Genomic DNA, 67,874 nt, shown 5'->3' on the forward strand with positions numbered 1-67,874 from the left:
GATTAGAACATAATACAACAAACATTATTAATTAAAATAATTATCATCACTTGACTCAGTGAGGTAACTATCAGGCTCAGCTAAAATTGCATAGTAATGAGCATTTTGGTGGCAATGAGCTTTAAATGTCAATCGTGAAGTTACGCCGTCTCAACAGCAAATCAAAAAAAAGTTGTTATTCGGTGATTCCGCGATGGTGTAATAAAGATCGCGTTCAAGCAGCTGGTGTTAAATATTAAAACAACATTGAAACAATAATATAATGGTAGTCACTCTCTGAAGGATGTGGTGGTCCTGAATAGGGTCGTTTGTCTTTTGCTACTCAGTTAGTAAAGTGTGGGGATCGAACGGGATTGATACAACAACACGACACTGCACTTTCCTAGTTTGGTTCATTAGTTTTGTATTCTTCAAGTTAATGATGGCATATATACTGTTTTGTTCCAAGTGTATTAGCCAAATGTAGTACGTGTAGCCTGTGTTATTGCACAACAGTGTACAGCTAAGATTTATCATCACGAGTTGTATTATAGGTCGAAGAGCTTATTGCAGCCAACAATTTACCCCCACAGTGTTGCTTCAGTACTGAAACATATTTTTTTATACGTTTTTTTTATGTTTTAAAATATTTTCTATATTTTTAGTGGGTTCATAAAAAGGAAATGTAGTCATTGAAGTCTATCGAGACCGCTGCTAAACTGTCACTATATGCATATTATTTTACCGCCCTCTAAAAACAGATTTACAGTGAACCAAAAAATTTACATACTGTAAGAAACTTGGTGGTATGCCATTGGTTGGTGCATTTAATTTGTTTGATGCAATCATTGTGTCGGCTAGTTCTTATGGTAGCGATATGGGGGTACGAAAATCCGGAAATCGAGAGAGTACAGGCAACATTTTGCAGACATCTACTTAGCGTTAATAGTTGTACAAACAATGTAGCGATGTTGAACGAATGTGGAAGGCTGTCATTATGCTTATTTCAAGCGTTGTATCTCATATTGGTTAAAATTACTTGAAGTATAAAATAGCTGGAACCCCAAAACATGTTATATCATGCTTAAACGATTAGACAAGACCGGCAGACTTGGGAAATCCGCATAAAAATGTCCTGTTCAAATCTGGTTTCGGCATGGACTGGTTTGAAAAACAAGTTGGAGATACTGCAAATTTCTTAGAGATTTCTCAAAGAATAAAAAAATGTTGTCAGCAAGAATGGCATGCCTCAATTTCACAATCATCCAAGCTGTATACTTTCGGAAAAATCAAAGTAGTATTATAACCTGGGAGATTTATTGGCAAGCAAATATAGACTAAATATATACTGACGAGTTTTTGCTGTTTTGGCTATAAACATAATGTTGAATTCGGCAGATACACAAAAATACAGTTAGATCACTAAATTTTTAGTTTTTTGCAGTGATACATTTGAATTTAGCATGGTGGAAAATGACATTCACTTTATTTTTATATGTCCATTTTATAATGATCTAAGAGCTGATCTTTTGTCAATAACCCTATGTAATTATGCAAATACTGACAGTCTGGGCTTACTTTGTCGCTACACAAACAGCCACACTATATATCAACTAGCTCTGTGTCTTTTAAACGTTTTCAGGGGACGAGATGAATATGAATCCAGCTTAACTTAGTACCATGTGTTTTACATGGATTTTGTATTGTTTTTAAAACGTGCTATGAACTTTTCTGCCCATTACATTTTGTACGATGGGCTGAGGCCCTGTACAGAAATAAAATTACATAATACAAAATTGACTAATACTAAAATGAATAATTGTAGACATATTTCGGCATGACATCGTGTCACTTTTATGTGCGCTAACATTTGCGAAGAGCGAAGAAACTCGTGCGTAGCATTCCACCTTAAAATGCTTAGACAATAATGCTAAGATACGTACAGTCTTGTCTTTCTTGTGTACAAAATTTTTCCGTAGTGGATCTAGGGTGTGGGTGTGTTTGTCTGTGGGTGGTGAATGGCTCGTTTCTCTAAAATGGTTAAATAGTTCAAAGATGTTATGTGAAATAACTTACCAACGTAACACAAAGTAAACCAATTGAATTTAAAACCAAAAATATAAAAAATTAAGTTCAATGACACTTTTTGAATATTCTAAAATTCACATAAAATATATTATTGTTATTTTCGAACCCCCTATTCAAAGGTGCTGGCTACGGGCCTAATTTACACAAACGTAAAATACAAAATCGACGACTGCACAATGGAGCGAATAGGCAGTTTCAAATACATCTGCAGAACACAAAGGATATTGACAAAGATATAATGTAAAGTATAAATACGGGATTTACATGTTTTGGCAGATATAAGGATAGGTATTTAAATTGTGTATTATACCAACTGTAATTTATGAGTGTAACATATGGGAACATTTTCAGAATAAAGAGGAAAGTCAGAACAATGCAATGGAACAACGAAGAATAGAATAGAATATTGCTTTCTGACTTCCTTAAAGAAATCTGTCTAATATGGACCTTAACCTTGAACGATGAATTATGCATCAAATTTGCAGGTACTATAAACTTGTGCAATATCCTCGCATTAGAGGAAGCTGGCCTATTGTACATTTGAATTATCGGATAAATATCTGATAATTCTCGATGTTTTAGATTGATATTAGACAGGGTCTACAGCTGGGTGGTGGTTTAATTTTCTGAGACCTATCAATGTCTTAGATTGATAGGAAAACGTATAACGTGTGGAGGTAAACAAGGAATGTTTGCCGAAAACACACAATATAGAAATGGAAAGAGATAGTGTGAAATCTTTGTATTTTTTGGCAATCTCAAAAACTTATGCAAACACTACGGAATGCTAAATGCAGTGCCTATTCATCTCTCGCATAATATATAAATAAAAAAAATGATTTTAATTAATATGTAGATAAACTTGGAAAGGTGCTACCGGATGTAAACGGCAACCTTGCAATACCGCGACTGATGAATATCGAAGTACAATTTTCATAAAAAAAGTAAAAATAATTCTCCGATAATTATCGATCTAAAACTTCGATAGTTAGGCAATCGGAGGATTTAAGGTTGGAACCACATCCAACAGACACGGATATTGTCAAATAATTGTTGAAGTATTAGAATGATATAATGGGCAACATTGTTTGATAATTCTCTGATAATTATCCGATAACATTATGCAAGATCCCGCCTTCACGGACTTTCGAGCATCATGGCCGGACGACACTACAGTTGGATTTCCATTATTAACCCACAGGACATCCTGATTATATCAAGGTAGTAAAAGGTCACGCACGGCTAGTCAAATTAAGTTTGACACAAGTATACTGTGTGTCGGAACATAGTGATGTCGGAGCATAGGGCAGTCCCCCTTCTCATTGGCCGTTTACGCGGACACAAAAGTGTCCCCCTCACTTTTCAGAATGGATCGACGCTCCTGCGTGGATGCATTGGCATGTACTGATATTAACTGTCAAAATCGAGATCACCATACCATGATACATGCGTATTATGATGACATTGTAAATTCACTTAAAAAAGCTACGAACATCACTTTTAGACATACGAACTCCTATCACTGTTTTAACCCGGTCCCTGGGTGGAACGATATTGTTAAGGATGCTCACACATTGGCCCGTGACTGTTTTTCGGTTTGGCGTTCCGCAGGAAAACCGAGGCAGGGTTATATTTTTCAAATGATGACGTCATCGAGGGCGAATTTTAAACTCGCACTGTAATTGTAAAAGATCACAGTCACAAATAATTGCTAACAAACTTGCGTATCACCTGCTAAATAAAGATGAACGTTCTTTTTGGGAAAAAATCACGACCCAACATGCCACATTCCTCCCACCCACGGTTGGTAGTGTGACAGGTGAATCTGATGTATGTGGGCTGACCACTTTGAATGTATACTGAACTCTGTTAAGTCTGATAAACATAAAACTGAAGTGCTGGACCATCTTAATAATCTTGATGAGATTGTTATACATGTATTTAGCTCGGAAATTAACGACATAATAAAGAAACTACCTCCTGAGAAATCTGGCGGTACCGACGGGATCTGTGCCGAGAATTTGAAATACGCCAGCCCTACACTGAGTGTACACTTGTCCATTTGTATTACAGGGATTTTAATTCATGGAACTACTCCGCAACATATGACAGAGGTAATTTTAGTGTCAATAAGAGCAAAAACGGTGACGTCACCAGCCCGGACAATTATCGTCCAATAGCAATAACATCAGTGTACACGTACTGCTGGTGAGGTGTGAATCCTACATTGAAACTATAGACAACCAATTTGGTTTTAAGAAGAAACACTCAACTGATTTGTGTATTCTTGTTCTCAAAGAAATAATTCGTCATTACAACACCATGGGAAGTAATATGTTTGTGTGTTTTCTTGATGCTTCCAAGGCCTTCGATAGAGTAAACCATTAGACATTATTTAAAAAACTTGTGCACCGTAAAATCCCCCCCCCCTATATTACTCGGCTGTTAGTGAATTGGTATCGACACCAACATTACTGTGTTAGATGGGGAAACAACCTGTCACGTTTCTTTGAGGTCACTAACGGAGTTTGTCAAGGTGATATTATGTCCCCGGCCCTGTTCAACCTTTATGTAGATGACTTAGATCGTGAATTAAATAAGCTTGTAAGTGGTTGTCAGGTTGGTGCTAAAACTGTAAATAATTTAAGCTATGCAGACGACATGTGCCTCATTGCGCCCTCTATCAAAGGCTTGCGAAAACTTGTGAGCTATATGCTAACAATCATGATATTATTTATAACGCTAAGAAAACAAAGTGTATGTATTTTCCAAGTCGTCATAAACTGAGTAATATACCACCGGTTTATCTATGTAGTCATAAATTAGAATTTGTTGCATTGTTTAACTACCTCGGTCACAAAATTACTTACGATCTTAAAGACAATATTGACATTGATCACCAGAGACGTTTTTTTGTGTTCGTGCTAATCTCTTGTTGCGAAAATTTGTGAACAGTAGCACTGAGGTTAAGCAATTGCTTTTCAAAACTTACTGTTCTAGTTTTTATTGCTGTCAATTATTATGTTGTTTTGGAAAGTCTGCGCTTAATGCCATGAGGGTTTCCTATAACAATGCTTTCGGGAATTTGTTTGGCTATTCACATGATTGCAGTGTCAGTACAATGTGTGTTGTTAATAGAGTACTGTCGCATACGACTTATTTACCACTTTCGTGTCACTGAGAATGTTCTAGAACCGTACTATGTCTGGGTGGAATATTCTGGATTTTTTTAGAAGCTGGTTGAATAGGTAATAGGACACTGTAGGAGGCAATAGAAGGTAATGGAACATTCTAGAAATTTGTAGTAAATTCCAGACTCATTATGTATGTTGATGTAATGGTCTATTTATAGACAGTGTGGGTATATATAGGGGGGTTGTTCAGCACTGAGATCAGATCGGAGATCTCGTTGAATTGTATTGGAGTTTAAGTATCTAGTTATTGGAGTAGTGGAGTTTTACCGCGTTATTGTACTTGATGTTTGCAGAGTATAATAATACCAGTACCAGTTGAAACCTCATCTGTTGGCTCCGTGCTCGTATTTTATCATCGCCGCCAGGGAAGTCTTTTTGTTACTGTTGCCATTTTTGGTATTTGAACCATCACACCTGTAGTATACCAATTACGGTAATATTACGTTGCGTGTGACAAGTACAAACATTCCCTTGTCTTAATAGAAAGCTAGTATCTTTATTTACTGAACGCGTTTATACATCTACAAATGGCATTGTCTCTGTAATATATAGTAGTGACATACGTTGGAACTCACAGTTGGCGTGGTACTGGAATAATTTGATTTTGTAGCATAAACCTAATGACTGTATTTTATTATAATCAGTAGCTTTATTTCTTTTTCTCTTTTTGTTTTGTAATTTACTTTATATGGACTCTGTCTGAAATAAATAATAATAATAATATACAAGTTTTGCATTTGTATACGACTTAATTACATTAAAGACTAGAAACAAACAAATCTGATAACAAAAAAACTTGATATTTGAACAGAACTATTAAATGTACCTGCCTGAAAGCCAAAGAAATACTTTACAGAATACAATACAATTCAATGTCCACTCACTGATTGCCATCATAACACTGATTCACTGCATGCAAGTGACACTCACTGATTGCCATCATAACTCTGATTCAATGTGCAAGTGACAGTCATTGATTGTCATCATAACACTGATTCACTATATACAAGTGACACTCACTGATTGCCATCATAACACTGATTCACTATATGCAAGTGACACTGATTGCCATCATAACACTGATTCACTATATACAAGTGACACTCACTGATTGCCATCATAACACTGACTCACTGCATGCAAGTGACACTCACTGATTGCCATCATAACTCTGATTCACTATATGCAAGTGACACTCACTGATTGCCATCGTAACTCTGATTCAATATATGCAAGTGATACACATTGATTGCCATCATAACACTGATTCACTATATGCAAGTGACACTTACTGATTGCCATCATAACTCTGATTCACTATATGCAAGTGACACTCATTGATTGCCACCATAACACTGATTTTCTATACACAAGTGACACTCACTGATTGTCATCATAACACTGATTCACTATATGCAAGTGACACTCACTGATTGCAATCATAACACTGATTCACTATATGCAAGTGACAATCACTGATTGCCATCATAACACTGATTCACTATATGCAAGTTGCACTCGTTGATTGCCATCATAACACTGACTCACTGCATGCAAGTGACACTAACTGCATGTCATCATAACACTGATTCACTATATGCAAGTGACACTCACTGATTGCCATCATAACACTGATTCACTATATGCAAGTGACACTCACTGATTGCCATCACAACACTGACTCACTATATGTAAGTGACACTCACTGATTACCATCACGACACTGATTCACTATATGCAAGTGACACTCACTGATTGCCATCACAACACTGATTCACTATATGTAAGTGGCACTCACTGATTGCCATCACGACACTGATTCACTATATGCAAGTGACACTCACTGATTGCCATCACAACACTGATTCACTATATGTAAGTGGCACTCACTGATTGCCATCACGACACTGATTCACTATATGCAAGTGACACTCACTGATTGCCATCACAACACTGATTCACTATATGTAAGTGGCACTCACTGATTGCCATCACAACACTGATTCACTATATGCAAGTGGAACTCACTGATTGCCACCACGACACTGATTTACTATATACAAATGACACTCACTGATTGTCATCATAACACTGATTCACTATATGCAAGTGACACTCACTGATTGCCATCACAACACTGACTCACTATTTGTAAGTGGCACTCACTGATTGCCATCACGACACTGATTCACTATATGCAAGTGACACTGATTGTCATCACAACACTGATTCACTATATGTAAGTGACACTCACTGATTGCCATCACAACACTGATTCACTATATGCAAGTGACACTCACTGATTGCCATCACAACACTGTTTCTCGCTTGAGTGTCATTTGCATACTGAAAACTGGCGGCCATATTCCCATTTTTGACAAAAACAATACACCTAACTGGGTAACTGGTGTGAAAAGCATATTAAAATATGTAAATGAAAACAATGTGTTGGAGAACCAATATCTGCATAATGATGCCTCTATAACGAAAAAGGTTATGGACAATCTCCAACAAATATTCAAAATTAACAGCCAATAAAAAATGCAGGATGACAATAAAGGAACAAACCCAAAAAACAAATCGCACACATACAGCATGTTAAAAAATGACTGCTCATATGAGAAGTATCTTTCAGTAATAAAAGACTCTAAACATAGATCAGCACTAACTAAACTAAGAATTAGTGCTCATGTTCTACAAATAGAAATGGGTCGCTACAATTAAATAGATGCATGCAAAAGGAAATGCCCTGTTTGTGATATAGACGAAATTGAAGATGAAAAACATTAACTGCAAATTATATGAAAATGAAAGAAACCAACTAAAACTGAGTCTAAAATATCACTCCCAAACACGACAGATGAAGAAAAAATGATGGCTACGATGAACAACAATGAAAATAAAACAATTATAAAACTAGCTAAATACATTTATGAATGATTCAAAATTAGAGAAAATAACATGAAATAGCCTTTATTCTCATACAAATAAACCACAATATTAATATCAAGGCATATCTGCAAGTTTTTTTTTCCTTTTTGTTCTGTTATTTTCATCATTTTTTATGTTATGTTATGTTATTTTATTTTATTTTATTTTATTGTCTTTCTTGTTTTTTCTTTCATCCACACTTTATTGTAATTTAAGATCCTATAAAGGATACGATGTCAATAAAGAGTACTATTATTATATAATACGCAGCCGCTGTTTAATGTAACCATGCTAGATGCCCAATCTTGTGGAACGCTGGTTGTTGTCTATTTAATAACATCCCATAATTCACATTTGACGATTGAAATTGTCCGTATAATCGAAAAATTACCGTCACTGTCAAAATGAAAATATCATGAATGCAATGTAATGTCCCAAAGATTCACGTGGTGATAAGAACACATATATATTTATGTTACTTTATGATCAGAGTAGAACATGCCCTCCTCATTCTTATTCGATTAAAAAAAATGGAAGGAAACAGGAAATGTGAGAATCATTCGACTTTAAATAAACTAATTATACACCAAGTTAGCCCAACCTACATGTGTATACATGTAACTGATTGTGTTATCATGTGATTAGGTGACCTCGACACAAGGACATATAGGTTACCAGTATATATGTTGATAATGTATCGTTAATTACATACACAGATCATATTATACCTCAACCGAGTATACCTCGTGAATACAACACAACGTTAGCACATTCAACGACGTATATACACAAACCATGGATGGGTATTATTACCAGACGCTGAATATTGTATTCCAGATCCATTATACCGTCAATTTCAAACAAAGGTATATGGAAGTGCAAAATCACAAGCACAGGATACTACAATCATTAAACAATCTTCTGCCCAACACTATTGTACAGGCAGAGTGCTTGTATTGTTGGACAATCGCACTGATGGCCAAATCATGTCTACAGTTCTCATCATTCACATTAAAAGTATGCTCGTACTTCGACTGCAACAAAATTATGAAATCAGCAACCTTGTTTGCTTACACTTCCATACAGAATCTGCGCGAGTTGCAAACAATGACAACATAGATATGCAATCTGATATGTGTGACACGAAGTCTAATTTATTTGACAGATAATATGTCGGTATCCCTATGATCTGACGTATAAACATGATCTGTCGTGACACACTGTAGATACAACTAAAGTTAACCAATATATTTTCAATAACCTCGGCATGCAGGTTCCACTTAAGATGCAGGTGGCGCAGCTATATAGAATATTGAGAAGCCACACATAATGTAGTTCATGTTAAATACTATCTCCTTGAATAAAACCTTTATTAAGTGTACTCATTGGATGTGTTTGCCGCCTACGTATGTGGATTAGCTCAAATACATAAATGACACGTATATATTCACTAAGTATTTTGTCACATACCCCACCGCCATGGTTATCAGTCCTTGACAAATAATTGTTCATGAACCCAATGTAGTCATTCTCCTTTCATGCAACTGATGGTTACAGTCGTTTGCCTTGTACATTAAATCATGATGACACAATTCAAGGGAAAGACCACGGTGAATATCAAAAGTTACATATTTCTATTGGGCTTCACACTATGTGTCTTATTTACTACAATATGTATAATAATGATGTCATGGGTGGTTGTTAAGATGCAACAGCAGCAGGAAGTGAATGCACGTTTATTGTTGAGAGTCGCTGAGCTGGAGGTAAATTTTCATTTGTGTTTATAATACGTCTTTGTGAACAAAATATATAATAGAAATGTGACACTAAAAATGTAATCACAACTGAGAGATATGAATAGAGTATATGTACACCGTCAAATAGCATTTTCGTGGATTTGTTTCATGCAGTTCTAATTAATACGTATTTTAACATAACACGTCTACAATTATATATTCGTATACATTTCATTACATTTGCATTTAAATGACAACTATTCAATGTATAACATAATTATATATGTAAATATTCTAGATAAAATCATGTTTAGTTTTTATCTATCTATCCTATGTATTTCTCGTGATACTTCCAGGCTATCGTATTTGAATTATCTGACATTATCAGCGACAGTGGCAATAACCGTAATAATGAGTATTTGCAAAATAATGAAAATAGCAAAATGATTAACAGGAACATTTCATTTAATAGCTCGATATACAATGGTAAGTGATATACAATATTAGGTGTGTTCTGACATTATTCCAAAGTAGATATCTTGGTGATAAAATTACCAGTATGTATTCTCTCACAATCTAACCACTTAAATATGAAGCCCAGTATCGCGCGAAATTGAGAACAAAGACTTCGTTTTAAATCACGCTCGCAATTTGTTCTTATCTCCCAATAATTTATAATGCAGATACACCGATCGTGACCGAGGAACAATTATTGGCAAATTGTAAATTGTGATGATACACAGACAGATGCGTAATGTAATTATAAAGCATATCATCAATGTGATGTGATTAGTCTGTTCAATATCACGTGGGATTAGGCAATTTAATAACACTGTTTTACAAAAACGAGGAACACCACTCAACAGTTTCGAAACTTACAATAATTCAATCTATCGTAAACATCTATAAAGCCTGGACTCAAAAGTAAGTTCTGTTGAAAGGCGCTTACGTTAAATAAATAAGTCACCTGTCGCAAGACTTCAGACATACTTTACTGCCCACGTGTATATCATTTGTAAACAAACGTTTAACTCGGTAGAAGGGGACAATGATTCCGCGATGTTGTACCTTTCTATGCGTTGAAATTGTCATATTTTATTTTAAGCAATCCTGTACGACAAATTATGAACAAAAGAGGAGCTTATTGGGGTGCTACTCTGAAAACGGAACAATCTGAATGTAGCAGAATCAGAATGTGATGTGTTATAAATCACCTATTCACAAGTCTTATTTGAAAAATAACATACATCTGTTTGTGGATCATCCTGTGACAAGATTATACTGTTTCACTCGATAGATGTATACTGCTCATGACAGAACGCTGATTGCTAAAGACTTGCAAGTTTGTATTCACGCCGCCACAAAGTTTATCGTTGTTTGATTTTGATCAATTAAAATGATATTATCATTGCTGAAATAGACGTAACACTTTTTCACATACGATTATGTCTCCATATCCAGTGTTATTCGATACATCAACACGGTATGATTTACTAAACGACGATATATTTCTCTTCATGTGTTGCAATGTTTCCAAATCTACTTTCAAATATATGCAACTTTGTGTTCTATTAATAGATGAATCACTTGCGATGAAATCTCAAAGTAGCATTTATGAACAAAGAACATCTAGTGTAGATGCACCAGGTACTCTGTATATTCGCTGGGGTCGCACAACGTGTCCTTCAACTGCCGAATTGGTGTATGAAGGTAGTTTATCTTTTATTTGTACTTGTGTGGCATTATCATTATAATAATTTTTGCAAGCTCGAGCATACATAAGCATAAGTTGTCTTTTTTATTTATTAAGTTATTCGTCGCGTCTGCATTTTTGCATTAAAACTGTTCACATGGTTAGGTATTTGTTAACTTAAAATGTATTCAATGTATTTTATTCAATGTATTTCAGGAAACTTATGCGGATGCATTGAATCACTTTCCTAACATAAAAGGTGTTCAATTTGGATCACGTGATTTATTGAACAATCTCACATTATAGTTTCTTCATTAATAATAATGATAAACGTAATACCGCTTACAGTTCTGTTCAATTTTGTGCAATACAAGCAATTAACATTGCAATATATAATAATACAGCTCCTCCCCTCAACGCCATTATTCGTTTTCTTGCGTTCATTCCATATTCACAAATTGTTTCACATTGATTAATTATTTATATTATACGAATAATTGATATGTTTATTTGTAGGTGTCATTGGTGGTGAAGATTTTGATATCGACGGAGGTGGTTCAAACTTTCAGTGTCTGCCACTAGATCCGATATGGGATAATCCCATGGGTGGTACCGATACTTATCGCGGTAGGATGTATGGTACTGAATATAGTACTCATACTTTTGTACCTTTTTCCGATCTTCATCATCACGACGCTGTCTGTGCTGTATGTTTGGTTAAATCTCGTAGCAGGCTTTTAATGATTCCAGCTCGCAATGTATGTCCCTCAGAGTGGACAAGGGAGTACTATGGTTATTTGATGACATCAAGGCATACACATCTACGTACAGAGTTCATATGTGTTGATCGCAATGCTGAATCGCGGTACGGAAGCAGTGCTAACGTGAATGGAGTTTTAATATATGCTGTTGAAGGTGTGTGTGGATCGTTACCGTGTGATCCATATATTGAAGGGCACGAATTAACGTGTGCTGTGTGCACAATATGAAAATGGAACTGTATTATATGCGACACGTTAAATAATTTTTAGATATAATAGAAATGTAATAACCGCCTCGTAATCTAAGTGGTCCCTGCAAGCAGCTTGAACTTTTAATATCAATTGTGTCTCCCACATAATATGCCAATCTCTCAATTTGTGTTTTTACATTCAATTTTTCTAATCATTATTATGAATTATATTAAATTATTTAATCATCATTATGAACTATATTAAATTATTTAATCATTATTATGAATAATATTAATTCGATTACTTCTTATAGTTTCAGATGTCAGCAAAAGTTCATGTGTTATAAAGCCGCATATAGCTGGCGAAATGTATGGATGGTTTAAAAAATATTAATCTATCGATTAATTTCAAAGTCGAAATATAGCAAACTCATTATATTCAGTGGTCATGAACGACGGTCTGTTTTATGAACGAGCCAGGGAGCTCTGGAATGTCTAGAATAAGTGTCCAAAAATGACACGTTTTCGTCTTTAGAAGTTGTGAGACGGATATATCGAGTTTCGAAAGATAAACAGCAAATGACAATTACTACATTAAGCATTAAATACTTCCGAGATACCATTTGGCGTGCGTACGCGAAACTATATATTGCTTTACATGTGAAGCTTTTAAAAAATTACATCCCGGTACGATATTTTACCCAGAATTCATTGCGATTTGTATCAACGGGTATTGTAGTGCGCATTAGTGAAAATTATCGCATCGTTCTGCGCAGTTTGTTATTTCCATTTCGCGAATACATCCTGGTTTACCGTTGAATAAATAACAGGCGATTTTGAAATTGTTCTTTCAATTTTAATTCCACATTCATTATAATAATGCCACGACCAACAAAGAGAGCCAAGCAAGCAGCTGCAAAATCCAGCCATCAATCAAGAACTGTGAACGTTCTCGATCGTCAGCAAAAATTTTTACTTACCGAATATTGTTGGTTTTTGTTGCTTTTTCAATTTACAAAATTTACAAAATGCTAAATTTGAAAAGGTTAGAACAGTTTGCTCTCTCCGAATGGTCTGTAGACGATTTTATGCTATTGGGTCGAGCTATTTGTTCGTCACGGGAATGACCAATATCGCTTTTGTTAACGCCAGGGTTTTCCACAAATTTAAGCTAATGACGGCTAGATCGCATGTGGTTAATGATATCAGTCAATTTACTAATATAATTATTAAAAAAAGGCCAGTCCAGGTCATACAAGTTAAAAGAAATCTAGGACAGTCAAGGACATTTTTTGATGCCTCTCTTTTAGTGTTTATTCAGTTCAGCACAACCCCTCCACATGGACTGTGAGTTCAGAAGGTCAGCATTTTCCACGTTAGCCACGGGTAGTCGTGCCTACACTAGTAAAATCCTAGAAATCGAAAGCTATAGCGGAGAAGTTGTCAGGTGATGATGAGGCTGCACATTGGCAACATAGATTAAATAAAGACATAATATTTGCTATATCTGGTTTGTTAATATCATTTTCTAAGAAAGCCATCACTTCTGGTGATGGCTTAGAGAAGTCACTCAGAAAATGTTTCAAGAATACCAAGATTATCTATTTTGAGGAATAATTTGAAATGTATTCAGAGCAATGTGACAAAAACCTCTTCTCAGAATATAAATGTGTAAATGATATTGAAGGCCTTATTTGGAAATGTTTTCTGAATATACTGAGTGAGAACACATTTGAATTTGATCTTGAGAGCGAGAACGAAAGGCAGACGTTAGAAGAGATCGGTGCTGACACGTTTCAGGATTTTAAAGGAGTTTCCCAGAATTTGAAAGTGTTTGCTATCAGTGTGTCTATACGCCCGATAAAATATGTAGTATGGAGAGACCCCAACCTCCAGTCTGACACAAGCCGGATTCCATTCACAATTGTTAATGCCCCAGAGAATGACACCTTTATTGAAACAGATATTCGTCCAATGTTGGAATCGCCTGAAAATTTTGCAGAATGGAATAAAGGGAGTACATTATCACAGAAAATTGGAAGGTTATGACAAATATCAAAGTTTAGTTTTGCAGAGAAAAGGCACCACCCCAGAGGGAGAAGAGAATGAAAGGTAGTTATGATGCATGATGAGAAAAAGACTCACAGAGAAAACAGATAGGTAGATGATGATTATGATGATGATGATGATGATATGTTCATAGAGACAGGTGAAGTCTGCTTTGGACTGTGGATATCTGAAAATAAAAATAAAATATTAATAATATTTGTTATTGAAAATTATTAATTATACTGTCAATCTTGCATTAATATTTAAGTAAGCACATTCTGTTTTGATGATGCAGACAGACTAAATTGTGTATTGTGGCACACATTGTTCACTACAGAACAAATCAGTGGTATATTCACTGTCAATTTACAGGAGGTACTTAAATAATGTGTATTTTATCATATAATACTGATACATATATTTACAATATGTACGATACATAACTGTTATATGTACATATAAATAACAAAATTTTATCATTTGTACTGTAAGAAAACATATTTCTACAAAACCTATGCTATGACTAGTTGCGGTTCATTGCCGTCTGTTTTTATAATGTTTATTTGTACTGTAACTAAATTGATTGTTAACATTATACATGTTAAGCGTGTTTTACCCTATACAAGCTTCTCGTTCATTCACTGTTTAAGTTTGTTGTTGTTGTTGTTGTTGTTGCAAATATCCGTTATAAATTTTCAAAATACTAATCTTTGCACATGCTGGGTTCAGCAGAACCATTCTTCCGAAAGCCAGAACAACAATGAAAAACGTGGCGTTCATGCTGAACTTATCTGAATTGAAAGACAACATATTATTTCTTCATTTCAATTACATACAATTTGTATTTGGCGGTCTTAATAATAAATCAAACGCTTTAAAAACTATGTTCAATTGTTATTACAAAATGAACAATTGAGCACACAAGTAATGACAACCATTATCCCGTTAATGCTTTGTTATTGAAACAACAACGAATCCATCTATCGCGCCATATTGAAAGAGATGACGCGTTTATGGTAAGATGAAAGGGAGAAGGGAAGCTGGACAAATTATCACGTCAGGAACCTCCTATACGCCGGTATGAAGCTGTAGGGATTCAGTATTGTTGTTATAAATCACCGACATAATGAGTTATACAAGTTTAGCTTAATTGAGTATGTTTTTGGTGAAGTTAATTAATTACAAATAGAGGACTGGTTTGCATTGTTGAGTGATATCTTAAATGCATAATAACGGTGTCATAGAGTCTTTTACTTTCAATGACATTAACTCAAATACTTAGAAAATGCGACAGACTGAGGTACAATACGAGGAAGGATTAATTGAACACGATTGAGCATGGTAAATTGTGAAGTTAGAAATAGTATACCTAGCAGTATTTTTTGATGAGATTCTCGCATAGGAAAATTTACAAGTTTCAGAACACAAAATAAACAGATTACAAAATTCCCCCAAAAAGAGTCCAATACAAATATAAAATAAAAAAAAATGAAAAGCACATTACGCTACATCGTCAAATGAAAAGAAAGCTACATTGCCTCCATGGTATACATGGAGTTATGTCAGGAGCTTCGAAAACAGTGAGCGAATCTTGTTCTACTTGTGGCAACTGTTATAAAGTATTCTGAGTCATAATCAAATATTGTCTGTATTGAACTTGATGTTTACATGAAACAAGTGACACAGATGTCATCATAGATCATCTCTGGACAAGTGGTATTTAATCACACCCATACTCCCAAAGTAATTATTGATTTTTAAGGCCAGTCGTTTTCTACAAAACCCTTAATAGTTTTGACGAAAAAAGACAATGTCGTTTTAAAAAGTCTACATATGTGCTACAAACAATGGCATGTAGAAAGAAATGAGAGATGTATATGCCATTGGTGGGACTTTGAATCAGCAATAACAATCATGGTATAAAAGAAGTCTAACTATCTTTTGTATCAAGTTTTCAGATAGCGTGTACATTTCTATAAACGTTAAAATTGAAATAAAATCAATTGTTCATAAGGCCTTTATGGGCCAAATCGTAATTATTACTTTTTGTTCAGTCGACTGCGTTTCACGACGCGTATCGCTTTTGTAAAAATTATTTCTTTTCTCTGAAATTTTACAAATACAATACAAATAATGTGTTCATTATCTCAGCAATGAGCTGGTGGAATCATGTCAAGTTGTAACTTACCACAGGGCGTGTGTAATATTCCTGTACAGTCGTTCAAAATTATTTAGAGCTCAGCTATGTTTTCTATCTATATTTATTTATCTTTCATTATTTGCATAATCCCTATGATCTAACAGCTAAAATGGACATAAGGTCTAACGAGTGATTCAGGTATCTATTATTAAGACAAACATCCATGCCATGTTATTTAAAAAGTAATGATGTTTCACACTGCCTCATGTTACATGAGGTGGGGGGGGGGAGGTTTTTCAGCAAGATGAAGTGTCAGACGAAGCTGAACATACAATCACACTTCGGACCTCCTTTGGAAATCATATGAAGCAGTGAGGAATTCGGTTTTGTTGTTAAATTCAGTTAAGACAGATTTGTTTTGATGTGAACGAACGGAGGATCGATTTACATAACGCTGTGATATGATAAGCTATGACGTCATAATAGCGTCACAACGGTAATTTGTAACTCACAATAACTTTTATTTTAAATTTCAATACCTCAAATACCTGAAAAATGACACAGTCTGTGGTACAATATGAAGAATAATTAATTGAACATATATATACAGTTGAATGTAAGATGTACAAAAACACAATCATAGCAAATTATAGAGAAAGTTTGAAATAACATAACAATCAGTAGATATTGATACAAATATTGCACAGGGAAATACAAGTTCATGAACACAAAATAAATGGGTTTCAACATTTTCGAAATAGTCAAATATAATAAAATAACAGACAAGTACAATAGGCGTCACCATCAAATAAAAGGAAAATATATTGCCTTCTTGGCATACATAGCGTGTTGTCAGGATCTTCGAAAACAGTGAGCAAATCTTGTCCTGTCTGAGACATAGTCAAATAATATATATAATGAACTTGATGTTTACATTAAACAATGACACAGATGCCATCATATATCATCTCTGTTCAAGTGTTTTTTATTTAATCACACGTACTTTATATATTACCCCAAACAATAAATATTCTTGAATGTTCAGGCCAGTCAGTCCCTTCACACAACCCTTCGTTTAATAGTTTTGATGAAAAAAGACAATGTCCTTTACTACATATGTTGTATTACATGTAATGGCATGTAGAATGACTTGTGTGATGTATATGCCATTTTACCATGATTTAGCATATCATCAACCGTTTCTCAAGCATTATTTTTTATTCATATACAATTACTAAGATATGATATAGAACATACTCGTGTGCTTATACCCAAATGTAAAAAGGGTGCAGACACTTAAAGTGGTCAATGTTGGTAAAGGTTTTCAAGACTCTCTCAAATCTTAATGTTTTCTTGTGAAAAAGCAGTTCTCCGCGATGGCTTATATATACAATCAATCCGCTATTTAAAAAGGAATTGCGCTGTTACTTGGCAATCAGTTCGCTACTTGAACTAGTCAAAGCTTACAAGCTGCAATCACACTTGAGCTGGTATGTCAAAAAGAAAAACGCTTAATAGCATCTTGGAGTTATCCTAATGTTAGAAAAAACGTCATGGCTTAGTATACATATAAGCAGAATAACACAGTAAGAATAGTTTCAATACGCACTAACCGATTCCAAAAAAACAATACATTTTATGGTAAAATTCTGCTGTAAAGCGTTGTGTTAGCGCATCACGCTGTTCATAAACTTCTGTTTTCGACAGATATTGCAAAATTCTGGAGTAATTTATTTTTAATTAATCTGTCTTGAACATATAACTATTTCTTTTCTTGTTTAAAAGGAACAACATTTGCATGCAATCTATTTTCTAACTGATTATCTAAATAAAATATTTTGGTCTTTATCTGAATCTTCTTGGCTAGTAGTAATTGGCGTAGTTCTTGAAAATAACGTGACAGAATGCCCCCCCCCCTATGGAAGTATCTGTCTGAAGGTCAAAACCACATTATTAGATCGGTAAATGTGAAACCACATCACGAGACGACAAATGAGTAAAAGTAAATACATTGATTATAGTATATGGTAAATTATTGTACATTTCCTAGACTAGGCATACACTAATTTCTTTTTTTTTTTAAATGGGGAAACAGACTATATGCACCTCAGGGGTTGACGAAGTTACAAGGGTGTCAGTTATTTGTTATGATGCACTTTGTTATAATTCACAGTTCCAGGATGTAGAATGAGATGACAGTCAATGGCTTCTGCAACACAACAATGAAGAAATACAAGAGTCTTGCTTGTAGATGAACGCTGGTAGTCTGGAAGTAACTGCTGAAAGCAGGATATCACAGAGCAGTTCATACAAGTCTCACAGAATGATTATTGAAGCCTGTATCACTTGTCTCACAATATCTCAATAGCTACACACAGAGTACATAATGGAAATGATGGACCCCAACCGTCCTCAGTGTAGCCTATTTATAGCCCCAAATGGCCCAGATTAACGGACACCACCTGGGTTTTCACATGAGCCAATCAGAATGTGATCTTGCTAGCAGCTGTCTCACGTAAGCAACTCCGTAGATCATCTTTTGTTATTCGAATAACAGCACACTTGGTAGATTCCAATTGTCACAAGTATGACCTGTCAACCACCTTTATGACAGTTATCACACGGCAATGCACACCACTTCTTCCCATGATTCCATGCACACTTTTATTTGCAGGTATTATGACAAAAACATGGAATGAAGGATGCTGACACACACACGACTTTTTCCGTATACGTGTTCACGGCACAGTGCAGTCATATATACCTGTAAATAAAGGGAGTGATAAAACAGTTAACCAACACAGCAGCACACGATGTACAAAACACATGACGTCATTTCCGTGTCTGTAAGCGAATACAAAGTAACCTTGGGCACTCAATTAATGATTGACTCATTGTGTTTAACGTTTGATCCGAACAAAGCTTAAAGTTCAGTAACATCAAGCGGGCAGCTTAGTGATATATTACCTGTACGTAATATCAGAGAGTGACACATTCGATGCAGGTGAGTACAATATTTGCCCGCAATGTACCAAAACAAGAGGTGGGATAGGTTCTAGTCCGCTGTGTTCCTTTTATCATTATACAATTATACAATTAGACATGTGGTACCTTCTATGTAGCCCTGCGTACAGTGCTGTGTGTACGGGACGCGTTCGGTTGATAGATGTTCCCACCACAGCCCTGCGTACCTCCATAGACAAAGTTCGGGAGGGAGCGCACCGTAATTGGTGCGCAAGTTAAAAATAAGTAGTTTCACAGCCGAAATCGGTTGAAATGACGATAGTTATCCGTAACAACCATTACAAAGTTATCTGAAACTGAAATGTCTTTAAAATGCGACTAGTAAAGACGGACAAAATGTAAACGCGTAGGTACTGGAGAAATTATCCACCAAGCGCCGCCATTTTTAATTTCATTCACGCAAGAGAATGTGTTTGTTTTTAGGTCAAAGTAGCCGATTTCATCCACAATTGGACTCCGAACTGGGAGTTCTGGATATATCTGGTGATCGATCACCATTTTTGGTACCTGGGCATGCTATTTCATTAAAAAAATTATATTTTTCAAAGTCCCGTACTTTGTCTATGGAGGTACGCAGGGCTGTGGTGGGAACATCTATCAACCGAATGCGTCTCGTACACACAGCACTGTACGCAGGGCTACCTTCTATGTGGCAGGTCTGCCTCCACGCAGCGAATGTCGATGTGACTGAAACTCGGGTAATTCTCGCACCAAGTCCACCGCGAGATATTTCGTTTTACGCACAATGAAGGACGTGGACAACCGGATTTGAGCAACGTATACAACGTTCTGTACAGTCTCGAAAATTCGCTGACCACGAGGCAAGTATAACCAGCGATGACGCAATGGCGTCGCCAGAGAACACGGCCACTCTCAGAAAATCACAACTACTACCGATGATTCTAGGCTCCACGATCTGATGTACGTCAAGTTCCTTGAGCCGTACGTTGCAAAAGATCACTCACTGCTTATCGACTAGTTCCTGAGCCGCATCAATTCGATGTTGGACGTCCACAAAGTTGGTGCAACGCAAGTTCGACAGTCACTTTAATTTCTTCGATGCACGGGAATAATATAAACTCGTCCGCGCGCGGCAACACCCTGAACTCAGTTCTTTCCTAACTTTTCGTACGCTGACTTGATACTTTCCGGAACACGTTCGTGTTCACATTTCCAACCCAATCCCGCTTTCGGCTGCTGCCATCTTTGTCTCTGTCCTGCACCTTCTTCTCTTGTGCGCGGAGTGGCGTGGCATCCTGGGACGCACCAGTCACTGCAGCGCGTCGCAATGGGCGTCAATCATGAGGCCAAAACTTTTCCATGACGTCACAAATACGGGTTACCATAATAAATAACGCACGGGCCCGTAGTAACAAGAAATATAACGAGAAACTACATAGATTTAAAGAAACAGTAAAATTACCCTGTTTTCATGACCGTGAACTGTATTATTGCTTACACTATCTTAGATATGTGTGGTGGATTAACCAATAACAAAGACGTTTGTCTAGTGCCAAAATCTGAGCTAGTCAGCAGGTTTTTTTTTTTGATGAAAAGAAAAATGTATCTTCGGAAATTGACGTGTGTGTAGTTTCAGTGACACAGGAGTAAAATTAACTCGCATTCACTACATGAATAACCTCTTGTTGACGGCTAATGGCTGTTTTAACTCCCGGCTTTAACTATGCTGACATAATATATACAATATGATATTATTATCTATCAACTCTGCTGAAAAAAATATAAAAAAACACTTTTTACCGTTTGCAGTTAACTGCAATAGTTGTGGGTGTCTATGTAATAAGGATGACTAATTGTGAATGAATTGTAATTATTGATTATGTTTAGGAACTGTGCTACACAGCGCCGCTAACACTGGAGTTGGGTAAACTGGATACACTGGAAAGGGAGAGAGTTCTTCATTATAATTTCTACACTGGTATGTTTCGCCCAATTGGGTATCATTTTTACTCCAGTTGGTATAGGAGTGCGTATCAATTTTGACACTTTTATGGTGCAGAATTTGGTTGGATTTTTTTAACTCTTGAGGAAAACGCTTGAGAGCTGTTATTCAAGGCCGTCTCTTACAGTATTAGGTTTTCCAACAGATTGCGCCGTACGTACTTTGCATTATTACCTGTTCTGCGTGTATTATATGACATCATCGTGTGGTAATGCGCATGTTTGTTTTTTCGATCAGACTTGACTAGAAGTGGGTAATTACTAAAAGCAATGGCCATGAAGCGGTTGGGGTCAAAATAATTGGACGACACACATCTATCTATTATTATTGAAGAACCACCGCTTGGGTACAATTATTATACAGCATTAGGGCGCTGTACCCGCAAAAACCATGGACACAATCACGTAATGCCCTATTTGTTGAACACCGCTCTCAGCGTTGAATGTGGGCAACGTTGGAGCACACAAACTCAAAATCTGATTTCACTAAGACGCCTCAGTCTAGTGTCAATATAATATATTCATGGATGTTCTGAATGCTTGACCTTAGTCTGTAATGAATTGAATACGGCGTGAATGACGGTTATATAATATGCACATTTCTGATTGTGTGGGTTAATGTGTACATTCATCATATTCATATTTATATTTTTATGTCGATTCTTGTCATTTTCTGTCATTGGGGGTAACACACGTTGCTTCCTAGTATCCGGTCGTGACAGGAAAATGTTTAGGGTTCGTCCGGGTGCTGTAAAATTAGCAAAATTCATAATTAAACTTTATATATTTACAACGTGCAAACACCCTGTCGTTGGTCAATTCGAAAGGGGCGAATTACACTTTTGAAAAACTAAAACAGTCAATAATGGTAGAGGAGTTTAAAATCGCGTCCGAGATAATATTAAAACGTAATTAGATGAGCAAGATACTTTACAGAGGGTAGCTGCCATTGCTGACGACTACCCTTTGACTCACAAGTCTAACTTTTATGGAAATAAACGCCAGTAGTGAATATAATGGTAGAAGTATACAGTAAGGGACAATAATAAAACCAGTTAATATTTTGGGGTTTTATAGTCGGAAAATAGTTTTCCTGATCCTATGCTCTACTTGCAAATTTTGTAAAAAACAGGGTCTCATATCATGTCTGACTGCTATACGTGGAAAAGAAAGAGTTGGGCAACACCAAATAATTTTGTTTCACGTCGGTCGAACTCGAGGTCATGTTGGAACACACAAACTCAAAATCCGATTTCGCCGAGACGCGCCCTCAACGGTGGATTGAATCAAGTCTTCAAAACCCTTGACAAAAATTGTCTGTTTGTGAAATGTGACTTGATTCGAATATATGTCACATGCTGGAGTTATGTTATTAATGTGCGAAGCATTGTTGTTACATTTACATTGTTGTTTTAAAACCAAATTGCTCATGTTTTATGCATATTTTTGCAAAATATACATATTATTTGCATTATGTGTATTCCACTTTCAGTAGTGATTCAAATTTTGCATATTTGGGTTATCCAAAACTTGTTCCTGTTAAATTATGCTAAATGCAAAATTCACTATTGGGGAGCTGTGACATAATAACATTAGGTATCCCGTAATATTGATATTTAATAAATTCAAGATGATATGCAGCTATAACCTGTGCGATTATTAAGACAAATATTAAAAAAAAAACAATCAGTTCAATTAGAAGATCTGGAATGGATCTTTGTTCAGATCCTGAACATTTGTCGTTTCCATGGGAACTACGTAGTTTCAGGGCTTTATCCCACCGATGTGTGACTATAATAGATCAATGTTATGTATTGATTGTCAACTACTATTTGTTCTTAAAAAACCTCCACACTTCGTTCCACAATATAAAAATAATGTAATAAACCAATCACAAATATTTCCTAGAACGGCTTAGTATTGTAAAGAGAAACTTAAGTTTTAACAAATAAGCAAATAAAATGCAAAACAAAATTCAAATCGAAAATAGCTACTTTTAATTCCCCCCCCCCAAAAAAAAACAAACAAACAAAAAAACAACGAGGCAAGCCAAACTACGTGACTTTGGTAAATTATTTTTTACAGGGTAGACTGTGCTAGTAGGGAAGTTGAAAAATTCCTTTTTTTGAAGAGTATATTTTAAGTAATTCGCCAATTTCTGTCAATTCACGATGTCCGCCGAACCGTGGAATTTTTACCGCCACCAATAGTAGTGAGAGGGATTCTAGTTTTTAGAAACATAAATTCGCCACGTGTAATTGAAATTTGTTATTACTATGGAAATAGGCCCACTGTCAATCAGTTTTGACTACAGTTGTTTGCTGAATATTGGCACTCGCTGGATCTGGTCCAGTCTGATATCGATGCTTACGTTTGAAAGTCAGTATGCAAATGAGATTTCTGGCATAAATAATTTGATATTGGTTGTGTAATTTTGTATTGGTTGTGTCATTGTCTCACTCCGTGAAATGTTGTTTTCATTCAAAGTGATCGACAGATGCATATGTATGGATCGGATGAGAAATCACTAGATCGCTCGATGACTGTCTTTGAATATTTAATGATGGATTGAGTTTTAGCGGAATTTGTAGGTGTGGGCTGTTTCTTAATACGGGATTCGCTCAATTGTGACAAGTTTGATATGTTAGAACACATAGATTGATTGATTCATTGTCATTAAATAGTAAGGTAAAGCTAACATGTAATGGAATGTTGTCAGGCAACTCTTGGTTTATTTCTGTAAGGGCAATGAATAGAATCTGTGCTATGCTGGTTTTCGAATTGCTTTGCCGTGATTGATTTGGTCTCACTTCATCAGGTACTGAATCAATCCTAATTTGCTAGGAGAAATGTCGTTGTTGGTGTCTCTTTGCTTGCATCATTTATGTGTTTTTGATGGTTAGTGCAACTGTCAGGCTTATTTCATCTACTAATGCTTGATTGTTCTTACAAATAATCATTGACATGTTCATTTGCGAAGCTGCATAATAATAGAACAACTGGACAATGACTGTTTGCAGGACAAGCATAAATACCTTGCAGAAAGAAGTTTAAAACATAAACACGATATCAGTAAAAGTAGCAAATTGCAAAAGCAATTCAACACACCTCCATCCTCAAGAAGTAAAATAAAGATATAAATAGGCTTTTAAGCCTTGAAATCCTAATTATCAGAAAAAGCAATAGGCTTCTGCGCGATACATACATTTTGCTCACGATGGTGCTACCCAATCTTATTAATAAAGTTAGACACATATCAAAAAAGGGACAAACTGTTCAATACTTGATTTGCTTAACATGTATTTTTTTGTGTAAACTCATAGCGAACAGAGTTTAATTGTGTAATAGGTCGTATTAGTTCGATTGTTACTACAAGCATGTTATGAATTGAGGCAAGTTAAGTCGTTTAGATATGAATGAGAATTTGTTGTTTCAGAGTATGTAAAACAAGCGAACCTGACTTTAATAACATTATTTATATTACATTCTAATTTATAATCTGTAAATATATAATTATATTGAATACAATAGGGGCATTTAATTTTGTGATGCAGTAATGTAACAGTGCAATATCATCGTATGCTGGGTGCAACAACAGTGGAATGTTCGTATAATCTTACTTTGGTTGCAGCAATAAAGGTTTATTCGTATAATCTTTTCTCGGGCGCAACACAAATCTTTTCCATTAGATATTCGATCACATTGCAAAAATATCTTAGATATTTATTGGTTTACGATATTGCAGCTCACAACTTTAAAAAAATGGCTTGTAGTGAAAGAAAAATGGCTTTAATCACCGGTTCAACATCAAAGGAAGGTATTGGTTGCGCAATTGCAAAAACGTTAGCGAGAGACGGATACGATATTATTCTACATGGAAGACGAGATGAGGATGAAATAACTTCTCTCAGAAAAGACATAGAAAAGTAATATGCTCTCACACATTTTTATCACTACAAGCAGTCACATTTGATGACTGGGAAGATATGTTCTTCATTATTGTTTTTTTATGTATCGTTAATTATGGTCATAACAATCACGATTGCAAATACGTATTACTTTTGCATGCTCCTGAAATGGTATCAAGGGAGTTCGAAGTGAACGCTTTTTACCTAAAAGCTGACTTAATGATTCGGGCAGAGATTGAACAACTTTGCAAACGTATTGAAGAAATTCATCCAGGGGGTGTCGATGTTCTAGTCAACAATGCAGGTAAGAAAATAAGTAAGAAGGTAAGCAAGCAGAGCAATAACGAGGTAACCACAACATTGAGCTGTAGTATAGCTTTTTACATTTGATAAGAATAATGTTTTACTCAAATGCTGATATAATCTTGATCATTTACTTGATTAATAATGTTTTGATATTATATATAACGAGTACTGCTCAACTTTGCGGGATTACTACTACTACTAAAAATATGTGCAAGGGAATTTATGCTAATGTTGTTAATGAGGCTATGACGTTGGCATATATCATGAATATTATTTGAATTTGCCAATAGTAATCAAATGGACATAAACATTACTGGCTAAACTGGTCACTAAATGCATAAATTATCTTGTCTTTATACAAGTAAAATATATATGTGAAAAATATGAAACTACATATCTGCCTGAGACAACACTAGACGATATATAACAATACCTTGGACTTATATTGACATTTATTCGAACAGCTTACACGATGAAAACAGAAAGTCTGTAAATACATATGTTGTGTTTTATTTGATAATTAGGTTGGCCAGGGATGCCGGGAGCTATGGAGGATTATTCTGTTGTAATTTGGGATGATGTGATTAAAGTCAATTTAACAGCACCATTTGACCTGATACGTCTAACTATTGGAGACATGAAGAAAAGAGGCATGTTAATTGTATATGAATTGTTGTTTAGAGCGCGTGGCTCTTGCCTGTTGAAATTACAAAACATTACTGAACAACATGTTAGAAGTACTGCCTTCTGTGAATTTAATCACCAGATTACAGAATTTAGTGTTGGCCTCATTTCACTTTTCTTCTTTTTTCAAAGTCCCATAATCCAGGTCGCATTCATAAAACCGGCCTTCATTATATCATTTTTGTTATTTTATAATGTTAATTAGTATCAGTTAATATTAGTATCAATGCATTATGATTTATTACTTGTATTTTTGTATTACTAGCATGGATAAAACAGACACAAGAAACAGCAAATGAAAGTAAACAATAAATACAAAATACATAAACGAGTAATATATGTTTTTATGTAGGTTGGGGCCGTATCATCAATATCCCTTCAATATACAGTAAAAAAAACTGTCACGACCCATCCAGTATATGTCTGTGCGAAGCATGGTCTCAATGGATTAACAAAGGTACATCAAATTCGAGACTGCACTATATTTTACACAATATAGGATTTGAAATAAATCTTCTGTTTATGTCATTCTAATAAAAACTTGAAAAATAGGTGATAAAACAACTGACATGGAGTTAGTGTTGCCAATGTGCTTGTAATGTGACTCATGTTATATACGTTATTTTGAAACAAAACTGGTTTATATTCAATTACACATATTTTTTCTAGACAGTTGCAAACGATACATTTGGCACTGGTGCGACATGTAATGCTATATGCCCAGCTGCTGTCGAGACTCAAAGTGAGTGAATATTTTATAATAGTTTAGTTCTAAAATGTATCAATGGCATTTGGGTTGTGAATGTATAACAAGCCACACTAGCACTAACACATATACATGTTTCTCTATATGAGAAATGTAGGGATGCATTAGAGAGTATGTCCAGCGACGCGTGAAGCAATTTGCCTAACATTTCAAAATGTATGCTTATGTTTTAGTTGTTATTGCAGCGATCAAACAACGGGCAGAAACAATGGGTCTAACGTATGATGCAGTATCAGTAAGATAAGTTATGCTATAATGAATACAATATAAAAAACAACTGGCATTTAGAACATGTTAAATTGTGTTGTGGAATATACAACATGTATGCTATTGAAATCTCTCAGTTATGGTTTACTACGTACTGTAAAACAATTCAATATCGCAACCGCATTTGTTTACTTATCAATATTATATGCTACATGTATTTGAAAATTGTTTTCACAGAAACAAATCTTAGAGAAAACCAATCCAAATGGGCAGTACATAAAACATGAACAGGTAACCATTGAATATTAAATGTTGTCTTAATTCTGTGTGGATGAACCTCATTTTATAGTCCAATGGATACCAATTATACTGTTCTTCAAGCAGGATTATGCCATGATGCCCGGTGATATTAACTTAAACCAAAAGGCAGACAATTCGAATGGATCATATAGATAATGTTAACCATGGTATGCCGTATGTTTATAGAGTACATTCCATATTTTGAACATTCCACTATATATAACATTGTTTGTATACCGTATTTACAGATTGCCGAACTTGCAGTTTTTCTGTGCTCCCCCTGTGCGGATCAAATGACTGGTGCCATTATTCCTATTGATGGGGGTAGCTGGGCGACATAGTAATTTAGCATTTGTATATATAATAAGCTTGTAAAATGGATTTTCAACAAACTGTATTTTTATTAAACGATTTTGTCTTAATGGCAGGTTGACGTTTACCTGCCCATCTAACAAGACTGAGGGTTTGATTGATTAAAGTAATCCATTTCAACAGGGGTGTGCGATAGGAAAGACAAAACATATCACAGAATCATAATCATAAAACATATTTATTAATAAGCAGGTTTTGGTCACTAAGACTGGTATCCACATTCATAGATGATTGACGTGCCTTTTATATTCTACTCCATTGTTAACACAGAAGTATAGCAACATAAAGCTCACATCTGTACATACAGTTCAGCAACTATATACATAAATATAATGGCATAGAAAAAATACATATTTTGGGTAGTGAACAAAATGGTATTTATTGAGATGATTGACCTGTGTAACATATGTATGATGGATCTTAGAATTAGTCACTTTGAAAAGCTCATAACAATGCATTTATGACGCAGTTTACTGGGATTATCGAGTTTTGTAATTGAATAGAATTGTTAAAAATAAATTTATCATATTATTTAAGTTTCAAATGACAATATCACACGCACATTCCAGTGTGCTGCAAAATTGTAATCTTCTATTTTCCTATGCGTGAATTCGAGGAGCATCGACACTTCCTTATTTAATGAAATGATGTGAGATGCGTCACATTATATTAAATGATAATGATTGATAACTTGTATATAGAAGGGGTCTTGTGTCTCGTGGAATAAATTATACTTTCAAATGGAACAATCATCTCTTATCGACATCAACTACATGGCGCAAACACTGTTCTTCTAAATGGGAATTATAATAACTATTTCATAGACAAAATAAACCAAGTCTGTTAAATGCTTGGGTATGTACTATCATTGACGTCATTTGAACCCCAGCCATACTGCAAACAAGACAGCATTTGATTAAAAATGTACAACATATTATCTGGTGTGCACCCTCTTAACACTTTTCTGTGATGTTAAACACTTTTATGTGATGTTATTATATCATCTCATATGCAGACTAAACTTTGTAAATTATACCAGTACGCCATCACAGTGGTTAGATATATAAATAGGTATAATGAATCTTCAACAATTAATTATACTTATAACAATGTTGTAAAAAGTAATGCAAATGTCGATATGTACCTTATCGCAATCGGGCAAAAGACCGCGAGGAGATATGCGACTTCAAATAGAATAACCTAAAATATACAATGTGGATACAAAAAAATGTTATTTACTAATCCAAACATCGGCGAAGTCAAACTTTTTGTCAGTTGGAGGAGCCGCCAACAAATATAGACAAATATGGAATATTCAAAACTGTTATAAAGATTGGAATAATGCTTTGAGCCAAATGGGCACGCCGACATATTTTGATACAATTTGACTGCAGCTGATGAAATAAACTGGAGATTTGGATTAGCGCCTTTCATGACATATTTAGTGTCAAATGTGTCAAATGACAGGAAATGTGCCAGTTTTAATATTCACACACTTACTGCAATTTTAAGAAAGAGTGACATAATGAAATATATAAGTGTACAGAATTTGTTATTTTGAATTAATTACGACTACTGTAAATATCTATATATCTATCTTTCTCTGGCTGATTCTGAAGTAGTTGATGTCTGACAATATAACTGTTTTCTGTGGTGTTACCTGAGTGTTTTAATGACACTGCACTCTTTGCTAGACAACGCCTAACTACACAGTATGCATAATGTACTTTTTAATGTAGTGGGAATAGGTGTTTTTATACGGACATATTTGTAAGGGTAACACATGACATGAAATGCAGTAGACAACAAATATTAATTAAAACAATTGGTCCTGAAAGGACAATAAACACTTGATTTTATGGCACTTATGCATGCTAATAGCAACAACACTTCTATGACAATGGGCACAATATCTGAAAACATGGAAACAGAACAGAGTCAGACTTCTTTTATATGATGATTTTTATTGCTGATTTAAAGGCCTACCAATGAGATATAAATGTTTCAATTTAGTCAAAATCCCACTGTCTCTGGTACATATGTAGACGTTTTTGAGGGACATTGTCTTTTATTGTCAAAGCTACGAAACTAAGGGTTAAGAAGGAAACGACTGGCCACCACATTAGAAAATGTATGTTGGTGTATACACTGCATGAATTGAACAAGTGGACATATATATCATAACCGGTCATGTGATTGAGCATGTTTAGACTGGCCCAGTTAAAAAATAATAATAATACTAAAATTGTAAAAAAAAACAGTTTTGCGAAATGTAGGGTAAACGAGAAACCACCACAGACAGTAGTTTTTGACTCCCATGTGCGAAGCACAAAATGGGAGTCTTTGCAGTTAGTGTGTCTGTATGTGTGTATGTGTGTGTGTGTGTGTGTATGGGTGTATGTGTGTGTGTATGTGTGTCCGACTGTTCCACTGCTATCTCAAGAACCATACATCGGTTTTTGATGAAACTTGGTACATAGATGCTCTGAACATATGCGCAGATTTGATTAATTTTTGTTAAAAATCCGTGCATATTAATTACCTAATTTGCATGATAATTAGCTATTTTTTAGTGGTTCCATGACTGTTCCACTGATATCTAAACAACCACTCATTGGATTTTGATGAAACTTGGTACATAGATGCTCTGAACTAATGCTAGGTTTTGATTAGTTTTTGGTAATAATCCGTGGATACTAATTACCTAATTTGCATAATGATTAGTCAATTTTCGGTTTTTCCACTGATATCTCAAGTACTAATCATCACATTTCAATGAAACTTGGTACATAGATGTCATACGACACTGCACAGACCTGATAGTTTTTATGGTAATATCAGTACATATTAATTACCTAATTTGCATAATTAATTAATTTTCAGCATTTGATATAAGTAGTTAGCATTACATTTCAATGAAACTTGGTACTTACATACTCAAGGACTATGCAGCGATTGATTGTTTTCGATAAATATTTGTGCATATTAATCACCTAATTTGCATAATTAGTTAATTTTCAGCTTTTCCACGGGTATCTCAAGTACTAATCATCGCATTTCAATGAAACTTGGTACATAGATCCTTTAGGACTATGCAGAGACCTGATTAGTTTTAGGGTAAATAATTATGCATATTAATTACCTAATTTGCATAATTAATTTTCAGCTTTTCTACTGATATCTAAAGTACTAATCATCACATTTCAATGAATCTAGAATTATGCAGACCCAATTAGTTTCCGGTAAATATTTGTGCATATTAATCACCTAATTTGCATAATTAACCAACTTTCACACTGATATCTCAGGTACTATACATCACATACATCAATTAATGTACATGGATGCTGTAGGACAATAGACAGACCTGAATAATTGTGGGTTAAAATCTGTACATATTAATTACCTAATTTGCATAATTAACCAATTTTAAGCTTTCACACTGATATCTAAAGTACCGTAAAAACTCCAAAATTTCGACCGGTTTTAAATAATTGGTGTTAGAAATGTGACGTGTTTTTAGAGTCAAAATTAAGGTGCATTTTCAGACGGTCGAATTTTTCAGAATAGAAATCAGCAAAAAAAAATGGGGATGATAGACAGTGTGCATCATTAGTTTTTAAAAAATGCAATGTCCGTCAATTGACGTAAACTTCCTCATGTTTCACGGTAAAAGCAAAGGTCGTGGCCGAGTTGTAACTCAAAATCTAAACAAAGTCATCAATCAGTGAGTATTATGACAAGCAAAACAAAACATCAAGACGCGGAGAAGAGGTCAGCACAAAACTAATAGGTCAAAAGACAAAGCTGTCTCGCACTACCTAGGAAAACTTGCGAATGTTCGAAGTACAGGTACCCATTGGACAAAAGATACATGGAAGTTCAGCAAACGATCTCCCCGACCCAGTGCAATGTATCCGGTTAGAATCAAAGTTCACGTGTCCCTTATTTGAGGGACCAAATTCTGCCGTAAATTCGCCCTTGGAATTAAAAAATAAAATGGGATTTAAGAAAATAAAATGGGACTTTTAAGGTGTATTTTGGCGTCATTTTTCGGACATTTCAATCAATCCTGCCGGCTAAAATAGAGTCTAAGTTTTACCGTAGTCATTGACGTCTGTCTATTCAAGAGTACACGTGTATGATTTTTATCGTGACTAGCGTGAGCGGGTAAGCTTCCTTTCGAGAATGAGCTGTTATCACTGTGAACAATGTTAAATTATTCTTCAGATGACCAGTTTATTTTTTAAAAACAACTAATTTTTTTATTTAAAAAAAAATCATGCCGTTTTCGCATCAAAATCCAAGCCAAAATATCGTACTACAACATCAATCTCTTCCGCATTGTGTTCAATAACATTAACATATTTAAATAAGCTATGGTAATTTGAACACGTTGGCATCATCCAGCTTTTTGATTGGTTAATTAGCGATTTGACCTATTTGACCTAAGAGAACATAGCGGATATCCTACAGCATCAAACGTTTATACGAGACCGGAATCATTTGCTTACGATGAAACTAAGTTGACTTTTATTTGTATGTCATAACCATTCAACAAATTTATTTTGTGTACATTATTATAATCACTACTGAGTACAGTAATAATCAACAATTCAGAAACGCAGCATGCCGAGATTTTTGTGTTCGTTTTTATTTGAAACTTCGTTTATTTAGAATATATTTTCGTTACCAATAAAATAAAAATCTCTCAGTCAATCAAAAACCCGGATTCATGCCTTTGAGGAAGGTCCCGTTTGAACGCTCACATCGTTTTTTTTTTTCGTTTGGGGGAAAACTAAAACTGGTCGCAATTTTCGAATAAGAATGAGTCGGCAATTTTTAGTGGAGTCGAAAATTTGCAGGTAAATAAAACACCGAAACCCGGCAAATAAATAGGCGACCGAATTTTTAGAGGGGTCGAAATTTTGGAGTTTTCACGGTACTAATTATTCCATTTCAATGACACTTAGTACAAAGATGCTCTAGGACAATGTACAAACCTAATTAGTTTGGGGTAAAAATCTGTTCATATTAATTCCCTAATAAGCATAATAATTCATAATTTTTTGGTTCTAATCAAATTTCAATTAAACTTGGAGACATAGATTTTCTGTTACATTGCGCAGACCTCATTAGTTTTACACTCAAATCTGGTCATATTAATTTTCTGATTTGCATAATTAGTTTTCAGCTAAGTAATTTCGAATTATATTTAATGTGTCTCCAATACTCTCAGCACATGGGAGTTCTTTCTAAGCTTTCTTTGATTATTAGGTTAGTTTATTAGCCGTTAGTGACATGTAGACACCGCATGTAGACATCGTAGTTTTATAGAAAGTTGAGTTAATTGCGATACCGGTCACGAGTATAGCGCCGACGACCACACAGATAAAGTTCACAGAAACAATGTCTATAATTATAGATCGAAAAAATGTAGATGTTTACAAACGTTAAAGCAAGGAAGTGACACAGAACAGCAAGAAAAATGCTTTGTTTTAATCCAAATCATGTGCTAAAGAATGATGTTGGCACTCAGATAAGTAATCTAACAGCTGGCGAAGATGTTTTGGTAAGTTTTTATTTAAAAAATCTGCAGGCTTATTACTATTTAAATATTTATGATATTAACATTTTTTTAGCTGATCACCTCCCTGATAATTCCTTTCATTCATGTCACGTGATGTTATTTTTTTACAAATTTTGTTAGAACCCATACATATAATTTATATTTGTATATACATTTATGGTAATTAATGGTCATTGCACTAAAGTAATCTAATACTAATAATTAGTGACAGGTATTTTAATAGAATGGTCCAGCTGTGGCATTTTTTTCCATTTTGTTTTGCAGTGAAAAAATCAGCCTACCATATCTATCTTTTGTTTAAACATTTTTTTATTATTATTGTCATCTCACTGAAAGAAATCGTCACAACTGGGTTAATCTAATATTTTAAATATTACTATTGAAATTAGTCTTCATTTATTCGCTGGAGGACAAGCAAGGTTTTTTTAAAAGTCAATTTTAACAATTAATTTTTCATGAATATACAACATGAAAAAACATTAATTTTAACCCCAATTAAGATGTATTCATCTAATACCTATTTTATAATCTATGTCTAGGTTCATACCCTATTTGTGGAACACGTAGCTACGCTATTCTTTCACATCTAGTTGTGCTTGCTAAACATTTGGCTTTTGGAAATGTAGAATCTATTTCAAGACAGCTACTTAGTATGGGTTTGTAGGGGGAATTCAAAGAGAAATAGCTGGACTATGTTCAATCAAAGATCAGTCAATACTGAGACAAACAGATGCCTGTTGTCTCTCTAGGTATTGGAAACAACAGTTCAAAATCCATCACAGGAAGAAATAATTCTAAGAAAGGTGATGAATTGGTTCCTATGATGTTGAATGCTGGAGCACAGTTAATTTCTGCATATAACCGGGATATGAAAACAGTTAGAAAAATAAATAGTGTTGTTCTGAACAAAGGGGGCACTAAAAAACTGCTTTCACACGTGTCTCTGGAATGCAGATTTGTATGACTTATGAATCCACCAATAACAGGGAGTATTTTGGACAGAATTTCAATTTGCAATTGATATCTTGGAAAAAAGATGTAGAATATGGGACCAGAAGAGAAAGAGAGTTAGAAGAACAGCTGAAAAACTTGTCCAATGAGTCGAACAAACACCCGATGTTGTTTTTCAAATTAGTGCAGTGGAGGAAGAATTGAAAACACTTCGTGGTTATTTACATTCAGTTTATTCATTGACTGATGACAACGTTGATATACGACAAGTTTGTCAAAAATTACTTCCAGAAGCTTAATATATACAAATGCTAATATATACAAATGCTAAATAGCTATGTCGCCCAGCTACCCCCATCAATTGGAATAATGGCACCAGTCATTTGATCCGCACAGGGAGAGCACAGGAAAGCCGCAAGTTCGGCAATCTAAAATAAGATGCACAGACAATGTTACGCATTGCGGAATGCCGCACATATGAAACATATCTTATAAACACATGGCATATCATGGCGAACTTAATCTATATGATGAGAATATCACCTCTTAGTATTAGTATTCATGGCATAGTACTGCATGAAAGACAATGTTATTTTTCACAGAAATTTTCAAATACGTCACACAATATTCTAAAATTAGTGGTTACCTGTTCTGATTTTATGAACTGCCCATTTGGATTAGTTTTCTCTAAGAATTGTTTCTGTAAAGGAAATGTTCAAATTAAGACATGTAGCATATCATTTTTTATAAGTAAACAAATGCGATTGCGATATTGAACTTATTAACAGCTATCCATTATATTGGAAATGACATTCTTGTTGTACGCTCGACAACGCAATTCAAAATATTTATACTGCCATATTGTATTTGTTTTAACATAAATTATCTTACTGTTACTGTCTCGTACGTGAGACCCGTTGTTTCTGCCAATTGTCCGAATTCTGCAATAGCAACTAAAACATAATCATACATGTTAGCCAAATTACCTCATGATTCGCTCAACTTACTTATTCTCCACTACACTGCTCTAAAAGAAACATCTATACCATGATTATATCTTAGAGCTAAAGTGGCATGTGGCCAACTTCTGTGGCTCGTTATACATTCACAACCATATTTTGAATATCATTGATCCATTTTATTCTACACATTCAGCTCCATTACCAACTAAACTATTAGTAAAACATAGACTCACGTTGAGTTTCGACAACAGCTGGGCATATTGCGTTACATGTCACACCAGTGCCAAATGTATCATTTGCAACTGTCTGGAAAATAAATGTGTCAACCCCAGTTGTATTTCACAATAATGTATATAAAATACAACATGAATAACATAATTAGCACATTAGTTCAATAAACTCCAGTTTGTTTATTATATTGTATTTATGATAACAAAACAATATGAACCTAAGATTTATTTTATATGTTATATTGAAAACATATAATGCATTTGTTTATTTTGTTATACCTTTGTTAATCCATTGAGACCATGCTTTGAACAGACGTATGCCGGATAGAGCGTGATAGTTTTCTTACCGAATATTGAGGAGATATTGATGATACGGCCCCAACCTGCATAAACACATATATGATTCCTCAATTATTTGTAATTATTTACTTAATTTATTTTACTTTTTATGTGTCAGAGTTGTTGTAACCGTATAGCCTACATCAAAATAACAGTAACAAATCAGATTGCGTTGATATTGTATTGTAACATTGTAACACAAATAAAATGATCTCAGAAGTGTAGTGCATATTATAAATGATTGTAACCTAGATGATGAGACCTATGAAAAAGGAAGAAAACAGAAATGTGGCCACAAGACCAAACCCAGTAATCTGATAGCAGTAGTGCTAACATGTTGTTTAATTACGTTATAGTGCAAGTTTCACAAGCATGAGACATACGATTTAAACAACAATTGCAATTTACATACCTCTTTTTTTCATCTCCCCAATAGACAGGCGTATCAGATCAAATGGTGCTGTTAAATTGACTTTGATCACATCATCCCAATTTGCAACAGGGTATTGCTCTATAGTCGCTGCTGTCCCTCCCCACCCTGACAATTAAATAAAAACAAAAAATGCATTTTCATAGCGTCATTGTATAAGTCACATGAGTTATCTATGTGGTTGTGGTGTTTCAGGTTCAATCAATAATATCATCATATATTATTCTGCATGACACATATGTTTAGATGGAGCAGCCCCGCAAATTTAAGTCAATCATGTATATGACAATGATATCAGCATTTAAGTAATACATTAGATTGTTCATGTATAAATCAAAATTACAGCGTCATTTTTGCGGTTATCCCCGTTATTGCTCACCTGCTTAGTTCCTTACCTGCATTGTTTACTAGAACATCGACACCCCCTGGATGAATTTCTTCAACACTTTTGCAAAGTTGTTCAATCTCTGCACGAATCATTAAGTCAGCTTTTAGGTAAAAAACGTTCACTTCAAACTCACTGAAACATCGCAATATGTGAAATCATTGATACTATTTCAAGAGCAAGCAAAGGTAATATATATTTGTAATCGTGATTTTTATGACCACAAACCACAAAAATAAAGAAAAAAACCCATAATGAGGAGCATATCTTCATAGTTATTAAATATGACTGCTTATAGCAATAACAAAAATGTGTGAGAGAATATTACTTTTCTATGTCTTTTCTGAGAGAAGTTATTTCATCCTCATCTCGTCTTCCATGTAGAATAATGTCGTATCCATCTCTTGCTAACGTTTTAGCGATTGCATAACCAATACCATTTTTTGATGTTGAACCGGTGATTAAAGCCAATTTCCTCTTACTAGATGCCATTTTTATCAACTGCTGAGCTGCAAAACAAAATTCAGAAACGTAAATCAACCAATATCTTCCTCCATTATTCAACACAATGTTTTATTAGTTTTATTAGTGACATATATCGAATATCAGAAAACTCGGATTGTAAAAATCATAACGAAATTGTGACCCATTTCTAAGCACTCTGATGATAAGGTACTTTATGTTATTATTAGTCATGCTCGCCGAACGAAAGTGGCGACATTTAATATTCGGATGCAAACTGTTTACATGAAACACACACTGTGTATTATATCACCATCTTGTGTGGTTCGTCATGTCAGCTCCAACTCGGGTGACATTGCTAGTCATTTTAAACCTCTTAGTAATGTTGACTTATTACATATTACATATCAGTACTTTTAAATGTTAAAGCCCAAAGTAAATGACTAAGTTAATAATATAAGTTTTGTTGATTGTTTTAAATGGAAATACAATTCCACGGTTCTAAATAAACCTCTTCAAAAATAACTGAACAGCATCCGATCATACATGACCAGGTTTCAATTGTAAACTGAATTTCTACCGTGACGTTTGAAATTGGACTGAACCATACCAACCAATTGAAGGTCAGAAACTCAATAACAATAAGGTACCAATTACACGTGGTGTAGGAATTATAGTGCTGCATATCTATACCACAGTTGTGTTCCCGAAATCTAAAAACTTAGAATCTATCTCGATTGTGTCATCATGAATTCTGATTCATTAAATCCATTACATCCCAGGTACAACTGAACAACTGAAAAAAACAATTCGAAAAATTCCTTTTATTTACTCTTGAGTGATTTTATATTTCAAGAAGACGACGACTCAACTTGAATAGCCATGTTATTGAAAATCTCTTTTTCTATGCCTATATACACCTGAAAAGTGAGCTATTGTCTGAATTACCAACATTCCTGCTGAATGAGTTTCTCAAAATTTTGGCCTATTATTCTATTAATGACGGGAAAATGCCACATTTTTGTCGCGGGGCAATACAAAATAAAAACTTAAACATTAGATACTTGTATGCTTTCTTAACTCAGACTATAAAATACTTACAAAAGCACTACTTTGACGTTGACACACTGCTATGATCAAATAATGTGCGTTTTCTATCGCAGGTCGTAATAATTCGGACAATATTATCCCAATCCGCGACACGACTTGTTGTGCTAACCAGACCAGCTTTCACACTTGTTAGTGTTTCGACTAGCAGAATGCAATCGACCAGGTCAATCGTTGTTAGCACTATTTATTCAGCAACAAAGCATCATGTCAAAATCAAACAGACCGTGACAACTCTATTTGATTTTAGCTGTGGCGTTTTATCGATAAATTTACATCATCATCAATAGCAGACAATACAGTACTATACAGTACTATACAGTACTCATATACTATCACGCTTCTAAATAGCTGTCCAAATATTCCATATCAAACTAACTTACGACCCCATTGGGCACAAGTTCATACTCCCATTGGCACCATGAAGGCACACGCGTGTTTTTCTTTCATGGGAAAGGGAACATAGCCGACGAACCTATTCTACCTCTACGTTTTGGAACATTAGCAAATTGACGAGCGAACATTACACTCACCTGCACCGAATGTGTTAGTCTCTCTGATATAATGTACTGGCAAAATACAACTTGGAGGTCAATCTGTCATTGAGTGACCCGGTTAATGTGACCCTTCGTCTATAGGTATATTTCGCGAAATCAGACAACAGTGTGCCATGAATACTAATGCAGTAGAAGCCATGTATGGGGCTACTCTGCACACAATTAGGCACGTATTAACATGTATGAGTGGCAAAACTGATTGGATCATATATATCATTGACTAACATTACAGTGTGACAAACAATAAAAAAAAAATCTAGTTTTACACTGATGCAATTTTGACACATGAACTATTCTACATTTGGCAACATTTCTCTACTAGCCCATTCTACCCTGTGATACTGACCCCAAGACACGTAGTTTAGCTTGCATCGTTGTTTTTGTGAAAAAATGAAATTGGCTATTTCCGATTTGAATTTAGTTTTTCATGTCATTTACTTATTTGTTATTGTATAAAAACTAAGAACGACTACCCAAATCGTAAGTTTCTTTAAACGAAATACACTCGTTCTGAAGAAATTGTTGATTGTAATGACTACATTATGTGATATTGTGTGACACAGAAATGCATCAGATCATGGAATAGTATTCTGTATACGTACGACATTAAAATAGGGAGTTGCCACACAAACTCAAAGTTTGTGTTTTTTAAGACAAATAGTAGCTGATAATAAATCTGGTGACTCGGGGTGGATTGGTCTTGTGACCTCATCATTGTGCATATCTGCAATATCTCTGGCACTGATAGAAATAGGAACATGCAACCAATTCTGTATTGAAGACATTGGACAAAGATAACACCATATATTTCCATTAGTAAATTACGACCTCAGTCTACAATAAATAGAATATGATGTCGAAAATAAAAGGTACGCTGGACATAATTTATTAATTATTGCTGACAATATTTTAATTTTAATTGGGAGCAAACGCGACACGCAACCTAGTCGTTGTATTGTTATGCTTCAAAAATAAATTCTAAAATGTATGCCATGTCTTCACTCTTCCCCCCCTTTCTCTACAATTGTCACTGGTCTACCTGTTAATATATGAATTAATTACATCTGTAATTGAGTGTTTTAAATTACCATGTAACACATCTAGGAGTTTTAGTATGCTTGTTCATAGTGAAAGTAAAAATCCAATGAAATACATCGAAATACTGCACAAATTAAAGAATTCAGTTAAAATATTATAAAATAAAATAAATAGAGATAGTATGAATATTTCTTGTATGTGGAAGCCTTGGCTGGCCAATTAAAAACAATATGATAATGTGAGGTCTGCGGTTTTCCAACAATAAAACGACAATTTTGATGAACATCGAAAGTGACTGGGCTATACTAAATGAAAACAAAGGGCAAAACAAATCGGGTTCAATACCATGTTGACAGAAGCCAAACAGTGTTGCTTGTAGCAATATTTTTCATTATTATCACCTATATTATCGACTATGTGACTAGTGTTTATGTTTAAGTTTTTTTTTCAGTTCTTTTTATTTGTTCTTTTCGATTATTTTGTACATTTTTTCAGTCGTTTTTTTGTGTGATTTTTGGCATGTAAAATACGTTTGTATGAATGACTATGGCTGTATGTCGTATGTTATTTGAGTGAATACAATGTTCAAGAGCGATTGCAGTTGATACAAAGACGAAACAATACAAGTCAGTAGAGAGATTCTGGTTGTCATAAACATTTTAGAAATATTTCCATATAGGTCAAAAAGTTATAATATTTGCGGAGAAAATTTGTTCTCATTGCAGTAATGACATGGAAATGTTCCATAGAGGTTACCTTTGATGCACGAGCAAATTCATTAAATGCTGGTAGATATGTGGACACTGGAGCCATGGCAACGGAAGTTTAAGGAATTGTTTTTCATTCAAAAATCAAGAATGTTTGAAGTTTGCCTTCGATACCGACTCGAGAATCATTTTATTTTATTTGGTTGAGATGCGAATCCAGCTGCCATAGAAACAGCACTTTTGGAAATGATTTTAACATATTAAACGACCTCTATTTCAACCTGAATGTATGAGCCCATATTTAATGTGGCTGTTGAAATTTGCGGAAGGCAGGGGTATATACCGAGGTATCTCTGCAAAAGTATGTTATTACTCTCTAGTTCTGGGATTATAAAAATGCTAAAATGCTGGCTGGGCATTTAACTAAATACTTGGAAATATAATCTAATAACTTCCTGTTACATAATACCAACTTAATCTGCTCACCTTTCATCCCTGGCGAGTGTACACATTGTACAGGGAATGCACTGTTTTATAATTTCAAATTAAATTACTATATTATTTTTGTTATTGATCCTTTGGTCGTTGGACTGTATTAGTAAATGATAAATTCTAAACATAAATGACCCGGCGGTAATTCTGACTGGCGGATGTTATATGACACTAATTTTAGAGTCAATTTAAATTTTAGATTTGCTATCCCACGTATAAATAGCAATACTGTAAACCGATAGGTTTAATGTACTGTGTGAATGCCCCATATTTACTGAGCGTACTGAATTTTAAGCTCGGGTCCCTGGTTCAGTTTTTACTGTATATTTGCTTATAGACACGGAAATGACGTCACAACCATGTACGTAAAGCAAAAAAAAAAACACGGAAGAAATGACTGGAATGTCCCGCAACTTTAGAGTGTCGATAAATTTACATCATCATCAATAGCACACAATACAGTACTATATTTCCACTCATATACTATGCTATCATCACGCTTCTAAATAGCTGTCCAAATATTCCTATATCAAACTAACTTGCGACCCCATTTGGCACAAGTTCATACTCCCATTGGCACCATGAAGGCACACGCGTGTTTTTTCTTTCATGGGAAAGGGAACATAGCCGACGAACCTATTTAACCTCTACGTTTTGGAACATTAGCAAATTGACGAGCGAACATTACACTCACCTGCATCGAATGTGTTAGTCTCTCTGATATAATGTACTGTTAAAATACAACTTGGAGGTCAATCCGTCATTGAGTGACCCGGTTAATGTGACCCTTCGTCTATAGGTATATTTCGCGAAATCAGACTACAGAGGGCCATGAATACTAATGCGGTAGAAGCCATGTATGGGGCTACTCTGCACACAATTAGGCACGTATTAACATGTATGAGTGGCAAAACGGATTGGATCATATATATCATTGGCTAACATTACAGTGAGACAAACAATAAAAAAAACAATCTAGTTTTACACTGATGCAATTTTTACACATGAACTATTCTACATTTCACACTGATAGTCGAATATTTCCTTTACATATTCGACCATTCATTGAAATATTCATCGCATCTGTACATTTGAACTTGTTTCAGATACTCATTCAGACATTCCATCAATGTGACTATTTTGTTCAAAAATACAATCGTTATTATTTCACAGTTATGATGCAACTCCGCTAAAAAAAGCTTTGTAGAATACATGGTAAAAGGCGACAGAATCCCCGGTAGAATATAGTCGAAATGAAAACTTACGGTAGCCCCATCGTCCATACCAACTTTGGACAAGAGCCCGATATTGTAGCCTTCCTCAGAGTTTTAATAGAATCCGAGTTCAAATACTCACTGGAAGACTGGTTCAGGTTTATACTGATAGACAAAGGTTCAATGCTCTTACCTAACCGAATAGTAGTCAGCCAGAAATGAGATCAAAATCGCCGTCACACTACCCATGTGTAGTACCCCTAATCAAAGGTTTTGCATAATTTCATAAATTATTTAAATTAACTCAAGCACTGGAGCAGCCATATCTTGCCAATCTAATTACCATAAATTCAATACCATTACAATACGAATTAATCGCCCTTGTACCCACAATACATAGTGTGATACATACCCCATGCTAGATGTGACCAAGCCATAAAAGATTGTATCATTGTTACGTACACAATAAAATTAGGGTCATGAAAAGTGCAGCATCAAATGTCGCTGAGTATAAATACAATCTACAGGCATCAATTACTCTGTTACATTCATTTCGTTTGGGGCAATCTTTGGTTAGCTGTTACTTATTAACAGTGTTATTTGTCATCGGTCAAGGTATTATGCTAGTTGTTCAATGACGTTCATACTGTGAAAATTCTGGTATTTATAAACTTCGAAATGGACAGACAAAATTGTCTATATTCGCACATAACCTACGTGCTAAGTTTTATTCTAATCAATACTATGTCATTTCGGAAGATTCGTATCGTGTAGTTCACGTATACAGTAGACGTCGCAATCCCCCATCCCGTGACTGCTGGGCTTAGCTGAGGTTTCGCAGCCCTCTCTTGTGCTGCCAATTGATTATTACTTTTCAAAGTTTATTTGGACGCTTTTTTTTCTGCTTGTTTTCTGTTGACAGGGTCCGCTGGCCGGATATCGACACGTAAAATAAGCACGGCCAGCACTTGTATACTTATAGCCTAGACTGTGTGATATGTACATGGACCCCCAATTGCTACCGATGTTTGAATGCAGTGACACACCATCGAAGAGCTGACTTGAAAACATTAATGTTTCCCCTTTCACCGTCAATGTTTGTTGATGAATAACATGCATCTTTATTAGTCGTAATCAAATTGTAATTTATGTTCGAAACTTTTTTCATCCAAATTGCGAACAGTACACATGGCCAAGACATGCATGTGACATATTTGGTCCAAATTTCACATCGTGGCTTGTATAACGAAAACAGTACTTGGTGAAGCAAATATTAGACTTTAATTATCACATGTTTTGTTTACTAAATTTTTTTTATTTTTCTAATATACATTAAATATCTAATTAATGCAATAATTAGCCATTTTGGAGTAATTATGTATTAATGTTTTGTACTAATTTTTATGTATTTATATGAAATAAATACTTATACTAGCAACTAAATTGTTTTGTCACTCTATAATAAATAAATGAAACCTGATATCATTAAAATTCGTAAAACTTTTGCCACCTTACTCCACCAGTCACTGTCCTAAGGTTACCTCACCTGGCCTCTTAAACTGGAGAAAAGTTTAATAAAGAAGTGCACAACTGACAAACCACAATGACGTTGACCTAAATTTGATAATTAAACTGTAGAACAGCCCCCTGCCCTGAACATGTGAATATTATATACCAGTAACATTTAACCTTGAATTGACATTCTCCCTCAGAATGTGGACAACACACCCTTCAAAAAAAAAAAACTCATTGCCCATGCAAATAAGAAAAATATTTGTGACTTGTCCTTGTATTAGCTATATTCAACTTGTTGGGCATTTTCCTTTGTATTTCTGATATATTAATCAGACAGTAATGTTCATGCAATCTGAACTCCCAGCGTCGAAATGGCTCAGCCAACTCTTGTTTTTTACCGAATTAAGACTGGGCAGTCTGTACTTTGTCAGAAATCAACAGCACTTGGGCTAATCTGCACTGGCTCGGAAGGTTGTAAATGATTAGCTAGTTTGAATTTGCATAACAATACTGACAATGAACGTGCATTCAACGCCACAAGTTTTTTTGTTTTTTTAGCCAATCAGAATTCATCTTCCGAGCCAGTGCAGATCAGCCGCAGCACTTTGTTAACACCCATTTACCAACGCATTAACACATAACCTGGCCGAGTTCAATACTGACCAAGTTCGGCAGACATCCCACCCAAGTGCTAATAGCAAACATGAGGAGGTATCATATGTTTATCGACACAACACTGACTTCAGAAAGTACAGCAGTAAGACCACTAAAAAACTACAATTATAAAACTAAACTTACAAAATTATAAAACTAGAGAAAAATAATATATAATACATGTACACTTATTAAAATTACTGATAAGAAAAAAAATAATCAAAAAAAAAATATTAAAGGCAAGTACACAAAAATATAGGTAGGAAGAAAAACTAATGGTAATAATAATAAAATCTCAAATACATAGCAATAGAAATAGGTACATTAGGTATCTATAATTTAAAAATAGATATCTATATGTATCTATATGTATAATTTAAAAAAATATTGGGATGAGAGCTCTCCTTGCATTGAAGTGCAAACTCGGTAATAACAACACACTAAACATACCCTCCAACTATCTCTATTTGACAAACTGATAAGACCCATTATTGTATACATGTATTGTATATTGCAGTGATGTTTGGGGTGATGAAAAGCACAACAAAATCGGCAATTGAGGATGTCTATCTTTCATTTTGTCGGTCCACTCTTGGTCTCTCCAAATTCACACCAAAAATGGCGGTTTATGGTGAGCTAGGAAGGTACCCCATTGACTGTTTTATCAAGAAACAACGACTTAAGTACTTCAACCGGATAACAAACTCTGATAACACATTACTAAGAGAAGCCTACATAGTAAATATGAACGTAATTGGTTTACAAGTGTAGAAACCCTCTTGCAAGATATTGATATTGTTAACATTGTGAGCTCAAGTGAAACAAATCATTTGAGAACCAATGGGTTTTTGATATGCATAATGATAATAGAAAACAAGCCTTGAGTACAAATAAACTAAGAACATACAGACTTTTTAAACAAGATTTGAAAATTGAAAATTACTTAATTAATGTGCAGAACCATGATCTTAGAAGGTTAATTGCAAAATTCAGGACAAGCAACTATGATCTTAAAATTGAGGAAAGCAGACATAATTATAATGAGCCGCTGGATAAACGAATGTGCAGCCAAAATATAATTGAGGATGAGCAACATTTTGTAATGAAATGTCCAGCTTACGGTCATCATAGGGACAAATTATTCCTGACTGCACAAAATAAAGTTCCAAATTTTGATAAAGAAAACAAACATTCATATTGATTATGGGAAACCATACACTCGCACCACCCTTAGCTGTCTCTTAAAAACAGCTATGAAACAAAACATCAACAACTATCAGTGTATCAGGTTATAATTAGAGATTGTTTTCTATTCTGTATTCACCATTGGTTGCAAATTGTCTTTTTTTTGTATTTTAAGAATATTTACAAATATTCTATTCTAATGGTTCTTGTTAGCCAATGTGTTATTGAAATACGATGTATGAGGGCGTACTTCAATTACGTCAGCTGTTTAATGTGTAGCTTTGTTTATTGACAAGTACCGGTGACTTTGAGATATGGGCAACTCTCAATTAGACACTTCCAAACTGGCTGCGTTTCTGACAATATTGAAGGTAGAAAGACTGACAAATCTGTGTGTTTTGTTTACAACCATTTTGAGCTGGCCAACATGTATTTTACTGACCAGAATTCCATAATGTACAGGTGGTTTCAACAATTTAAAACAATATTTTAATTATTGTAACCCCTTTTTCGGAGAAATTCATTACAACGTGTACATGTCATAGTGCAGCTCGTACAAATAAACAGATTGCTTATAGTGTACAGCAAGTTTTGGACTTGTTTAATTCCACATTTTTGTCCAAAGTTAAAATTTTCACAGAAATATATTTTAAAGAGGGTACTTATTATTTTGTTTATACATCGTTGAGGTTTACATTAAATATAGCATTACTGATAAGTCTAAATATTTTACTACTTTTTGTGAAGAAAATAAATTGCAGCAGCTAAAATGAGAAACTGGTCTGTAAATATGAAAATAATAATCATAATTTGTAGCATGATAATTCTATATTAATAATTTGTGGATTATTTTTAGATTTATTTTATTTTTTCTAGATGGATCCTGTAACAATTGAAGGCGGCGTGTCTAATGTACAAATGAAGCAACGAACCAACAATGCAGTGATTGGATTAAGTATTGCACAACTGGTGTTGGCCGTTGCATTGTTCATCACTGGTTACCTCGTTATTGTTAACAACATGGCATTTGCCTTTGTAGCTGCAGCTATATGGGGTGGTATTGTAGTAAGTGTATTCATTTCCCTTCCTCGATACTCACTGTTAAAAGTACAAAAGGCAAATGTCATATATCAATATGGGATTGACGTAAATGTGAAAACAGTTTTTAGTGTAGATTATTATTATTATCACCACAGACTGGAAGTGCTGGAGTCTTTGGAATCATTACTGCTTTAAAGAGAAAAGGAAAACCTGTGAGTTTTGTTTTTCAATGCAATACACATAAACCATAAGTATTTCTAATAGAAAAAAATAATGTTTGTAGTATAGGATTGGATGATGGCAGTTTTGATAGGGTAAGGATTCAGAGAGCAGCATTACGATATTGAGCTAAAAAGAAAGAAATTCAAAATTAACTCATTAAATGTTTGCGGTAGACGTCTGGTCTGTGCCCTTCATGCATTCTGCAAACATTCGCTGTCATCTATTGGCTGCCATAGAGTATCGACATCCACCAGTTGTTACATGTTTCAGCTTAGCCGTTGCTGTGTTGTTTGTTTCATTGTGTATATTAAAGTTTCTTTTTACCAATAAAATTGCAGAAAAAACGTGGCAATGGGTTTGTCATTTGTGTCTTTCTTTATGGCTATCTTTGTACTCGTAATTGGTATAGATGAAGAAAGGGGAGATGGAAACCGATATTGTAACAACTATTGGGACGATCTTACTGACGACGAACAAAAACACTTGAAATTTGAGAAATGTGAACATGAGAAGGTAAGTTTATTAAGAATGTTCACAATGCACTACATGAACAAGCCATGCAGTTTATGTACAATACAATAAAAACAACACAAGTATTGCAGTTCCTTCATATTAAAGAGATCTACAAACTCCATGTAAATCGCATGTGGTTTATAATTTACATGTGAATACAAGTGTATGTATGGTTTATAATATCGTATAAATGTGTGGCGTGAAATTTCCATATAAATGAAAGCGTATAGTTTACAATCTGCATAATAATTTATTATCTGCATAATATATTTGAATATTTAAGTATTTGTCTTTTCGTTTGCTACCTGAGACATTCCATGAAGGAATTTTCATTGTTGATCTGGGAACATTGCTTACAGATTCTGCGTGCCGTAATTTTGCGGTATTTTACGGGGTATTTTCATTCTACCATATTAGGAAATGCGAATTCCAATTATGGAATAATTACGCGCGTAAGCGTTCTCTGCCATCGGGGTTTGACCTGACTCCACACAAAGAAGTTCGCTGATTCTGTTTTAAACTTTTTGGATTTCGGCATCTCAGTGATGTATTCTTGGAAGGAAAAGATGTATAATAATAAGGTTATTACGAATATACCTCAAAGTATGGACTCGATACTCACGAGGCAGAGAACGTTTCATCCGCTTGTCGGTCGATACTCCAGCTGTACTGTTTCGTGCATACTTAACCTCATATTATTTCATGCCCCCAAGTTGTTGATCTATATAACAAAATTAGTTTAATACATATCTGGAATAGATGCATAACTGTTCTTCAGTCAGTGAGTCAAAGGCATTGCATTTAACTGTGCATACATCGCTCTAGTAACTTTGTTCGCTAAACATTGTCTTCTTTCTTGGAACTTTCCATTTGATTGTAAAGTTATACCCAAATAAATATATGAATTGACACAACTTATATTTTTTTCTTGGAATTGAAATAATAACTCCCTCTTTCTCATTGTTTTTTTTTTAAATTATAACTTAGATTTCCTTTTGTGGCAGTACTCAGATAATTTATTTAATGCATTTTGCAAAACAAATTGTGTTGTTGAAATCAATACTAGGTCATCTGCATAAAATAGGGAGGTGAATTTATAATTATTTAATGTTATTTGGTTTATTGAATCTTTTAATGTATCATTCAAGTCATTCACATAAAGATTAAAATGCCTTGGACTTATAGTCCACCCCTGTCTTACATCCTTATTTGTATTAAATATTAGACATATTTTTTGCCAAAGCGAATACATGTTTTAGTGTTGTTATACATGTTTTTAACTAAATGATAAAGTTTCCCATCAATCTTATTCTTGAATAATTTATAAAATAAACCGTCCCTGCAAAGTATCAAAAGCCTTATGGAAATCTACAAAGCATAGCATGTTTAAGGTATTTACTATCTATTGTTTTTAGAGTAAACATTTGATTAACGGTCTGATAAAATTTTCTAAACTCAGATTGTTATTTATAATATTATGCTTCTCTGAAAAATTACATAACCCATTAATGATTAAATTACAGAACAGTTTGCCTATACAACAGGAAACTGCTACGCTCCTATAATTTCCTGATTATCACCGTTTTAGAAATATGAGTAGTTATACTTTTATTCCAAATTTTAGTATAAATGCCTGTATTAAATATCAAATTATAACATTTATAAAGTGGTGTAATTAAATATTTTTTTACTGTTTTCTATACGTTCTGCACAGAACCCATCATATTCGGCATATTTCTTGGATTTAAATTTGTTAATTGCTATTTTCATTTCTTTTTCAGTTATTTCAGTATTTAAACAATTGTTGATTTTGTTGTGATAGTGAATGTGGTGATGAAGAACGTATCGGCGATGGGTCAAAGAAGCCAGTTAGTAAAGCAAGAATAATGGTGAGTTTTAGTTGTTTATAAGTATGACTTTTCTATCTACATGTAGGTACAAGACATTACTAAACCATGCATTCAATGTCGCAAGAAATAAAACAATGTCTGGTGCAACAATGATTCATTTATTATTGGACTTATATGGCCATCTAACATGATATGTGTCAAACAGGTCCAGCAAATTTGCAACTCAAGGTTTCCTCAAAGTTGAATGCATTCTGGTAAATGGATATCCCTAATGAGTTTGACACACTCGCACATAAAATAGATTTAAATCATGTTTCTCACAACAATTAACCATTACACATGTACTAACCAGAATACACATTGTGAAGCGGGTATTATAATTAGTTAAATCTGTCAAGGCAAGACTTGATACATTACATAGTTATTGTTTTATTGAGGGATTGATTGTGTGACACTTTTTGGACCAAAACACTGTCATTATCTTTAATTTATAATCTCGTTGCAAGGGTGGTCCAAGAAATCCAAAAGCTCAAAATAATTATGAATCACTATTCTCTCATAGATCCTCCTGATTATTCTGCTACTGCAATATTTCTGGTGAAAATGATTATCTTCAAGGATTAAACAAAATACACCAATGTCAGTATAACGTCCTTCTCTCGTATACAAAAACAAAACAAAAAAGGGATAGTCACGTGGCCACTGGATTTCTGTGACCACAATTATGATTGTGACCAAAATCAATTACACTAAAACCACCCCTTCGGTATCATATCTCCCATTTTTTGTAATAAATATATTTTTATAATTGTATCTGAATTTAGACATCACACTTGAGAGATTACTGATGGTTATACACCTACTTCTTCGACTTGATTTAAAATCCGTGGTAATGAATCGGCAGCTGGGTAGATGTTTGAACAGTATTAAGTTGTCTTTTGAGAATTTTGATATGTTATTCACAACATTAGCCCAATGTACAATCAATCACCGCATACACACTTCCCTGTAATATTTTGATACTGGTTGACACATAATATTACATGTCTTACTGCAGGGCATTGAAGCGGGGACTTGGCTCAAGGAGTTCATCAGTGCTGTATCGTGTTGCAGATAACAACCAGTGCAGGTGATTATTATAATGACAACACCCTCGTGTATGTGATTGAAATGAACAGCAATTAATGATATATCACATGTAAAATACATTAGATGAGAATTGAGTACTGCAATATAATGTATTTGATAAAAATTTAATACTGCAATGTGTGATTTCACTCTGAATATATAATTGATGATTGAATTCTGAATACATTTGTGAGAATTCAATACTGCAACTACGTGTGATTGCACTCTCGAATTTATAATTCATTTTAGTCCATTACTGCAATTGTGTGGGATCGCACTCTAAATATTATAATTCATTTGCATAATTTTAACTATTTACAACCAATATTTCAAAAATCAAAAGATTTGATTAGAAACGTGTTTTAGTTCATGTTTTAATTTTATTCATTCTGTATATGTAATTCTAGATCTACCTGGTTCTTAACCAGACAGGAAATGGATTGCAAGGGCTTCCCTTGGTAACAAACATGCAAGGAGAGCCACAACCTGGACAAAACGTCATTAGTCCTATCAACTTGCAGGGAGTTTCCATGCCAACCAGTAAGTTGACCTTATCAATTTAAGTAACTGTAATAATTTTGTGTCGATTCAAAGAAAGTTTAGTAAAATTGGTTTAATGGATTTATAATATAATGCAGTTCCCTCTGTACTATGGTGTTTTACTTTCACAGATGAAAGTGTTGGTATACGAGGAATAATATCTGCCCTCAATGTTGTGTTGTTGTTGTTGTTGTTGTTGTTGTTGTTGTTGTTGTTGTTGTTGTTGTTGATGGTGGTGGTGACTTCACTGTAATTATTTTTTTGTGGTAGCAATAACTTGGATATATTGAGCAGTTTCGGATATCAGCTAAGTTCGATTTTGATTTGTGTATAATATGTTGGTTAAATTGTCAACTCAAACAATTATGATCTGATCATTTTCAAATTTGTAAATCTGATCAATCACTTGTCCATTTCTTAGCAGAATTGTTCCCACCTACATTTGCGCACATATTGTTGAGATATTTTACTGCATTGTTTTAGAAATTGTATTGTCACCTTTGCAATGCAAAGAAAAAAATTCTGTATTGTTAGTTTATATCCATCTATTCACTGTTTAACCTTTATCTGGTCAAGTCAATGTAAATGGGGCTGACAGGATAAGAGTCATCTAGATTATTAATGAATAAGGTTGTAATGGTTATACCATGTTTGTACACTTAGAATATGATAAAATGTGACAAAAGAAAATTCCTAGTTCTGGATTTTTAAAAAAGATTGATTTGGATTTCATGTCTATTATGTGAATTCCAAAAATCCAGTTGAATTTGATGAACTAGATAAATGTTAATATTGGTAATTGATATATCATAAATCAGTTGTATTACATTGTGGATTATTTTGACATTACAGCTCCAGACATGACTCGTGTGTCTCAGAACTCTACTGATGATGAGTTGTGTACAACAGAGAAATCACCACTTCTGTGACAATATCATATCAACATAATGAAGAGCTAGGAAATTACAGGGGTAGCAGTTTACAGCTATAGGCAGTGTGTTTTGTAATTTAGTCAATAGTAAGTGATGTAATATTTCAGAGAAGCATAATTTATAAATAACAATCAGGTTGGGTTTTAAAGATGTACTATAAGCCCAGTGTCTTTTAATCTTTATGTGAATGACAACTTGGGGACATAATAAAAACATATGGAACAATACACCAATTGAACAGTTACATTTAAAATTTTGCAAAACAGTACTAGGTGGGAATAAATTCTCCTCGAATGCCGCTTGTAGAGCTGAACTTGGTAACTTTCCATTACTCCTAGATATTTAGAAAAATCGTATCGTATTAGTGACTTATCAAACAGTAATATTACAAAACAAGCTTTTGAAGAACAAAAAAAAATTACATTGATTCATATCAGTAAAAAACATTGTCTCTGAAAATACAGTAAAATATTAATCATACAAAATAATATCTGACAAAGGTATGTTAAGTTATGGAAGTTGATTTTAACAAATAATAGAAAACTGAGAATGTATATAAAGTTTAAACCATGTTTGCTCTCATGTAATATGAAATCATAATAACTTGTTTCAGAATAAGCAGTCATCTATTTGAAATAGAGAAGGGTAGACACACCCAACTCTGAAACGCATACAGAATTTGTATAAGCAATGTTCCCAGATCAAAATGGAACCTTTCTTGGAACCGAAAGACAAAGGTTATTTAATAATATTAATAATGCAGAAAAATTAAAATTGATGTCTGGATATTTAAATATATTATGAGTTCAAGTGAAGAAATAATAAGACAAGTTGGTGAATACATAGAAATAATAACTGACATTTTATTTTAGTATTATATGTATTGTACTTTATTGCTAACATTTTATTGCTGACAACCAATGAAAATTATTTCTACGGATTAATAAATTCATTATTACAATTACCATAATACATATTTACGGATTCTGTTGTAATGATCAAATGTGTGTTTGTCAGTAATATTCTTTATGCACAAACAGAAAATAAATTTTCGTTTCATCAATTTTTAGCTGGCAAAAATAAGTATTAATCGATGCCAGGTATAGTCGCTGCTCCAGTGAACATTCTGTGTACCACTTTGAAGAAGTAATCTCTTCATATAAATTGATTCAAATAAAGTCCTGTGTGAGATTTACAACTTCTGTATGTATATTATAATTTCATAACTACCATTTAATTGAAAATATTTAAGAAGTTTACATGAATTTGAAGAAGTTGACCACTTTTTAACCATTGAAACTAATCTTTGGAATGCTTTTTTTTACGATCTAATTACACCTTGTAACCTTACGCTATACGGAAAATACGAATGTGACTGCTCTATATTACTATGTATGAAATGGGAGTTTTAATGGCAAATTTTCAAAATATGCCTAAATTAGGGATTTTACGGTCATTTTGTGGAACATTTCAATCATTCCCAACACCTCTTCTAGAGTCTAATTTAGGTTGTTGGTAGTTATTGATGCCTATTAAAAAGTACGAGTTTTATTGTGGCTAAGCGTGAATGGGTAAACTTCTTTTCGACAATTGGATGTTATCATTCGTAAAAAGTGTTAAACTGAGAATTTATCTTCCCAAAACAACTATTTTTTTATTTAAAAAAATCATGCTTTTTTTTTATCAAAGCCAAAGGACCGTACTACAACATTGGTAAATCTCTTGCGTGTTGCGTTCATCATAACGTCGCTGAACTGTCATTAACATATTTAAATGAGCCATGGTAAATCGAACATGATGGCTCCATTAAATTAGCGAATTGACCTATCAGGTCAAAGAACACAGTTTTAGATCAACTCGTGTGTAGAAAAAAAACATGGCGGATATCGTATCCATGTGACCGAAATCATTTACAATACTTACAATGAAACTAAGTTGAACTTTATTTGCAATTCATAACAATTCAACGACTATATTTGTTGTACGTTATTATAATCACTACTTAGTTATAATTACCGGTTGCAACACTTTGAAAACAAGAAAGTTATTCAACTGGGAAACTCAGCATGACGGGATTGTGATACGGCGATCGTTTTCTACTAAGCAATGCATTCATGTTTGTTTTTATTTGAAACTTTTTTTAGTTATACTTTTTTCGTTTCTTATGTAATATTTTTGTTTTGACTGACTAATTTTTTAACATTTTGTGACGCCTATTTTAGAATTAAGGCATTTCACTCTTCCTTGAAACTACAGATTTTACCATTATTTCTTCTCTTCTAGATTCTCACTCTGAAATATAAAATGCCTTCGTATTATATCGTTTGTGTAAAAAGAACAGAGATTCTGTGATCAAAACACGCACTTTTCCGATCATTTAGCAACCACAAAAGGTTTTTAAATTCGTATATGTTCAGCATACACAATTGCGGAACTGTTGTAAATGCCGCTTTTTAGCATATTTCGTCAATAAAATAAAATATACACACACACAAATATCAAATTAAAGCAAGTTTCTTACTCAAAATAATAAGAAACAAAGCACAGAATTATACAATGAATAAAGTCACTAAAATAGGGGATTAGGAAAGCGAGCATTGGTAATAACTCACACTACCAGGATTTGCAAATTGATGATATTCAATAGTTTCTTGCAACACAACAAGGACGAGATGCATGTCACACGCAACGTAATATTACCGTAATTGGTATAGTACAGGTGTGATGGTTCAAATACCAAAATGGCAACAGTAACAGAAAGACTTCCCTGGCGGCGATGATAAAATACGAAAACATAGCCAACAGATGAGGTTTCAACTGGTACTGGTATTATTATACTCTGTAAAAATCAAGTACAATAACGCGGTAAAACTCGACTACTCCAATAACTGAATACTTAAACTCCAATACTATTCAACGAGATCTCCGATCTGACCTCAGTGCTGAACAACTCCCCTATATATACTACCACTGTCTATAAATAGACCATTACATCAGCATACATAATGAGTCTGGAACTTACTACAAATTTCTAGAATGTTCCATTACCTTCTATTGCCTCCTACAGTGTTCTATTACCTATTCAACCAGTTTATAAAAAAAATCTAGAATATTCCACCTAGACACAGTACGGTTCTAGAACATTCTCAGTGACACGGAAGTGGTAAATAAGTCGTATGCGACAATACAGCAGTCATGCTTGCAGAGGAACGTAGTTATTCTGGAGGGAACTGTGGATAGCAGAAGATCGCAGAGCAGTTCATACAAGTCTCACAGAATGGTGATTAAAGACTGTATCACGTGTCGTAGCAGCAATTACAGTAACTAAAATGGTGAACCAAAACTGTCCTCAATCTAGCCTATTTATAGAGCATAATAATCGCCCAGTTTCAGGCAAACCAACCGATCTGACACATACCGCGCGTGGAACTATGGGAAAAGTGGTCGGAACTATTCTGATGAGTGTTGTACGCTATTTTAATTGATCAACTCATTAAAGATTAAATCTTGCTAAAAATTCGGGAGAGAATGTGTTCAAAACAAGAAAAATACTTGTATATAGTTCCGCGGAAGAAACGCTTAGTAAAATGGTAGCGGATGGATAATTAGCCTTCAGAGGCTAGTTATGCGTCATAAGACACAGGTCTGTGCTGAATAGCGCCACCTGTGTTGGCACAGTGAGAATTCATGTTTTATATATGCGCACTTGCATCTTATTGGAGATATTGTGTAAAGTAATGTTCTTTCATGTCTGAATAATTTATATTTTTATGACCCAGTTATATTTTCTTTAAAATTGAAAAGATTTGATACCAGAACGGAAATTTTAATGCACAAATGTATTTTTAATTGATAATAACATTGTTATAATGGAATAAAATTATTCAGTGTGATATTTTCATAGCCCGGCTTACATTTGTGCGTGATCTGAAATTGTTGAATGTGTTAGTGAGGTTTGGTGGCTTTTTGACTGACGTAATGATTCAGGTAATATACGCGTAAGTACTGATATATTAACCCATTATGATTAAGGTGTTTTTGGTTGATGGGTTTAGCTATTGTACAATGCACTGGAATATTGTATCTAAATATAATACATTATACTGAGGCATTTATATTTGTTGGTAGAAGTTTCTTAGGGCCCTACTGCCTATAACTATAATCCAAATTCCGTCCCTTCAGTGCCTCCCCTTTTACTTGAATATGCCTTTCTTTGGGATACATACAATTATTTAGAGGGACATAATTACATCGGGGGCTGAAGTGTTAGAATTAGAGTTCAGGTAAGGGCCTTCAGCAACACTTTCCTCTTTAGGTAATTTTCGTCACATGTTTATGAATATATATATATAGTAGTTTGTTTTGTGTTTCTTCAATTAAACCTGAAACGTAAACGTTCACCAAGATCTTGTTGAAAGTGAGAGAACCACGGGAATTGCTTTTATCATTCTCCCCGTCATCGCACCTTCTGTTCCACTGATGTATGTGACTGGTATTTAGAATGAAACACTATTTTAAAGAGCAAAATTCAAGCCTCAAAGCTCTATCGCTCTCAACGATATCTCGGTGGCAAAAAGTAACTAAAGTATATCACAACAATGTGAATGAGGCCGTAGCTGATCGTCTGTGAAGGCTTAGCTGATTGACATATGATTTGGTTGGACCTAAGTGCAAGAACTTACTGAAAAGTATTGACTCCCCTAATTAGTACTATATGCATTATATGTCAGAACATATACATGATGCAAACGTTGGTTCATAACTAAAACCATGGCCCTGCATACGAAGTTTGAAAAATGCATTCATTCTCAGAAGTCACTTCAATTTATTACTAACGCTTATTTTGGTGTTATAATTATTTTTTTTTATTTTTTTAATACAGTGTAAGAATATCTGTGATCTTTTGTTGATGCGCAACTTAGCCAAAATAAATGGCCTGCTCATTTGGACTAGAAATTCTGTATTAAATTCCAAGATATTACAGCAGGGCATGTAAACAGCCATCGTATCATGTATCATTTCCCTCAGATACAGCACTAAGCGCTTTCTTTTGATGGTCAGTAAGTTAGCAACACGTTGATTTCTATATTCCGCTATTTTAAATTTGCCGAGTATGTATCGTTTCTATCGCGAGTCCTGATTGGGTAATGCAAATGAGCCCGAGTGAATCTTATAATCGCTCGAGGGCGTGTGACATACAGTAAATTGTAATGAAATCTGCCAACTTAAGGGTTAATGTTGAGGCTGCGGCCGAGTAAATGGTCCTTGGCTGGCGAAGATGGTAAACATTAACTTCCAGTTTTGTATACCAGTATACGAATTCTGGTATCATATTGACTTTTATATTGACAGCTTATTTTCTTTTCTGGAATTTGACTAACAGGTTGGTTTGTTTTATGTTGCTTCATCGGATTTTCTTCCAAAACAGATCCGGCGTTTGAGACCTAATCGCATGAATTGGTAGAACAATTTCTGCAATACTTGCTAGCATGGAAGCATGTATTATACTTACATTGATAAAGGCAACAACAGCTATTACATAATACAAAGTGATTATAAATAGTACTAGGCTGTATAGAAAATCCTCAGAGCCATGTAAAGGCAACCTGCTTATAGGGAGCCAGTTCCAACGTGGTTTATCTACTTAATGTTGCTGAATCCAAGTAATTTGAATCCCGCATCCGACACCTGAACCTTCACCATTATAGCTAAAAGCTATTTTCATCTTTTGATACATGTAACGTCATATGCAGCATATGATAGATCCAACAGTCAGACCTTCATGATATTCACAAGACATTGAAGCAGCGTTTCAGGATTTTTTTTACAAAAAGTACATTTATCAGTATCAACTACATTACGTATTTTTAAAAACCTGTTTGTAGTGGTAATTCTATTAATCAGTCTGTATTGAAAATTTCTGAGTGACACATCATCAGTAGTAATGAAATAATAATTCTATTAATCAGAAATACTATTTAAAATTTAGATTTGTGCCAAATAATCTCGCCACTTTTCAACACAGGTTTGAGTTTTTAGGTTTAATCTATATCGAACAGATTTCTTTGAGTTTTATAGTATAGGTTTATTTGACGTTATTGTGTAATGAGTGAAAAACTAGATATGTTAATGATAAGAATTATGTAACACTTATATAATGGAATGCCCGCGATCGACTTCACCCTTTCAACGTTAAAGCGACTTTTTTAATCTTTAAACAATATTATTGTTAAATACTGATTTATTCCTCATTTAAACAAAAAATCACCACCAGTCGTAGAAAATGGACAGTTATATCCGTCTTATTCATATTTGACAATTATCTGAAGTTCATCGCTATGTTTCAATAATTGCATTTTAAGTATTTTGAAAACTGAATTTGAGTACGTGGGAAACTGTAGGTTTTCAAAACCAACTTAAAACAAGTATGTTCAGATTATACAATCTTTTGAAATTACGTCACAGCTAATTACAAACTGGTTTGAATATTATGAATTGTTTAATCTTATTGACAGTCCCGTACAGTCGTTAGAATTTGGGAACGAAATGAATATGTCGGATAATTATTTATTACACATTTATGACTCCTCAATTTCTGAGGACGTTATTATTGAAAGTAGCAAGTATTTCAAAAATGACAAATCACTAGGAATCGAAAACAATTTATTTTACACGTCCTGTGTACGTCGCTATTAGTCCAATATCGAACAGGACACGGCGCGACGACCACCGCTCGTTAAACTATTGCTTATTGCAATTTCTAACTTTCAATGTTATTCCCGAATATGATAATACGTTGCTTATACGTGTACTCGTTCTCGGTCAGCCTTAGAACGCCAGCTAAATCACACAAAGTACACAGAATATACAGTTGTCATCTCGTGGTTATAAGCAGAAAACACTGAAACACGCCGTGGTCATGTTAATAACAGTTGAGGCCGCACTGTGAAATTATTTGACGCATTTGATAGTTTCTCTGCACTTTGGAACTAAATAGTCCAAAATGTCTTGGTGTTACATGGATACTGTAAACTACCCTTGGTTTGGATCAGCAAGTCAGAGTATCGGGGGGGGGGGTTAGTAACAATTTCGTCTGGGCAAAAATATGCACAGTGCCTTACTGTACTAATGTATTGTATATGGGTGTAGCAGTCCAGTGACACAGTGGGGATTTGACGTTTTACGCTTAGTTTGGATATAGCTGACGTCATAGCTATGGGGTATCACACCAGACAGTGTGATTAATAGCGCCTTGTATTAACTCGCTTGTATCATCACTGCAAATAATTCTTTATTTTATAGAGTATCACAATAAACATCACAAAGACATTATTCATTGAGATACTGCTTCATTTTATTACCAACTACAAGATGCACATTGAAAAAAACTATGAAACAATACACGAGTTTGAGTGATTCCAAAGGGAAAGGGAAGGAAAAATCTTAGTTTCTCTGCACCGCCAGATAGACAAACTTTTTTTTACCAAGATAGGCAAACTATGATTTTAAATGTAATGCCCCTCGTATAATATTTTACCGCTTCACATAAAATATACACATGTTTTTGTAGATTAGTTGAAGGTTGACATGCTTTTTTAATGAATTGGCAATATTCGCTGAATAAACACCTCTTTTGTAAGGATGAGTATTGACATTGTTGACCTCTTTCAAACTTTAAAACGGAAACTCTTCTTGCGACATATATGTATACTGTTTTCTTTTCTGATGTAAGTAACCATCCTTCTCAATTTCATCCCCGGAGAACACATCGTAATGTAGGTTGGAAGAGGTCAAATGTATGGGTTAGGGTTTAAATTACTCTAGATGAAAACTACCAACCAATGTCCGCATCATGGTATAAATAGCTATCGTTATATGCGAAAGCAACAAATATTTTGTTCCCGGCAATTCGTCTGTCCACTTGAAGTGGCTTGTTGGTGAACTTTCTTTGATAATTTATCAAATCACGTGTCAAACTAATTTCTCATGGTGCAATGAAATTGTGACGTCACAAATTATATCATGTGTAGAATGTGGACCATTATTTCAGCTGGACAATACATTATTCTACGAGTCCCATATCGAACAGGACGCGGCACAACGACTGCCGCCTTTTAAGTTATACCGAACAACGATATAAACAAACCGCTGTTACTAGTACTCTATATCTACATTCCTGTTACAGACCCATGACGAGTTCTTCGCCAGAGGGAATTAAACTTATAGGAAATAATGTTCGTCTTGTCTGGATCATTTACAAATATTGCAAAACCCCGAAACTCCATGATTAATGGAATTACGTTGATCGGTTTGATGACGTCATAATAATCGTCCGCGAGTTTTCGAGTGTCAAACGTTTTCAGTTATCACACCGACATGACCCTTCATGTTGTCACGTGTTTGTTTCATTACTACTAATTGGCAATTAATTCATATATATCGTTTCAACGTTATTCGGAACATCCATTCTCTAAAGACAAAAACAACATTAATACTTCATCAGTGACACGTAATTTAAAAACATGGTCTAATTTAAAAACATTGCAGTGCAATAGATATAAAAAGAAAGTTTAAATACTAAATACTACTAGTTCCAAACTAAGACGACTTGATACTTACTAATTTGACAGATATAACCCTTTTTCTTACTGCACGTTTCATCGTCGAGCTTAAATCGTGGTTTATTTTTAGGGTGTTGCCTGTATTGAAGAAACATGTAATTCAATTAGGAGAATATATGACCCAATTAAATAATATTTGTACTTGAATTACTTCACCCCGGCAATTTGTTATTCGTCATCTTGGCATTCGTCCTCGTTCGTAGTTGTTAAAATTATCCAAATAAGACTTTGTTCATTATTTGTTTTTATTCGAATATTTAGTTTCGAGTTGTGCATAATTCTGAACACATAATTCTCTGTATGCAAATCGGGAAATGCGGATATTATTTCCAAAATGCAAGAGGGAACGTCTCAACAATGAAAACAATATTTAAATGGTACTTCGACAAAGAACATCTTTTCATGAAAGTAAGCAACGTGCTGTTATTTGTTGAAATGAGATCGGAAGTGTTTGGTGATTAGTCAGAAGTTAACCAATCAGAGACCCCATACTGTACATCAATAAAAACTATATTGAAATTTTGATGTCACCAGATGGAACTGGATTTAACCAAGGAATCTCAGATGTACTATGGTACAAGTAAACAACTAGCCTGCCATTTTTTCATCGATCCTTGGTCCTGTCTCAAGACTTCCACTTGAGGCCGCTATGATTTTTAACAACGTATAATGTTATCTGAAGATGACAATATACTCACCACATTTGACAGCAATGTTGTCCATTGTTGTTATTCGGTTGACGCTTCTCCCAATTTTGATCATCGACTTCTGTGCCATCCGCCCAGATAAAATGACCCTCATTCTCTATATCATTACATCCAACCCAGTATCCTCTGCCTATTCTGCCAAAACTCAGTGTGGTGTCACTTTTGATATAACTGTAGCGGTGACAATGCAAGAAATTAAAACATTTCAGTCGAAACAGTATTTAAATCTCTTGAGCTAGGGTACCTTTATGTTTGTAGCCCGAAATATTAGTGTTTTGAACAATAGACCATCGACGCGAATGACAGACGAGATCTCGTTGAGAGCGATAAACCACGAGACTTTGTTTTTGTTCCACAAATTTGGTTTCATTAACCCGTCGTGGCGTCTACTGTTCCACTGATCTATGTATTTGGAGTAGTGCACGGGATGACCGGTCAAAAAGAATAATATTTGAAGAGCTATCAGCAAGTCTAGGTATTAATGCGACAACACTGCGATAAAGACTTTCCGTTTTCGACATTATGAAATTCTTTCGTGTTTATAAATATACATCAGTAAGTTGTTCATACATAAGTTGTTGGACACATTACATTGTTTGTAATTTTATTCAGTTATAATTCAAGGCAAATAAAAAGCAAAAATATAGAGAATTGTCAAATCATTTTTTTTAAAACTAGTTTTGTGTATTCGGTGATTATTTATGGGTGCATACTGAATACATTTCGTTATATGGATTCTTAATATATTTCTTGATTATTTTGTCAAAATCAGTTTTTCAGGGTCTTCTCACAAAAACGGAAGAATTTCACAATGTCGAAAACGGAAAGTCTTTATCGTAGTTTTGGACATAAATAATGAAATGAAAATGCATAAAATACTGCAGCCTGGAAGACCTTAGTGTATTTTAACAACTACTGAAGTTTTACTAAGCCATTCTTTTCGTTAGAAATAAATGTATGATAGTATTATTCACACTTGAATTAGACTACATGCTTTCAGGCAAAGAAATAAAATAATTACACACACACCTGGTAAGAGAAAGTCGTAAGGCTTTGGTAGATACAACTGCTAAATTCGATATTTGTTCAGGGTACATGACGTCACAAAACTGTTCAGCATCTATCCAATTCAATGACGGTTTGCGGAATATCGTAAACAGGTCGTTGTCGACACATACCTCCCCGTCATTAGGTACTTGAATACAAATTGCTGGGGTTGGTGGTTCACTTGAGCTACCAATGTCTGCAATTTATGAATTTGACACAATTAATGCGAACAATAAATGAGATAATTACGACATTGTACTAATTAGACGGGACTTCACACGAAAACTTAAGGTTCGCCTATGATATGTACACCAACTAAACTTGAAGAAGTTTGCCAACTGTGGACATTAGGTTTATCCGAGTACATCATCGAATCACTTGTACCATCTTGTCGATTACAATATTCATTAATTTTATGTAATTATTTTTCAAACGTTACTTCGGAAGCACATCTTTTATTTTGACAACTTACTACAAAATCTCGACAAAATATTGGCAATCGAATAACGCTGTACATCAACTTACGGTTACCGGGACAACAGACAGACACATTCGCGATTGCTGTGTCGTCGGTAGAGTGACAGGAATAGCCGTTAGGGCAAGGAGTTACCTCCACATTGTGATACAAATTTGTGTTGAAATCACCGGGAATGGCGCAGACGACAGTTTCATTGAACTCGTTTAGTAACGGCGCTCCGACGGGACACGTTGTCACTGAAATGAAATGAACATTGTTACAGTAGTATTGTTATCTCCGTCAGTAAGGTTATAATTCTCCCGGCGTTGGATTGTTTGTCAGCACAATTTCTTCAGAACGTTTTGGCACAAATTTATTTTTAGAATTCAAACACGAACCAAACAATGATCATTTTGTAAGTCCATACAACAATCAATTGATTAGGCTTGGACGAGATCTTGTACCAGTTGTTATTCAAAATGGATTTTGTTGAAGTATTTTTCTCAAAGTCAAATACGGGGTCGCTATAATGATAAATGCATTACAGCTTTGGGATTTATTAATTTAATTGGATTACTGCGACGTATATTCTAAACTAAGGGCGATCCGTTCTAAAATGACAACATATTTTAATTATTGATCAATTGAATTTCAACGAAATAAGACTATAACAGTAAATACCACAATGTCCCTGTGTCTTGCAGTTAATCTCGCCTCCTGCTGACCAAACCGGACAGAAATCGTTATAGCAGTATAACCAACCACCATAAATGCACTGACTGGAAAAAATATTCATTTAAAAGTCACAATAAATATCATTTTATAATTGAAGTGAATGTACATGAGAGGCACATTTAGAGGTATAAGAATTTGATTGTGAAAAAAGTTAGTAGAACACTAAAAAAATAACTCTTACTTGAAAAAAATATGTTTGTCGTAACGTTGATTATTGGCATTAAAGTATGTATCACTGCAATCGACTTTTAATGAGATACCCCTATGATTATCGTAATAATGTTTAAATCAAGTAATGTGTATATTTGCCAGAAACCAAATTCACACTGCACATATTCGTTCCTTACTTACCAACTAGTGCAGTCATCGTTGTACCGTATCGACCCAAGACGCATACTGCCACAGTGGTCTACAGGAAATGAGATACCCGTTTTAATAAGAAATTATTCATATGCGATTTCAGAAACACGATCGTAATCGTGGGGTGCCTAGTAGTGTAGTGTAGTGTTACAGTAGTGTAGTGTATAGTAGTGGAGTGGAGTGGAGTGGAGTGGAATGGAGTAAGCGTAGTGGAGTGGAGTGGAGTAAGCGTAGTGGAGTGGAGTAAGCGTAGTGGAGTGGAGTAAGCGTAGTGGAGTGGAGTAAGCGTAGTGGAGTGGAGTAAGCGTAGTGGAGTGGAGTAAGCGTAGTGGAGTGGAGTAAGCGTAGTGGAGTGGAGTAAGCGTAGTGGAGTGGAGTAAGCGTAGTGGAGTGGAGCGAGTGTAGTTAGTGGAGTGGAGTGGCGTGGAATAAAGTGAGAAATCCAAATTCGAGTTTAATGAAATGAAAATAAAAAAAAATAATGTTTGAAATGAACAAACAATAATAATGTTCTTTTGTCAAATTTTTGAGATTATTCTGCGAAACTCAGTCAAACATGTAAATTTTTATTTCTGGAGAAACTGGCTTTATTGTTGTTCCATGTCCAATTGTAAACATTCGCTTATACAAATCCACGTTGTCTCATACACTCGCGATGAAATTATGAAAAGAAAATCACACTAAATATAGTGCGAGATAGATATTAGATGACCGAGTTTGTATTCAAAATTAAATCCATGTAGTTAGTGGCATACCTGTACATGGCACTTGACAACTTACAACTTGACTATTGACACATTCATTGTCGTCATCATGGCACTGATATCGTATCGTCCAGCCGTACATGTATCCTGATGACGTGCAAGTTCCAGTAGTTAATTGGCACGGTGCCCAATCAGTCCAAACCAGACAACCAGTTGAACCTATGTATGTAATATAAAATGTGCCGATTTTACAGTTTGGCGGAATACCCTTCTAGTATGTGAATTTGCCCTGAAATATATATAATATAATTAATAGTCTTGACTAATAATTAAATGGCCCAGTCCCTGTGTCGCCTCTCGTTGCGCTAAATATATAGGCAGGCATAGACATGTTCCATCGATGAAATGAGGTATGGAAGTGTTCTGTATCAAAAACATGATGAAATTACGCCATTGTTAATATTTACTAATTACAGCTTTGGAGGAATACATTTAAAGGAGTGATAATTGCTAAATGTGAGGATGATATATAATGTAGTAATACATAAATTGCGAGTGTATTGGTAAATGCACGCGTGTTTGAATACAATTCAAAAGCGTTAAAAGTTGCCACAGCAGATCCGTGGCAGACATTTTGTGTCAGACATTCGCATGCTGGCTACTGGTCACACTACGCCCATCTGATTTGACGACACTTTGATCTCAAACCAGGAGATTGTGGACATATCAGTCGCAGTATTGTTACTGTTATTGTCAACTATTTCGAAGTAAAATTGAGAAATAAACTTAATAAACGTAATGTAGAATTTTCGAGAAATATTACGACAAATCAATTTATAGCTGTTTATGAATATTCATACTCGGGAAATATATGTTATACTAGAACAGCATTTATGGCTAACATTTGATGAGAAGGGTGTGGTTGAGCATGTTTCCAAATAAATGATGACGTCTGTATTGTGACGTCAAATTTCAAGATCCGTTCGAATGGTCAAACCGGTCATTGAGCGTATGCGTGGTTCATAACTATAACATCCCTAACACAGTCACCTGGCATGGATTTGGGTTATGTGAAATATTTAAATAATCTGTCCTCACCTTTTATGACTGCAATTAGTAAAATCAGTGCAGAGGTAATGCAACGATCAGAAACCATTTTGAAAATGACTGTCTTCTAAATTATCTAGAAAAATGAATAAACTAAAATAAAAATTAATACACATTAACCATTGACAATTCAAGCATTGCCTTAGAAAGTAAACAATAAACCATTTTGATTCCTCCCATTTCTCATCAACTTACCGTATTAGCTGTTCTTCCTACATGACACATTCATGAGAAAGAAATATTTTAGTCATGATATATTATCAGTTAAATTGAAAGATTGAAAACAGAACTGTGAAATACAGAAACACTATCTTCATTAACATGAAGTTTCGAATGTCTTACACAATTCTGGCTAGGAAACATAGCTTGCTTGCCTTACCGTCGGTCTTTGTCTCAGTCGAGAAGTCGAATGCTCAAACGAGTCTTGTTCATTGCCAGAAATAGACTGACAAGATGGCCGATCTTTGACCTGATTTGCATATCCATTGAGTAAAGAGTGTCAGCCAGGTGCCATAGACATAACATTAGTTTTCAATGTTTATTGAGAAAAGTTGCATATACGCGTTCGTTTTTGAATAAAAAAAACTTTGGTCGGCTTGAAATGGATAATTAAAGACACTAGCAATCCTGTGATACTAATCTTTGATGCAAAAAGTGTTTTCCGAAATGCCCAAATTGCCGTAAGGGATTGGTCAGTTACTTCGGCCTGGGGGGGGGGGTCGGTGGATCAGTGGGGGGGGGGTTACCCTGTTTTTGATTGTGCGAATAGGGGGGGGGTCACCCTGTTTTTGATATCGTGTTTTCCAGAATTCACACACGCGCTCATGCATATATTTAAAAAAAAAATATTTCAGAACAAACGATAAAAAAGTTAATCGTACGAATGTGTTCTTAATAATAACTATTACCTATATTGCCTATAAATTTGTTGATGCAAAAAATGTTATAGGCTAAATATTTTGAGGTTAAAATTGCCAAATAACTAACAGATTATGCAATGCGGCTAGAACCCCAATTATACAGTTAAGTTTTAAACACATCTCAAGTCCATGTGCTGTTGATATCAGATTATTTTATTTAAAGTCTGAAGTCACTATTGTATAAGATATTTACTGGATTTATCCAATTATAACAGGAGACGGAAAGACAACACAGCAATTAGTACAAAGAGCAGTGACAGTTTTTGTTCAGCAAATCAAAAAAGTTAAATTTGTGAAAATGCTGATATATAAATTAAAATAAATGATGAACAAATAAATAAATAGTTTTTTTGATTTTTTTAACTTTTAAATATGCATATTTTGCTCTGTAAAATACCAAAATCCAACACAAATGTAAGCAAAAATCAAAGTTTCCTTTGTTTTCATAAGCACAGACTGTGCTTCGGGTGTAAAGCTTTCCTGGTCTATAAGATATGAAAGATATTTTAAATCCAACTTAGTTTTTAAAGAGTTCAAACCGCCTAGATTCAAATCCCTTTTCCTATCTTATAAGGGCGTTTATCGAGTGAGTACTCCACAGCTTTGCTTTTATTTACTATCTTTAGCAGAATAGATTTCCCTCCTTCCTGCAGCCTTTTCTGTATTCATTTTTTTGGCTTTATGCTTCCCCTCCTCTCCTAAGGTATATTAAATGCAAACGCTAAAAAATTATGTCAAAATTATGGCAAACCATGATATTTTCAATGCACATATAATACATTTTGTAATCATGTCAGAGCCAAAACTGTTAATGTTTCTTTGTTTTTTTAGGGGGTCAGCATGTTTTATGTTTTAAAATAAAATGTGTGTGTGTGGGGGGG

At 34.5% G+C, this 67,874-nt stretch overlaps 3 protein-coding genes across 5 annotated transcripts; 1 reads left to right on the top strand and 2 right to left on the bottom strand.

The window, feature by feature from the left end:
* Window positions 1-11,373: 11,373 nt before the first annotated feature.
* LOC100371076 (short-chain collagen C4-like) lies at window positions 11,374-12,822 on the top strand. Its single transcript, XM_006823589.2, has 2 exons — window positions 11,374-11,638; window positions 12,138-12,822. The coding sequence occupies exons 1-2, from the start codon at window positions 11,374-11,376 to the stop codon at window positions 12,608-12,610; spliced, it is 738 nt and encodes a 245-aa protein (XP_006823652.2). The 3' UTR covers window positions 12,611-12,822.
* A 22,227-nt stretch (window positions 12,823-35,049) lies between these two features.
* LOC102808077 (uncharacterized) lies at window positions 35,050-42,325 on the bottom strand. 2 transcript variants are annotated; one of them, XM_085506210.1, is made up of 9 exons: window positions 42,236-42,325; window positions 37,507-37,687; window positions 37,189-37,313; window positions 36,776-36,901; window positions 36,304-36,407; window positions 36,028-36,100; window positions 35,724-35,785; window positions 35,479-35,532; window positions 35,050-35,260 (listed from the first exon to the last, which is right to left on the bottom strand). In XM_085506210.1, exons 2-9 carry the CDS (start codon window positions 37,668-37,670, stop codon window positions 35,168-35,170), a joined length of 801 nt encoding a protein of 266 aa, XP_085362336.1. In that variant the 5' UTR covers window positions 37,671-37,687; window positions 42,236-42,325; the 3' UTR covers window positions 35,050-35,167. The 2 variants fall into 2 exon arrangements, with proteins under 2 accessions (XP_085362336.1, XP_085362337.1); XM_085506211.1 differs by lacking the exon at window positions 42,236-42,325 and adding an exon at window positions 39,281-39,350.
* Window positions 42,326-59,664: 17,339 nt separating this feature from the next.
* Window positions 59,665-66,523, bottom strand: LOC102802426 (uncharacterized). Of its 2 annotated transcripts, none has more exons than XM_085506213.1 (10): window positions 66,453-66,523; window positions 66,065-66,149; window positions 65,018-65,185; window positions 64,254-64,311; window positions 63,849-63,946; window positions 63,236-63,424; window positions 62,693-62,906; window positions 61,655-61,834; window positions 60,955-61,034; window positions 59,665-60,805 (listed from the first exon to the last, which is right to left on the bottom strand). In XM_085506213.1, exons 2-10 carry the CDS (start codon window positions 66,120-66,122, stop codon window positions 60,786-60,788), a joined length of 1,065 nt encoding a protein of 354 aa, XP_085362339.1. In that variant the 5' UTR covers window positions 66,123-66,149; window positions 66,453-66,523; the 3' UTR covers window positions 59,665-60,785. The 2 variants fall into 2 exon arrangements, with proteins under 2 accessions (XP_085362339.1, XP_085362338.1); XM_085506212.1 differs by having other exon boundaries at window positions 66,065-66,166; window positions 66,453-66,519.
* Between the last annotated feature and the right edge of the window lie 1,351 nt (window positions 66,524-67,874).

Source organism: Saccoglossus kowalevskii, chromosome 12 (genome assembly GCF_978046115.1).
Source record: "Saccoglossus kowalevskii chromosome 12, keSacKowa6.1, whole genome shotgun sequence".
Lineage (NCBI taxonomy): Eukaryota > Metazoa > Hemichordata > Enteropneusta > Harrimaniidae > Saccoglossus > Saccoglossus kowalevskii.

Excerpts from the sequence above, each read along its gene's own strand:
- LOC102808077 (XM_085506210.1), bottom strand. The coding sequence starts at position 37,670 with ATGGCATCTAGTAAGAGGAAATTGGCTTTAATCACCGGTTCAACATCA. Across the intron at positions 36,408-36,775 it reads TGGGGAGATGAAAAAAAGAG|GTTGGGGCCGTATCATCAAT; the intron begins GTATGTAAATTG and ends GTGTTTATGCAG. Across the intron at positions 36,101-36,303 it reads GTCTCAATGGATTAACAAAG|ACAGTTGCAAATGATACATT; the intron begins GTATAACAAAAT and ends TTTATTTTCCAG.
- LOC100371076 (XM_006823589.2), top strand. The coding sequence starts at position 11,374 with ATGTCTCCATATCCAGTGTTATTCGATACATCAACACGGTATGATTTA. Across the intron at positions 11,639-12,137 it reads TGCCGAATTGGTGTATGAAG|GTGTCATTGGTGGTGAAGAT; the intron begins GTAGTTTATCTT and ends GTTTATTTGTAG.
- LOC102802426 (XM_085506213.1), bottom strand. The coding sequence starts at position 66,122 with ATGGTTTCTGATCGTTGCATTACCTCTGCACTGATTTTACTAATTGCA. Across the intron at positions 62,907-63,235 it reads TGTCTGTTGTCCCGGTAACC|ACATTGGTAGCTCAAGTGAA; the intron begins GTAAGTTGATGT and ends CATAAATTGCAG. Across the intron at positions 61,835-62,692 it reads TTACGACTTTCTCTTACCAG|TTATATCAAAAGTGACACCA; the intron begins GTGTGTGTGTAA and ends TCACCGCTACAG.